General features: G+C 40.1%; 1 long non-coding RNA gene across 1 annotated transcript; it reads left to right on the top strand.

Moving 5' to 3' along the window:
• Nucleotides 1–33,214: 33,214 nt before the first annotated feature.
• Nucleotides 33,215–42,568, top strand: LOC148702468 (uncharacterized). Its single transcript, XR_016396436.1, has 2 exons — nt 33,215–35,807; nt 40,610–42,568. It is a non-coding gene; the product is annotated as an uncharacterized LOC148702468 (long non-coding RNA).
• Nucleotides 42,569–63,768: the final 21,200 nt, after the last annotated feature.

Below are 63,768 nucleotides of genomic sequence, written 5' to 3'. Positions count from 1 at the left end.
TCCACTGTACATACTACCCCGGCCGAGGATTTACGAACTCAGTCTCATAAATCACATAGGATCTCTCTTAACCTATCAAGATCGATAGATTCCATCTAGATGCACCCCTACTCCTACAATGAACCTACTGCAGCCAATCTGCACCACAAGAACCCAACTGGCTAGGGCTCATGTTTATGTGCTCGTCAAACTACAGCAACCTCACTGTGAATAGCCGAGGTATCGCAGGTCAAAGGACCAGTCATACAACTACAGCATCAAGTAAGTCACTGACGAGTGGATAGACATCCAAGTGACTACTTGCTATGGTCACGCTCAGTACCCTTGTTCTCTAACAAGCACTTGCACAATTGCTCCAGTGTCGCCACACTGTGGACTCAATACTCGTCCATTAAAGAAAGCGATCTGTGCACTAATCTCAGCGGATCGATCACCGTCCTCGTGATGATCCATCGATCAGGAGCAATTCAGAAATTAATCACCAATGACACATGCCTCAAATTCTCAACTCTTGAGAATATGCGTCATCATCTTATTAATTTTTTGGACGATTCATGGACACATAAGAACATGAATGAAAAGAATGCCCATTCTAATAAATTCATTATTAGGTCAAGTACAAATTTATGTCCCAGAATAAAATAATGCGTCAGCCAAATTGGCTTCTAGGGCATACTTCTAACAATCTCCCACTTGCACTAAAGCCAATTAGCTATAAACCTAAGCCCCATCTTCTCAAGATGTGCTTCAGTTTTCTGCTGACTTATCTGCTTAGTGAATGGGTCCACCACATTTTCTGTGGAGTCTACTCTCTGATCCTTTACTTATTTCTTTTCAAGGTAGTCGCTTATTAGGTTAAACCACCGCTCTATGTGCTTCGGCTTCTGGTGAGACCTTGGCTCTTTAGCTAGTGCTATGGTGCCTTTGTTATCGCAGTAGCGTGTTATGGCATCTGATGACATTACACCTAACTCCGCAATGAACTTCTTAAACCAGAAGGTTTCCACTGCACCCTTAGATACGGCTTAACATTCAGCTTCTAAGGTAGAATCTACAATAATCGGTTGTTTGGAACTCTTCCAATTTACTGAACCATCATTGCATATAATCTGATGTAGACTTTCTATCATCAATATGTGTGCATCCTTCTACCTTCAACTCTGATCTTCTTCCAAAGACCAAGAACATGTCCGTAGTTCTTCTCAAGTACTTAAGACTGTTTTTCACAGCTATCCAGTGCTTCTTGCCTGAATTTGACTGATATATGCTCGTGACACTCACAGCATGTACTATATCAAGTCATGTACATAGCATGGTATACATGAGGCTCCCTATAGCCGAAGTATAAGGGATCTTGCTCATCCACTGAATCTCTTCAGATGTGTTGGGGCACATCTTCTTGAAGAGATTTACCCCATGCCTAAGGGGTAATAATCCCCCTTTAGAGGTTTCCATGCCGAACCTCTTCAACACTCCCTCTATGTAATATTCTGTGACAGGACAAGCATCCTCTTAGATCTATCTCTATAGACCTTAATTCCCAAAATATAGGATGCTTTTCCAAAGTCTATCATGGAGAATTCCTTAGACAACCAAACCTTGACTTAGGATATCATCCACGTACAATACGAGGAATGCAAGAGTCCTCCCACTAACCTTCTTATAAACACATGGTTCCTCCTCGTTCTTGAAGAAATCAAACGATTTGATTATATCGTTGAAACGAGTGTTCCAACTCCGAGATACTTGTTTTTGTCCATAGATGGACCTTTGTAGCTTACAGACCTTGTGATCACCATCACAATATCATGATATGCTACAACAACAAGCAATATTCGAATGGACTTCAGCATGGCTACAGGTGAAAAAGTATCCTGATAATCAGTGCCTTCGCACTGACTATAACCTTTCGCCATTAGCCTTGCCTTATAGGTCTCTACCTAGCCATCCGAACTTAATTTTCTCTTGTAGATCCATTTACACCCAATAGGTACTATACCTTCCGGTGAATCTACTAAGGTCCAGACTTGGTTGGAATGCATGGAGTCTATCTCTAACTTCATGGCTTCCAGCCATCTCTCGGAATCGATGTCTAACATCGCCTCGTTGTAGGTATTGGGATCCTTACCTTGATCCCTATCTCCCATGAGGAACACTTCCTCTACATCCTCTGTAAGTATACCTAAGTACCTTTCAGGAGGATGGAAGATCCTACTAAATCTACGAGGTGGAGGAGGTACAACATGTACTGGCTCGATATGAATAGGTTCTATAGGCACAATGGCTCGTTGCTCTTTAGAGACTTTCTCTTCGAGCTCAATTTTTCTCCTACTGCCTCTATTAAGGATAAACTATTTTCCATGAAGATAGCATGTCGGCTCACAAACACTTTGTGATTCTCTGGGACGTAAAATTGTATCCAAATAACTCTTTAGGATATTCTATAAAACGAGCACTAATTGTCCTATCCTCTAACTTGTCCGCCTGTTGTCATTTGACTTGGGCCGGACATCCCCAAATCTTGAAATAACCAAGACTCAGCTTCTTACCATGTCATATCTCATATAGTGTGGTAGGAACAGACTTAGAGTAAACACTATTCAATATGTAAATAGCTGAAAATAGGACATCTCTCTAAAAAAACAAGGGTTGATCAGTGAAGCTCATCATGGACCTGACAATATCCAATAGGATCTGATTCCTCCTCTCCGACACTCCGTTAAGCTGAGGTGTACCAGGAGGGATCCATTATGAAACTATACCATTCTCCTTGAGATAATCACGGAACTCTCCACTAAGGTATTCACCTCCTCGATCTGATCGAAGAACCTTAATGAGTTTTTCAGTTTGTTTTTCTACTTCATATCTGAACTCTTTGAACCTTTCAAAAATTTCAGATTTGTGTCTCATACACATATCCATACCGTGAGTAATCATCGGTAAATGAAGTAAAAATTACAATCTCTAACCAGCACATCGAATGGGCCACACACATAAGTGTGTACTAGGGTAAGTATCATAGTGGACCTCTCCTATGTCCTACAAAGGGTAATTTGGCCATCTTTCCTTGAAGGCAGGATTCACAAATCGAATATAACTCGAAAGTCAATGAGCTCAAAAGCTCATATTTCTCCAATTTGTTTATTCTGTCTTCACCTATATGGCCAAGCCTGAGGTGCCACAAATATTTTAGATTTATCTCATCTCTGGATCTATTGGATCCTATGGTACTCACTGTTTGCTCAGATACATTCACAGGTACATCCAAATGTAAGTAATAGAGACGGTCAATCATAAAACCATATGCATCCAATTTATTTCTCAAACAAATTGAACCATAGTCTTATAAAAATCTTTCTGTGCTAAACAAGATACAGAAATCAAATTTCTGTTTGCAACAGGTAACAGTCCCTAAGTATCCTTTTAATAATGAGCATATCTGGCATACCTTCTGAAGGTCTGTCACCCTTCTTACTCTTTATGCTTTCCATGTATGTAGGACAGTTCCTCTTCCAATGGCCGTCTTATGATGCAATGGAAACACTTTTCCTTGCAATCGGCCTTTTTCTTGGAACTTCCTTACTTGGCCTTTTCTCGGTCTTCTGCCTTTTCACAGGTTTCTTCTTCTTCCAAGTAGACTCTCTCTTGGAAGTAGAAACCAACTCGACAGCGAGAACGATGCCCCTTGAACTCTTCAAGGTTCATAAGGTAGTTACCAATTTTATTTAACAATTCTATTTTGGTGCATACAATCTTGTTCATATGGTAATTTACTATAAACTGTTCATATGAAGCTAGAAGGGATTGCGGGATCAAATCCGTTTGCAATTCCTTGTGCATGGTCATGCCGAGCTTCTCAAGCTCCTCTAAGTTCTTTATCATGGTCAAACCATGATCATGGACAGACTGCCCATTACACATCTTGGCCTTGAAGAGCCTCTTGGACACTTCAAAACATGCTGCGTGACTCTGTTCACCATACAACTCTTGTAGGTGATATAATATGTCCCTGGCGGTCTTCATGTTCTCATGCTGGCATTGTAATTCATTGGACATGAATGCCATTATGCAACACCTAACTTTATTGTTATTGTTCGTCCACTTAGCATGCGTCTTATGCTGACCAGTAATCGGACGGATTGGTAACACAGGGATTCCATGGTCTAGCATATACCCTAATTTCTCACAATTCAAAACTATTTTGAAATTTGCTGAGCTAGTTTTTATAATTGGGTTTGGTCAAACGATTGTTCTATAGGATAAGAGTTAAGAGTCTAGAAGCTGACTTTATAATCCTCAGAGAGTAAAGATTCTAGTTAGAATTTTGTACTTGAACTCTATTTGTTTTAGGGCCTTTTTTTTATAAAAAAAAAAAATACACCTCCCACTATTTCCTCGAATCTCTCACACTCCTCTGGTAGAGAAACGGAAACCTTGCGACTCTAGGTTTCAAGTGGGGTGCTACGATCCCACCAATTTACATGCCACCTCACCTAACAGTTATTGGTGACATATAAATGATGAGTGTACAACTCTTGTACAATGCTTCTCAAGCAAGTTGTAGCGCTATCAGGTCTCTAAGTAATGAAGACCTCACCTAACAGTTATTGGCCCCATTCCTTAGTTAAGTCGGACCCACCGTATAACCGTAGAAGCAAAGCCGTCATTGGGTCCCTCACCTAACAGTTATTGGGCCCAACCCTATCTTTACCCGTACAACATCTCATGCTTAATAGAGAGGTCCAGTCCCCCGATGCAACTTGCCCACTGTATCCAGCCGAGACAAATCAACGCCGGAAAGACCTTAGCAGCTCTACTGTGGTGGAAGACCTATGAACTTAATATTTTTCGAGGAGATTTAATTTCGGTCTCTTTCATTTAATTATGTACATCTCATGCAAATAATTATCTACCCGCTATGCATAAACATAAACATAAACATCCAGGCATAATAACAAAAATTAAACTGGTGATGATCATGGATCCAGGATGGGGTCATAGTACAAGCACATGCACGTCAATTGGTTAGATCGTCTTCAACTCTTGACTCGATCTTGAGCACCCTTGGTCCAATTGCGATCAACTCCTTGATCCATCTCCAATCAACCCTTGATCTCGATCCGCGCAAATCGTGCTTGTAGAGGCATGCACCGATCAACCATTGACATGCAAACACATCACAGATTACATCCCAGATAACTTTAAAAATAAATAAAATTAAATAATAGTTACAACCCTTTTTCATGAGACACGCAGGTCTCTAATACATCAATATAAGATGCACGCAGGCATCTGAAAATCTGATTTACATGCATCACATAACATCACAGAACATCTCAGACATTGCAGAACATTTCAGCACAATTAAAGGGTCCATCCATGATCATCACCATACGCATCTCATGCATTAAATAAAATTTACAGATCTAAATATTTAACAGATTATGTCATCTTATGAGTTGCTGATCATGCAAGATATGATTCTAAATATTTTTAATCTCATTAACAAATCAATAGAATCATTAATCTAATCGCATAGAAAATCAGCATGCAGAAAAATCAGCAAGCTGAAAATTCTGCATGCAGAAAAATTTAGCAAGCATAATCTTTAAATTTTCAGATCTATTATGCCTTAATCATTTAATCCTAATCTTAATCTACGCAACCATGGCTCTGATACCACTGTTCGCATGCCGCAGAAAATTTCAGAAAAATTCTGCGCGCAGCGGAAGACATGCGCGAGATTCCGTTCATCGCATGAACATATTTTAAAACCGTCGTTCGTAGATAGATTAGGATTAAATACTTTTTATATGATTAAGAAGATCAGATCTTCACCTTGTGCGGGTAGATGATCACCGTAATCTGATGATCGTGGTATTTGTTGAAGGTTCGCTTAAAGCCGCACACGCGTCCGGCCTCTACGGATATCCACACGAGGCAGAGGACCAATCCAAACTCTCTAATCTCCCCGGGGTGCTAACTCCCTTGCAGAGATATGTTTTGATGGTTGAAATCCTCTCTTTTGAATCAACTCTTGATTGCCTTAGAGAGGAGGAAGAAGGATAGATCAAAAGGAAGAAGGCAAAACCCCTTTGCAGCCTTTTCCTTTTCCTTTTCTTTTGGAACCAAAAGAAGAGAGGGAGGAAGGGCTGCATGCCTCCTTCCTTTTCTTTGCTTGCTGGTGGCTGAAACCCAAGAGGGAGAGATGGGTTCACGGCACAAAAGGGAGGAGAAAAATCCCACGTACTTCCAAAGGAGGGGATTGTCAAGCGGGCCCAAGAGAGAAAAGATGGGTCACCTGCCACCTATCTTTCTTCTCCTTTTTTTTTCTTGCAGCTCCAAGGAGGCTGAAGGGGGGGGGGGGGGGGGTTCACGGCTGGATCATTGGAGAGAAGGAGAGAATACGGCACATAAGGAATATCATAAGAGGGGGGAGGGGGGGCCCACGCCCTTCTCCTTTTTTTTATTCTTAGCCCTAGCGCATGAGCTCCTAACTTTTAGGAGCTCATGTTTATCTTGAAGGCCAAAAGGGAGGGGCGTACGCCCCTCCTCCTTTTCTTCACGTAATTTTCAAGGGGAGGGGCGTACGCCCCTCCCTCTTCTCTCCTCTTCCCACACGCCCCACTTAATCAAATTAAGTGGGGTGGGGCCTCTTTATTGGGTGTCTAACTATAGTAGTCCAATCCTCTTCCAAAGAGGATTAGGTGAACCCAACCTAATCCCTATGAGTCCTAATCTAATTAGGAGTCATCTTAATCTATTAGACTAAAATTAATTATGACTTAATGAAATCCTAATCCAATTAGGACTCATTCAATTCTAGTCCTAATTCAATTAGGACTTTAGAAATCCTACTCCAAGTAGGACTCTAATTTAATTTGAAGTCCTAATCTAATTAAGACTCTAGGAGTCCTACTGCAAATCGGACTCTTATTAAATAAGATCAAGTCCAATTAATTAAGTCCAATTGATTTAATTAAATTGCAATCCAATTGCAATTATTCCTTCTTCTACTCACTAACTTTTAGTGAGTTAAAACAATTATCAATCAAATTGATAATTATAAATTATTTGTGATTGCAAATCACAATTCAACCATCAGATCGGTCAATACCTCTAATGTGTGTGACCCCATAGGTTCTATTCTGTCTCGTAATGAGATATACTGCGATCTCTATCACAATATCATTGAAAACTCCTTTCAATGGGTTGGAACAATTCCAACTCAACTCACCAGGGATCATCAATCATCAAGATAGTCCCTGTGAGTCTCACCATCCACCAGTGACACCTAGCAGCATGTAGTGGCTACCCAGCAGAATGGAATGATGAACCTCTAGGTGCAGTTAGTATATAATACAGTCCTTCTATCGTGGATCCCTACAGGACGGAGGTCATGGATAACTCGTCAAACCCCATCGTCTGTCATATATCAAGATTTATTCGACTTAAGTTCGAGAATGGAAAACTCCTTTTCCACTGTACATACTACCCCGGCCGAGGATTTACGAACTCAGTCTCATAAATCACATAGGATCTCTCTTAACCTATCAAGATCGATAGATTCCATCTAGATGCACCCCTACTCCTACAATGAACCTACTGCAGCCAATCTGCACCACAAGAACCCAATTGGCTAGGGCTCATGTTTATGTGCTCGTCAAACTACAGCAACCTCACTGTGAATAGCCGAGGCATCGTAGGTCAAAGGACCAGTCATACAACTACAGCATCAAGTAAGTCACTGACGAGTGGATAGACATCCAAGTGACTACTTGCTATGGTCACGCTCAGTACCCTTGTTCTCTAACAAGCACTTGCACAATTGCTCCAGTGTCGCCACACTGTGGACTCAAGACTCGTCCATCAAAGAAAGCGATCTGTGCACTAATCTCAGCGGATCGATCACCGTCCTCGTGATGATCCATCGATCAGGAGCAATTCAGAAATTAATCACCAATGACACATGCCTCAAATTCTCAACTCTTGAGAATATGCGTCATCATCTTATTAATTTCTTGGACGATTCATGGACACATAAGAACATGAATGAAAAGAATGCCCATTCTAATAAATTCATTATTAGGTCAAGTACAAATTTATGTCCCAGAATAAAATAATGCGTCAGCCAAATTGGCTTCTAGGGCATACTTCTAACATCGGGATGGAGGTGAGATAGATCAGTTTGATGTCGGCGTGTAGCTAGGGCTTCGACCGAGAGAGGATAAGGAGAGGGGGCCGGGCAAGCGTTAAAAACAAGAAGAAAACAAAGAGGAGGAGGAGGAGGACGAGGAGGAGAAGGAGGAGGAGACTTACCTCAGACGACGGCGAGGTCGACGGCAGCGGAGGAGCGGAATCTTCGATCGCCGATCGGGGCTCGGGATGGAGGTGAGATCAGTTTGATGTCGGCGCGCAGCTATGGCTTCGACCGAGAGAGGATGAGGAGAGGGGGCCGGGCGAGCGTTAAAAATAAGAAGAAAACAAAGAGGAGCAGGAGGAGGAGGAGGAGGCTTACCTCAGACGAGGGCGAGGTCGACAGCGGCAGGAAAGCAGAATCTTCGGTCGCCGATTGGGGCTCAGGATGGAGTCAGCGCGCAGCTAGGGCATCGACCGAGTTTGTATGAGGAGAGGAGGCCGGGAGAGCGGTCGGGAGGGTTTTATGTTTTCTAACGGCGCTGTTAGGCGTCATCGTTTCTGAATATTTTAACGACGCTTTAGAACGTCGTCGTTCGTGGAGATTTACCGACGCAAGGACGAAATGTCTGCAAAGGTTGGCGCTGTACCAACATTTACCGACGCTTTTCCCTAGCGTTGGAAAAACTTGGTCGGCAAAACTCACATTTGTTGTTGTGTCACACAAGGGCTGGTTAGTTTTATGTTGGAAATAACTTTCTAAAAAAAATTGTGGATAAAGAGAAATTATTCATGTAGGAGACTACTAGCAAAGGAGTTACCAGAACAAGAAACAACCATTCAAGGGAAATCAATGCTGGAGATAACTTTCTTTTCAATAATAGAAGGCAGCAAAAAGACTTCATTTGCTCTCTATCAACTTCAACAACACCTACAATAGTTTTTATACCCGTTTCTACACCAAACAGACTCTCTTAGCCCCCTATCCTAGGTTTAGTTTTCTAATCTATAGGGAATATCTCATCACGTCTAGAGATTATCTTGGTTTTCTTGATCATATGTATTAGACGTACCAATTTTTTTTGAACTCAGTTTGATAAGGTTGTTTGGTTCCCTTCTTAACCTTATTCTCTATTTGGTGCTTCTTTTACTTTTTTCCATTTGGATGGATCAGCTAATCAAAATCCTCATTTCAGAGGCAAAATAAAGAACCTAATCCTCTAATTGACCCCTCCATTGATCACGGTCAATCATGAGAGAAATATATGTACATTTTTGGTGGCTCCTAGGATGCTAAATGATTATTTAAAATTCTGATGATTGGAGACTGTTGCCCAAGGTGACAAGCCAAGAGGGGGGGTGAATTGGTTTCTCTTAATTTTTACTATCTTACTTATGTCAATTGATGAGTTAGTAAAATATAACAAAGCACAATACAAACACACAAGAAGTATAGTGGTTCGGTGCTCTCCTAAGCACCTACGTCCACTCCCCAAGCGACCCCTTGGAAATTCACTATAATCCCGCGGATTACAGTTGGATTGTTTTTGGGGCTCACAATCCAAAAACCTTTACACTTTGGTTTTTCGGGATCACCAAAAACCTATGTTGGTTTTACGGGCTCACCAACGAACCTATGTTGGTTTTTCGGGCTCACCAACGAACCTTTGCAATTGGTTTTACGGGTTCACCAATAAACCTACACCGTTGGTTTTGCGGGCTCACCAACAAACCTTTACAAGGTGATTAATAAAAGAAGTAAGAAAGTTTAAGCTCCTAGATGAGCAAATATAACAATTATAATCTACAAAGAAGAGTTTAGAGAATAGTTATCGCTTGATGAGACTTCTCTCTTCTTTGTCAAGAATGCTTCACTCTTTAAGGGTGGATGGAGCTCTTAATGTCTCTTGAAATCTGCTCAACCACTTTCTTTTGACTCTTGAATGAAGCACTTGGATGAAGAAGATTAGGGCACTTGTCTTTCTTGTGTAATCTTTGATATTTTGCAAAAGGATGTTTTCTCTGATAAATAGTGTCACTTTAAATAGTTTTCTTCATCCATTGGACAAGCCCCAATGGTTAGAATTCAAAAACTAGCCGTTACTCACTGTTGGAAGGTCAAAAAGTACTTTTGCAGAACTAGCCGTTATGCTTCTGCCCGTGCTTGGGTCGACTCAACTTTTACTGGGGTCGACCCAACTTTCACTTGGGTCGACTCAACCTTTGCTAGGGTCGACCCTCTCAGAACCACAGAACCTTGCATTTCAGCCTTCCTTCACTTGGGTCGACTCAACATCTTTTTGGGTCGACTCAAGGTTCAGTTGGGTCGACTCAACTTCCACTTGGGTCGACCCTCTCAGGGTTTCCAGAGAACCTATTTTTGAATGTCATTGCTTTTGGGTCGACTCATGTTAACTTAGGGTCGACTCAAGTTTCATTTGGGTCGACCCTCTCAGGGTTTCCAGAGAACTGTTTTCTTGAGGCTTGAGAGGCTTGAGGTTTGGGTCGACTCATTCTTTGCTTGGGTCGACCCAACTACTGTTCATCCGTGCCATTTTTGCAGAAGTGTGCCAGATGCTTTCTTGATGTGCCGGGGTTGACTCAATCAACCTTGGGGTCGACTCAATCCACACTTTGCTGCAACTTAAGGTTAGATTCATCCATATAAATAATGAAATGCATCTTTATCTTATTATACTAATGTACTGAGAATAACAGACTTATAAATGATGTATTGAATTAACTTGTAACATACTCTTGATTATTGTATTAATCATCAAAATACCACTATCATCCTCAATCTCCCCCTTTTTGATGATTACAAAATATAGAGTATGAGCCTATTGATACTTATCTTAAAATTAGTTTTAAAAGGGCTCAAGTTGCTGAATTTCAGCTTTTCAAATTTGAGAGTGAAGTCTCCCCCTATTTCATCCAAATGTTTTCAATTTGACCTTTTGAATTACTCCCCCTTTCTTTTATATTTCATTAAAGATGAAACTTCAAAAATTTGAGATAAAGCATGAGTTTCAGATTATGTATCGAGGTGTGAAAGGTATGTGCCAAATTCTGAAATTGTATGTGCCAAATTCTGAAATTCGATTTAAATTTTAGACTTTAACATTTTCATTGTTACAAATTGCTCCCCCTTAAATGTATATGCTTTTCTGTTGCCCAGATAGACAACCCAAGAGGGGGGGGGGGTGAATTGGGTTTTAAAATAATTTAGATAATTAAAACGATGTGGTTGATAAATTAAAAACTATTGCAAGTTATTTAATTAATGCTAAGTGCTGTGAGTGATGTGAGAGGAAGAAGAAGAGAGACAATCCAATGCAAACACAGAGTTTTATAGTGGTTCGGAGCTACCCCTTGCTCCTACGTCCACTCCCCAAGTCTCTCTTGGGAATTCACTATAACCCCCTTGGATTACAGCCGGTTGTTTTGCAAGCTCACAACCAAACTTGTTGTTTTACGAGCTCACAACGAACTCGGTCGGTTTTCCCAGGCTCACCGACTAGAACCAACCCCGATTGTTTTCCCGGGCTCACAATCAAACCCTTACACACGTTGGTTTTTAACTTGGCTCACCAACCAACCTTAGTCCCCTTGATTCAATCCCCCGATTGAACCAAGTAAATACAAGTTATAGAAAGAAAGGAAAATAAGCTTCTCAAAAGCAGATGTAAAACAATATAATCAAAAGAGAAGTTTAGAAGCCCTCAAACGCTTTTAAGCTGAAGTAGAGGAATGGCTTCTTGAACTCTGGTCTCCTCTCGAATGTGTAGTCGACTTGAATGCTGGAGGAGAAGGCTTTAATTGCTGGAAAGATGTAGGTGGAGCTGTAAATGCAGATCTTCCCTTTTTCGTTGAAGAGCACGTTGCAGAGCTTGAATCCTTGATTAGTTGGAGTGGAATGACTGTTCTCTGCCTTGCTACAGTCTTCTGTGGCTATTTAAGCCAACCCCCACGGAAACTAGCCGTTACACTGCTTTTTCTGCCCGTTCTGCACACTCTGCGCAGCCTGACAATATGACCGTTGGTGGGTTGGAGTCGACTCGCGCGATCAGGAGTCGACTCGGCAATTGTTCCAAATTTGAATTAAAGTTGCCGTCACGACTGGGAGTCGACTCGTCTTGACCCTGAGTCGACTCGCCAACTTCTGGAGCTGACCTGGCAATTTTGGAGTCGGCTCATCCACTGAAGTCCGTGGATCCAATTTTGTATTTTGTCCACTCGAGTCGACTCGACTGTCCTTGGAGTCGACTCGAATCTCAGAGCCCGAACTCCCGATTCTCTGTCTTTTGGCTCATCCAGTCTTGGAGTCGACTCGAACTTCCTTGGAGTCGACTCGGCTCTCAGTTTCTGAAAGTTGGTCTTCTGCCTTTTGACGTGAAGCTTGTCTTGGAGTCGACTCGAGCTGTCTGGGAGTCGACTCGAATCTCAGACTCGAAAACTGCTCTCTGACTTTTCTTTGTGTACCTCTTGGAGTCGACTCTTACTACCCTGGAGTCGACTCGTTAAACATTGGAGTCGACTCGCGCACTTCAGGAGTCGACTCGTTGACAGGTTCTGAGATGAGGCTTTCTGTTCTTCTTTCTGTTCTCAGTCGGAGTCGACTCGTACTAGTCTGGAGTCGACTCGAGCTCGTGCCAGTGAACTTGATACGCTTGGAGTCGACTCGTGATACTCGGAAGTCGACTCGAGTCTCAGACTTTGGTTCAGCAGACTTCTTAACTTATCCAAAATACTATGAACCAAATCTAGAGACACTTGGACAGGACTTTCACTGAAACACTCAATTGAATTCATTAGTAATCACAAGATATACTCAAATGCTTTGAGCTCATCAAAATCAAATGGGGTTTTAATCAATCACTCCACAATCTCCCCCTTTTTGATGATGACAAAACTTTGAGTATATGTAAAATGACTTGCCCAATAAATAATGAAATAAAATCCATAAATGAATTCAAATGTCTGATAATTTAATTTATCCAAGTTTGAAAGGAGTGAAACAGCAAATTTCGGAGTTAAAGCTCCCCCTTTCATTTGGAATTATATAAGCCTTCATGTTATGCAATCAATTGTTTGGCCTATATGTCATTAATGATTTAGCTTGATTAAAATTCAGATTCTCCCCCTCAACATATGCATTCAACTATGTTTTGATTCTCTGAATTTCCTTTTAATGCTATGAAGTTTTTGAACTGAATTTTTTGTTTTTAGAGGGAAAATCTATCAATTTGTTCTTGAGTAGGATTCAGCTAATCTCCGAATATCCCTTGAATAGATTCTGGAGATTACTCCATTAGGAGCCCCAAAAGAGAGATAATGAGCCTCGAGGTACCGAATCTACTTAGAACAAATTTGTGTATCTTTTTATTGATTTCCATTGATTTCTTTTACATATTTCATCCATATTTCTCCCCTTTTACATATTGTATACATATTTCTCCCCCTTTTTGTCATCATACGAAAAAGGAGGTAATCACACACAATCAATGGCACAACCAATCATCAAATGGCATAGAAATGAAGATAAGATGTCTACTCATTGTATTGATATGAATGTGAATACATTTGAGCATACAATACGTAAAGCAAAGCAATACAAAACAAAGCAAAAAGAACATCTATGGTCTCCTCGAGGATGAAGATCCCCCCTCGAGGATGTATCTCCCCCTCTCGATGATGCATCTCCTCCTCTGGAGGATGTGGCTCCTCCTCTCGAGGATGGTGCTCCTCCTCTCAATCGGCTCTGCTCCATGAGGAGGGTGACTGCATCTGTGACATGGCCAAGCTGTGTGATGATAGACGTGGTGGCTCTGCTATGTGTAGTGGAGAGCTCTGTCACCGACGCCTGAAGCCCAGTCACCGATGTCTGAAGTGCGTCCAGCTTGTCGATGAGTACATTCGCCAAGCGCTCGGCCCCCTCGGTGGTGGTGTGCATGTCACGACCTATCTCCTCTCGCATCTGTCGAGTGGAGCTCGTGACCTCACTCATGCTGTGGAACTGGGCCTGGACCAAACTCCGGACATTGTAGATCTCTTCCCGTACATGAGCCGTCATGTCAGTCACGGCTGTCAAGGAAGGGACCAACTGAGAAGAGACGGGTGCAGGAGTGGGAGCAGGCACCGCACCTCGGAGCTCCCGAAGCAGCTCATCCCTCACCTCTCTGACTATCTCCTGTCGCAGCTCCCGGAGCTGCTCAGGATCAATCCGGACCGCCATAGAGGGTGGTGCCGAGGAGGAAGGTCCGGCGGAGGTGGTAGGAGCAGGAGGAGTGGATGGAAGGTCTGGATGGTCTGGAAGGTCTGGGTAGTCTGAATCGGGCTCAGGACTGGGTGAAGATCTGGTGGTCTGAGCGGTGAGGGTAGACTTCCTAACCCATACCCCCTCTCTCTTCCGAAACCCCATCCTGTGCATGGTCCCCGTACACAAGCGATCTGTCCATCGCAATGCACGAGAGGGTTCCCTCTCAGGAATGGGAATCTCGTACTCCCTAAAGAGAAGAGTAAAAATCATGCCGTATGGGAGGGTGAGCCTAGGTCTATCTAGGGGCTCACACATATACCTATATATGAGTTTGGGGAAGTTGACCGGGGTGTCCTGAAGAATGTAAGACATAATAGCTAGGTCCCTCTCATTTACAAAATCAAATCTTCCTGTCTTAGGGAAGACAGACCCGGACAGAATACTCAAAAGGATTCTCACTTCAACAGAAAGTGAGCTAGCAGAAACCTCGTCTAGGGGGGACTGAGGTGGATACCCTAAGACGACCGTAAGGGCCTCAACTCTATCCTCAGGGTGTGCGGGAGCCACCCCTACTAGTGGAAGGTGGAGGATGTGGCCAATAAGATCCTCCGTGACAAACACAGGGACACCGGCTACTGTGCCCTCGATACCCCCATCTTCCCGATGGACGGTACCGTAAAACTCTCTAACGAGCCCTGGATATGTGGGGAGGTCCAATGTAAGGAAGAACTCTAAGCCCTGGGCTCTAAGCCTATCACCTATGGTGAACCCTTCCCGGGAGAGGAAGTCGAAATCGACATACCTCCCGGTGGAGACGACCTTCCCGGCCAATGGCCTCGCGGGAACCGCCCTAGGCGGGGAACGAGCCGGAGGTGGTTGCCTCGCGGGATCGTGCCGCGCCTTGGAGCGCCGCTCGGGACCGGCCTCGGGACGGGACCTCTTCCTAACCACGGTCTTACGAGGCATCTTGACCTAAACGGGAAGAAACACCTAAAGGACGGAGAAAGGTCGACGGAGGAGACTCGGGACGGACCGGAGACGACCTAGGAACGGACGAAAACCCTAAGAACCGGTGAAAAATCGACCGAACAGAGGTTGGAGATGATCGAGGAAGACCTAGGAGTCGGCTCTAGGGCTTTTTGAACAGTGGCGGCTTGAAAGAGAAGTGTTTGCGAAACGACAAACCTAGGGTTAAAAAGTCGGATCCCGACTGCGAGTCGACTCCCCTGAGTCGCGAGTCGACTCGACCTCGAGTCGACTCCAGAATATGCGCGAGTCGACTCTCCTTATGCGCCTGTAGACTTCGAGTCGACTCCCGACAATGTGCGAGTCGACTCCCCCTCAGCTGCCATCTTTGCGAGTTGACTCCCGCAAATGCGCGAGTCGACTCCCCCTTAGGAGCCGGCTCTGAAACTTACTCGAGTCGTCTCTAACCTTGGCACGCACCTAAAAGTCATGCTATAACCGTGCCAAATGAGGGAAAATCACCTAATTGGGATCTGATTTGATGATCATTGAATGTAAACTCTATTTTAACCGCATTCTAATCATCAAAATCAATTAATCTAGTGGAAACTCCCACTAGGATGGATCAATCACTCCTAATCCCCTCCTAAGCACGCTAAACCTCTCTTCACTTAGGGGTTTTGTAAAAATATCTGCTAATTGATTATCAGTACAAACAAATTGGAGTAACACATCACCATTCAATACATGATCTCTTATGAAGTGATGTCTTATCTCAATGTGTTTAGTTCTTGAATGTTGAATTGGATTTTTAGTTAGATTTATGGCACTTGTATTATCACAATTAATGGAGATTTTATCTTGTTTAATGCCATAATCTTCTAATTGTTGTTTAATCCACAAGATTTGAGCACAACAACTCCCGGCTGCCACATATTTAGCTTCTGCAGTGGATAATGCAACCGAGTTTTGTTTCTTGCTAAACCATGAGATTAGGTTTTCTCCTAGAAACTGACACGACCGGCTGGTACTTTTTCTATCAAGCTTACATCCAGCGAAGTCTGAATCTGTGTACCCTATTAAGTTTAGGCTAGATTCTTTAGAGTACCATAGCCCTATGTTCTTAGTTCCTATTAAGTATTTAAAAATTCTCTTAACTGCAGCTAGGTGTGATTCTTTAGGATTAGCCTGATATCTAGCACACATGCAAACACTAAACATAATATCAGGTCTACTTGCAGTAAGATATAGTAAAGATCCTATCATACCTCTATAAAGTTTTTGATCTACAGATTTACCTGATTCATCTTGATCTAATTTGCATGATGAGCTCATGGGGGTGCTGATTGATTTGTTTCCTTCCATATCAAACTTCTTGAGCATCTCCTTGACATATTTTGCTTGATTGATGAAGATGCCTCCTTCAGATTGTTTGATTTGAAGCCCGAGGAAGTAGTTCAGCTCTCCCATCATGCTCATCTCAAACTCACTCTGCATCAAATCAGCAAACTCTTCGCAGAGGCGATTGTTAGTAGCACCGAAAATGATATCATCAACATAAATCTGTACTAATAGCATCTCCTTATTTTGCTTTTTCAGAAATAATGTTATGTCTACATTTTTCCTAGAGAATTCATGTTCTAATAGGAATTTACTAAGTCTCTCATACCATGCTCTAGGTGCTTGTTTTAATCTATAAAGTGCTTTGTTCAGTTTATACACATGATTAGGGTATTGATGATTTTCAAAACCAGGAGGTTGTTCTACATACACTTCCTTATTAATATACCCATTTAAAAATGCACTTTTTACATCCATTTGAAATAGTTTGAAATCCTTAGAGCATGCATATGCTAATAATAGTCTAATAGCCTCAAGTCTAGCTACGGGAGCAAAGGTTTCATCAAAATCTATGCCTTCTTCTTGATTATAATCCTTTGCCACTAGTCTAGCCTTATTCCTTATAACAATTCCATTTTCATCTAGCTTATTTTTATATATCCATTTTGTACCTATAATTGGATATTTAGAAGGTCTCTCTACTAGATCCCACACTTTGTTTCTAGTAAATTGGTTTAGTTCTTCTTGCATTGCATTTATCCAATTTACATCATTTTCGGCTTCTTCTATATGTTTGGGCTCAAAGTGTGAAACAAAAGCTAGATGGTTATTTAGATTTCTAAGTGAAGCTCTAGTCCTAACCGGTTGAGATGGATCATCTAGAATGAGTTCCTTAGGATGCCCGTGAGCATACCTCCAAGCTTTTGTTAGCCCATGATCCACAATAGCCTCTTGGCTTGATGATTCTCCTTCAATCAACTTTTGATTATCATCTTGTAATCCCATCTCATCTATCTTTTTCTCAAGTATTTCAACATCATCATCAAAATTAACTTTCTTACTAGAGGAGATGTCACTAGAGTCATCAAATACTACATGTATAGATTCTTCTATGACTAAGGTTCTTTTATTAAATATTCTATAGGCTTTACTAGTTGTAGAATAACCTAAGAATATTCCTTCATCAGATTTAGGGTCAAATTTCCCTAGATTATCTTTTCCATTATTATGCACAAAACACCTACATCCAAAAACATGAAAATAATTAACCTTTGGTTTTCTGTTTTTCCACAGTTCATAAGGTGTTTTCTTTATAATGGGTCTCAATAGAACTCTATTTAATATGTGACAAGAGGTATTAATGGCTTCTCCCCAAAAGTACTTAGGGAGGTTACTTTCACATAACATAGTTCTAGCCATTTTCTCTAGTGTTCTATTCTTCCTTTCCACAACTCCATTTTGTTGTGGTGTCCTAGGTGCTGAGAAATTATGGGTTATCCCCTTTTTACTACAAAATTCATCAAATGATTGATTTTCGAATTCGGTACCATGGTCACTTCTAATGGCTATGACTGAAGACTCTCTAGCATTTGTTACTTCCTTATGGAACTTCTTAAAAACAGAAAATGCTTGATCCTTATGTGCTAGAAACATGACCCATGTGTACCTAGAATAATCATCTACTATAACTAGACCATATTTATTTCCACCTAGGCTTGTTGTTCTAGTTGGACCAAATAGGTCCATGTGTAGTAATTCTAGAGGCCTAGAAGTAGAGACACATTTTATGGATTTAAAAGAGTTCCTAGATTGTTTGCCAAATTGACATGCTTCACATATTTTGTTCTTTTCAAATTTTAATTTTGGCAAACCTATCACGGAGTCTCTTTTAACTAGTTTAGTTATTGTGTCCGTGCTTGCATGACCTAACTTACGGTGCCATAACCAACTAGCATCATTATCTTTAGTTTCATTTACAACTAGACATTGGTTATGTTTTGCAAGATCTTCTAGGTCTACAACATATACATTTCCACGTCTAATTCCTTTAAAAACTAAACTATTATCATTAGGATTTGTTATAATGCATAGTGATGGTTTAAACATAACATCATATCCTATATCACATAATTGACTAATGCTTAACAAGTTATGCTTAAGACCATCAACATATCTAACATTATCTATAAAAGTAGAAGGGGTGATTTGAACTTTACCAATACCAATGATATGACCTTGGTTGTTGTCTCCAAAAGTCACAGCACCTCCCTTCTTAGCTTCAAGGGTGAAAAATTGATCTTTATCACCCGTCATGTGCCTTGAGCAGCCACTATCCAAATACCAGCGGTTTTTGTTGACCTTGGCTGCAAGACACTCCTACACAAGCAAATCATGTCATCTTAGGTACCCAAGTTTTCTTGGGTCCTTCATGGTTAGTCAAGTTGGTTCCTTTTGGAACCCATACCCTTTTAATTTTCCTTTTTGTTTTACTTTTCCTATAGTCACATGCATTTGCCTTATGTCCTATAGTTCCACAACAAAAGCAGGTTATTTTCTTAGTTTTAGTTTCTCCAGCTTTAACAAAGAAGTTACTAAGAAGTTTTTGTTTATTTCTTGGTTTATATCCTAAACCCGCTTTATTAAATACTGCTCGTTGACTATTTAGTATCATGTTTAATTTTTCAGAACTATATGTAAATTTTTCAACTAAGGGTTTGTATTTGTTAAGTTCTTTAGTTAGTGTTTGATTTTCTGCTTTTAGATCATTAAGTTCTTTTGTAAGATCCTTATCTAAGGTTTGTTTATATTTTTTAAGTTCTGAAAATTCCTTAGTTAGTTTTTCATTATCTTTAGTTAAGGTGTTAGTCTTTTGAGTTAAAAGTTGGTTGTTTGTTTTAAGTTCAATATTTTCTTTGGCGATTAAGTCCTTATCCTTAACTAATTTATCGTATTTATGTAGGTATGATTGATTAGCTATTTTCAGTTCTTTATTCTTAAGATTTATAGCCTTATATTCTACCATTAACTCATTAAATGCATCATAAAGTTCATCAAAAGAAAAATCAAGATGCGTATCGGAAGTTACCTCGTTTTTGTTGGCCATGAAGCAGAAATTGGCCTTCTCTTCTTGTTCATCATCTGATGAGGAGGATGATGAGTCGGAGTCGGATAGTGTAGTGACAAGAGCCTTCTTCTTCTTGTACTTACTCCCCTTCTTCAGTAAGGGGCACTCTGCTCTTATGTGACCCGGCTTCTTGCACTCGTAACACCCAATCCCCTCGTTTTCCCTTTTCTTACCTTTGTCCTTGCGGTAGAAATTTGAGGGGCCTCTCCTTTGATGATAGGACTTCTTGTGGTTGATGAATCTCTTGAACTTGCGCACAAGAAGAGCCTCACCATCATCTTCCTCATGTTCTTCTTCTTCACTGCTGCTACTGCAGGACAAGTCCTTGTTAGATGAAGTAGATTTAAGTGCTATTACCTTTTTCTTATGGGAGGACTCTTCTTCGCTGTGTTGCTTCATGGTTAGCTCGTGAGTCATTAGGGATCCAAGGAGCTCTTCGAGTGGAAGCTTGTTCAAGTCTTTAGCTTCTTGGATTGCCGTCACCTTAGCTTCCCATGACCTTGGTAGACAGCGAAGTATTTTTCTGACAAGATCACTGTTAGTATAGCTCTTGCCAAGGCTTTTTAGGCCATTGACAATGTCAGTAAATCTAGTGAACATGCTAGTGATTGTCTCATTAGAATCCATTTTAAATAGTTCATACTTATGAACCAATATATTAATTTTGGATTCTTTAACTTGATTCGTGCCCTCATGGGTCACTTCAAGTCTATCCCAGATCTCTTTTGCAGAGTTGCAAGTAGAGACCCTATTGAATTCATTTCTATCTAAGGCACAATAAAACACATTCATAGCTTTAGAGTTTAATTGTGCCTTCCTCATGTCATGTTCATCCCAATCCTTTTCTAATTTGGGTACCTTAACACCCTCTACATAGTGGAATGACTGTTCTCTGCCTTGCTACAGTCTTCTGTGGCTATTTAAGCCAACCCCCACGGAAACTAGCCGTTACACTGCTTTTTCTGCCCGTTCTGCACACTCTGCGCAGCCTGACAATATGACCGTTGGTGGGTTGGAGTCGACTCGCGCGATCAGGAGTCGACTCGGCAACTGTTCCAAATTTGAATTAAAGTTGCCGTCACGACTGGGAGTCGACTCGTCTTGACCCTGAGTCGACTCGCCAACTTCTGGAGCTGACCTGGCAATTTTGGAGTCGGCTCATCCACTGAAGTCCGTGGATCCAATTTTGAATTTTGTCCACTCGAGTCGACTCGACTGTCCTTGGAGTCGACTCGAATCTCAGAGCCCGAACTCCCGATTCTCTGTCTTTTGGCTCATCCAGTCTTGGAGTCGACTCGAACTTCCTTGGAGTCGACTCGGCTCTCAGTTTCCGAAAGTTGGTCTTCTGCCTTTTGACGTGAAGCTTGTCTTGGAGTCGACTCGAGCTGTCTGGGAGTCGACTCGAATCTCAGACTCGAAAACTGCTCTCTGACTTTTCTTTGTGTGTACCTCTTGGAGTCGACTCTTACTACCCTGGAGTCGACTTGTTAAACATTGGAGTCGACTCGCGCACTTCAGGAGTCGACTCGTTGACAGGTTCTGAGATGAGGCTTTCTGTTCTTCTTTCTGTTCTCAGTCGGAGTCGACTCGTACTAGTCTGGAGTCGACTCGAGCTCGTGCCAGTGAACTTGATACGCTTGGAGTCGACTCGTGATACTCGGGAGTCGACTCGAGTCTCAGACTTTGGTTCAGCAGACTTCTTAACTTATCCAAAATACTATGAACCAAATCTAGAGACACTTGGACAGGATTTTCACTGAAACACTCAATTGAATTCATTAGTAATCACAAGATATACTCAAATGCTTTGAGCTCATCAAAATCAAATGGGGTTTTAATCAATCACTCCACATTTTCTATTATAATTTTCAACTTATTTGTCAACTTATTTCTCTTTCCTTGCTCAACTTATTTCTCTTTCCTTGCTTCTCCCCCTTTTTGTTATCATCAAATAGGTGCATGGGAATAAACACAATAATTAACAAATATTTCAGTTTCATTGGTCAAAATGGAACATTGTAGTTCAATAATGCCAAAACAAAACAAATATAATGTTCCTCAATCAAAGTTCAAAGTACATGATCAACACAAAATATATATGAGAACTAGATACATATCCTAGGCTCTAATCAGAATGCTAATATCAGCCTAGGGGGTATCTAATGGCTGTGATGTAGTCCTCATCCTTCTAGCATAAGTGGCGAGGGGAGGTCGAGCCTGATGGGACTGAGTCTGGCGTGGAGCTCGGTGAGCTAGATGACTCTGTGCCGAAATCTCTGACTCAGCTGCCTGTGGCACAGATGGTCCATGAACCTCTCTCTCTCTCCGTAGAGCTCCTATCTGCTCTCTAAGATCACTGATCTCAGCAGTCATAATATCCAGTCTGCTCGTCAGTCCATCAGTGATAGTCCTCGCCTGAGCTGACATAAGCTCAGTCATCCTACTCCAAAACTCATCTGTGTCTCCCGCAGGAACAGATGACGAAGGTCCAGCCTCTGAAGGTGCTGTAGGATGATCCGTAGGCTCCTCATCCTCAAGAATAGGGTCTCCAATCTCTGGTGCATCACCCTGAATCCCCGCTCCAGCATGTACCCATTGCCCGTTCACCTTCTCATAACCCATGCGAATAAGGGATCGTGCAGTGTATGTGTCAGTGAAAAGTAGATGCCTGGAGATCTCTCCCTCTACAGATATATCATGCTGTCGGAAGGTCAGGGTGAGTATCATACCATAAGGCAGGGAGACTCTGGAGTTGCATATAACCTTTCTCATCTGCCTCAGTATTATAGCCGGGAGATTCAGGGGAATGCCCTGAATAATGTGCTCCATAACAACCAGATCTCGCTCAGAAATGAGATCAAATCTTCTGCTCTTCGGAAATAAAATCCGACCTATGAGGTTGTGCAACAACCTCATTTCAGCTGAAAGAGAGCTTGCTATTACATTTTCAGAATAATCGAAGTCTTCATTCTCAAGAATCAACTGCAAGGCTCTCAGTTTGTTTTCGGGCTTTTCTGGAGTTGCTCCTTCGCAGGGGAGATGAAGCAACTCACTCAAACTCTCTTCAGAAACTCTAACCCTAACTCCTCAAACTTCAGATATAAGCCCTCCCATTCCAGTTTTGAGGAAGGCATAGAACTCACGGACTAATCCTGGGTAGATCACCACATCTAGGGAGCAAAGATACTCCCATCCTTGCCTTCGGATCCATTCCCCCAAACGGAACCCTTCTTGATCCAAAAACTCGGAGTGGATCCTTCTCCTCGTGGTAACCGGTCTCCTCGCAAATTTTGCAAGTTGGACCGAAGGGGAGGGAGGAGGAGGAGGCTCTACACGTGTCTCACCTTGTGGAGACACTGTAGACGGCTCTGTAGCAGCCCTATCCGCATGGGTGATCCGTGAAACTCTCCCGGATCGCTTGGCTACGGCTCTCTTGGGTTCCATTTCTTCAAGATCTTGATGTAATCTACTGTTTGGAGATGATTGGAGGAGATTTGAGAGTGGGGAATAGGGTTTTCGGAAGAGGACAAACTGAAAACAGTACCCTAGATGGCTCACGGGTCCCCCTTTTAACAGTGGGGTCCCGTCGTTGGGTTGACCCTAGATTTTTCTTGGGTCGACTCAACGTTGGGTCGACCCTATTCTGGGTTGGGTCGACCCAAGTTCCAAAATTTTTCTTTCTCTTCCTTTTTTTCCTTTTAAAAATTTTTCTTTCTTCCAATCCTTACAAACTCTTACTGGGACAATGATACATGAGTAAGGAATCTATAGATGACAAGTTCGACTAATGTTTCATGGGTTTTTAGAAATGGGAGGAGTGTATCATGAGACTGCTTGCTCCCTTTTATATCTCTTCAATAAAAAGGATCACATATGCCTAATTTCCTCCTAAGCGTGCAAAATCTATCTTCACTCAAAGGTTTCGTGAATATGTCAGCTAATTGTTTCTCAGTACATACATGCTCAATACATATGTTTCCATTTTGCACATGATCTCTAATAAAATGATATCTTATTTCAATGTGTTTGGGTTTAGAGTGCTGAACCGGATTTTTAGTAAGGTTGATGGCACTAGTATTATCACACTTTATAGGAATGTTATCTAGTTTAACTCCATAGTCCTCTAGTTGTTGCTTAAGCCATAGTACTTGAGCACAACAACTGCCGGCAGCTATATATTCAGCTTCAGCCGTCGACAGTGCTACTGAATTCTGCTTTTTGCTAAACCATGATACTAAGTTATTTTCTAAAAATTGACATGTTCCACTAGTGCTCTTCCTATCTAATTTGCATCCAGCAAAATCAGCATCTGAGTAGGCAAGCAAATCTAGACAGGAGTCTCTCGAGTACCATAATCCTATGTTTGTAGTTCCTCTTAAATATCTAAGGATTCTTTTAACAGCACTTAAATGTGACTCCTTAGGATCTGATTGGTATCTAGCACATATTCCTACACTAAACACGATGTTTGGTCTACTAGCAGTAAGGTAGAGCAAGGATCCAATTAATCCTCTATAAAGCTTAATATCAATACTCTTTCCTTTCTCATCTTTGTCTAGCTTACTAGTAGGATTCATTGGAGTGCCTACTCCCTTGTGATTTTCATTCCCAAACTTCTTTAGTATTTCCTTTGTATACTTAGTTTGATGAATGAAGATACCTTCTTTAGTTTGTTTGATTTGTAATCCGAGAAAGAAACTTAGTTCTCCCATCAAACTCATCTCGAATTCTCCGTGCATTACTTAGCAAACTCTTTGCAAAGATTATCATTTGTGGCACCAAAGATTATGTCATCTACATATATTTGTACCACTAGCAGATTTTCGTCTTTTCTTTTGAGAAAAAGTGTTTTATCTACATTTCCTCTACTGAAGTCATTATTTAGTAAAAATTTGCTTAATCGATCATACCAAGCCCTAGGTGCTTGCTTCAATCCATATAATACCTTATGTAGTCTAAACACATGATTTGGCAATTCATGATTCTCAAAACCAGGAGGTTGCTCTACATATACTTCTTTTTCTATAAAACCGTTTAAGAATGTACTTTTTACATCCATTTGATACAATTTGAAATCCATGAAACATGCAAAAGCTAGAAGTAATCTAATAGCCTCTAATCTAGCTACGGGAGCAAATGTTTCATCAAAATCTATCCCTTCTTCTTGATTGTATCCCTTAGCTACAAGTCTAGCTTTATTTCTTATAACTACCCCATTTTTATCTAATTTATTTCTAAAGATCCATTTTGTTCCAATTACAGAGTTATGCTTTGGTCTCTCAGTTAATGTCCATACATTACTTCTTTTGAATTGATTTAATTCTTCTTGCATAGCATTTATCCAATTGGTATCTTTTTCAGCTTCTTCATAAGTCTTAGGTTCTGACTGTGAAACAAAAGCAAGATAATCATTTAAATTTCTAAGAGAGGATCGAGTTCTTACCCCTTGAGATAGATCACCAATGATTAAGTCTTTAGGGTGTCCATATGCATACCTCCATTCCTTTGGCAAGTCTTGAGATTGTGGTGGCACGCTATCATTTTCTTTATCTTGAATTGGCACGTCATCAAGATTTAATTTTTCAAAGTTAATAATTCCTGCATCATCATCAAGAATATTTTCTTTCCTAGCAGACTCACTATCAGACTCATCAAATATGATATTAACTGACTCTTCGACTACAAGAGTTTTTTTATTGAACACTCTGTATGCCCTGCTAGATGTGGAGTATCCTAAGAAGATACCTTCATCTGACTTGGCATCAAATTTACTTAGATCCTTCTTGCCATTGTTTAAAATGAAACATCTACATCCAAATACTCTAAGATATTTAGCGGTTGGTTTCTTATTCTTCCAAAGTTTATAAGGAGTTTTCTTGGTTATAGGTCGTATTAAAACCCGATTTAGAATATGGCAAGCAGTGCTTATAGCTTCAGCCCAAAAGTACTTTAGAAGATTTGACTCGCACAACATCGTGCGTGCCATTTCTGCCAAGGTCCTATTTTTTTTTCAATAACCCCATTTTGTTGAGGCGTTCTAGGTGCTGAAAATTGATGTGAGATACCGTTTTCATTACAAAATTCTTCAAAGTATTGATTTTCAAATTCAGTTACATGATCATTTCGAATTGCTATTAAGGTGAGCTTCTTTTCATTTATGATATAATTATAATATTTCAAGAATGCTGAAAATGCTTCATTCTTATGTGCCAAAAATGAAACCCATGTATATCTTGAAAAATCATCTACTATAACTAGTCCATACTTCTTTCCTCCTAGACTCGCAGTTCTAGTGGGTCCAAATAGATCCATATGTATGAGTTCAAAAGGCCTAGTTGTTGATACTATATTCTTTGATTTGAAGGATGATTTTGTTTGTTTTCCTAATGAGCATGGTCCACAAATTTTGTCCTTTTCAAAGATCAATTTTGGCACATCTTTTATTAATTCCTTCTTGACTAGTTTTGATATTAATTCCATACTAACATGTCCTAGTCTACGATGCCAAAGCCAACTTGTTTTATTTTTCTTTTCTTCATTAGTAATTAAACATAATCCATTTTTCTTGCCTAATTCATGAAGATCTACCATGTAAATATTTCTTTGCCTTTGTCCTATAAGTACAATGCTATTATCTTTAGGATTTGTGATTATGCATACTGATGCTTCAAATGTGACTTTAAATCCTTTATCACAAAATTGACTTATGCTAAGTAGGTTATGTTTTAAACCATTAACTAATAAGACATTTTCTATGAAGGTAAATGGAGTAATAAAAATTTTATCCTTTCCAATGATATACCCTTTTCCATTGTCTCCATAGGTTACTACTCCACCCTTCTTAGATTCTAAGGTGACAAATTGGTCTACGTCACCGGTCATGTGTCGTGAACAGCCGCTATCTAGATACGATCGTTTATCCACTTTATTAGCTGCAAGACATCCCTACAATCAAGATCAAGAATGAGCTTTAGGTACCCAAACTATGTTGGGTCCTTTAGGGTTAGTACTTGATGTTCCTTTTGGAACCCAAACTTTCTTGAATTTAAGCTTATAATTATTACTCAATTTGTTTTGGCTAGACTTTCTATAGTTACATTCATAAGCTTTATGTCCTAACTTATTGCAACAATGACTAGTAATATTTTTATTTTTAGCTTTTACAAATATGTTCTTTAAATATTTTTGTTTCCTATTTATTTTATATCCTAATTCAGCCTTATCATATACAGCTTTTTGACTATCAAGAATCATATTTAATTTGGTTGAGCTAAGTGTAAACTTGTCTACTAAGGATTTATATTTTTCAGCATTTTCTTTTAACTTGACATTTTCAGCAATTAGATTCTTGGTTTCATTTGTGAGTCTCCTACTTAATGTTTCATAGTTATGAGATAGTTTCAGCTTATCTTTGATAAGAGATTGATTTTCTTCTTTTAGAACTTTATTTTTATTTTGATTAGTTTTTTGTGTTCTTCCATGAGTTCTAAAAATGCATCATGTAATTCATCAATAGTAAAATTACATTCAAGTTCAGAATCTACCTCATCGTCATTGGCCATATGACATATTTGGGCTGTCTCTTGATGATCTTCCTCTTCCGAACTTGACTCCTCACTTTCACTCCATTCAGCCATGAAGTTCTTCTTTTTAAGTTTTCTTGCCATCCACTTTAATTCCGGGCAATCTATCTTATAATGCCCGGGCTTGTTACACTCATAACAAATAGGTATTTTCTTTTTCTTTTCTTTGTCCTTACCCTTTTCTTTGCTTGAGCTACCTTTGAAGAAGGGTTTCTTTTTATGAAATCTCTTCTTACCTCTCATAAATTTTCTGAATTTTCTTCCAAGTATAGCCATTCCTTCTTCATCAAATTCATCATCATCATCAGATTCTTCCGACTCAGTTTCTTGTTTTGGAGTGGTAGACTTTAGGGCAATGGTCTTTCTTCTCTTGACCTCATCTTCTGAATTTTGCCTCATGGTCAACTCATGGGTCATGAGTGATCCTAGAAGTTTCTCCAATTGCAGTGTATTGAGGTCCTTTGCTTCCTAAATTGCTGTTACCTTGGCCTCCCAAACTCTTGGTAGAGACCTGAGAATTTTTTGCACCAATTCAGAGTTAGTATAAGATTTTCCTAAACTCTTTAGCCCATTTATGATTTCAATAAAACGAGTGAACATATCAGTTATGGACTCAATGGATTTCATTTTAAACAATTCATACTTATGTACTAATATGTTTATTTTTGACTCCTTAACTTGATTAGTTCCTTCATGTGTGACCTCAAGTTTATCCCAAATTTCTTTTGCAGAGATGCATGTAGATATTCTATTGAATTCACTTACATCTAGTGAACAGTAAAGTACATTAATCGCTTTAGCATTTAATTGTGCTAATCTTCTATCACTTTCATTCCAATCCATTTCTGGTTTGGGTATGATAGTGCCCTCTATACTAATTGTGGATGTGTGAGGTCCTCTAGTTATAATATACCACAATTCATAGTCTAGCGCTTAAATGAATATCCTCATCCTGCTTTCCAGTATATGTAATTTGTGCCATTAAATAGAGGAGGTCTATTTGTGGATTGCCCCTCACTCATAGAACATCCCACTTGGGTTGTCATGATCTTTGACTCTTGATTGTGAGATCAACAAATACTATAGGAGCACCTTGCTCTGATACCACTTGTTGCCCAAGGTGACAAGCCAAGAGGGGGGGGGGGGGGGTGAATTGGTTTCTCTTAATTTTTACTATCTTACTTATGTCAATTGATGAATTAGTGAAATATAACAAAGCACAATACAAACACACAAGAAGTATAGTGGTTCGGTGCTCTCCTAAGCACCTACGTCTACTCCCCAAGCGACTTCTTGGAAATTCACTATAATCCCGCAGATTACAGTTGGATTGTTTTTCGGGCTCACAATCCAAAAATCTTTACACTTTGGTTTTTCGGGATCACCAAAAACCTATGTTGGTTTTACGGGCTCACCAACGAACCTATGTTGGTTTTTCGGGCTCACCAACGAACCTTTGCAATTGGTTTTACGGGTTCACCAATAAACCTACATCATTGGTTTTGCGGGCTCACCAACAAACCTTTACAAGGTGATTAATAAAAGAAGTAAGAAAGTTTAAGCTCCTAGATGAGCAATTATAACAATTATAATCTACAAAGAAGAGTTTAGAGAATAGTTATTGCTTGATGAGACTTCTCTCTTCTTTGTCAAGAATGCTTCACTCTTCAAGGATGGATGGAGCTCTTAATGTCTCTTGGAATCTGCTCAACCACTTTCTTTTGACTCTTGAATGAAGCACTTGGATGAAGAAGATTAGGGCACTTGTCTTTCTTGTGTAATCTTTGATATTTTGCAAAAAGATATTTTCTCTGATGAATAGTGTCACTTTAAATAGTTTCCTTCATCCATTGGACAAGCCCCAATGGTTAGAATTCAAAAACTAGCCGTTACTCACTGTTGGAAGGTCAAAAAGTACTTCTGCAGAACTAGCCGTTATGCTTCTGCCCGTGCTTGGGTCGACTCAACTTTTACTGGGGTCGACCCAACTTTCACTTGGGTCGACTCAACCTTTGCTAGGGTCGACCCTCTCAGAACCACAGAACCTTACATTTCAGCCTTCCTTCACTTGGGTCGATTCAACATCTTTTTGGGTCGACTCAAGGTTCAATTGGGTCGACTCAACTTCCACTTGGGTCGACCCTCTCAGGGTTTCCAGAGAACCTATTTTTGAATGTCATTGCCTTTGGGTCGACTCATATTAACTTAGGGTCGACTCAAGTTTGGGTCGACTCAAGTTTCATTTGGGTCGACCCTCTCAGTGTTTCCAGAGAACTGTTTTCTTGAGGCTTGAGAGGCTTGAGGTTTGGGTCGACTCATTCTTTGCTTGGGTTGACCCAACTACTGTTCATCCGTGCCATTTTTGCAAAAGTATGCCAGATGCTTTCTTGATGTGCCGGGGTCGACTCAATCAACCTTGGGGTCGACTCAATCCACACTTTGCTGCAACTTAAGGTTAGATTCATCCATATAAACAATGAAATGCATCTTTATCTTATTATACTAATGTACTGAGAGTAACAGACTTATAAATGATGTATCGAATTAACTTGTAACATACTCTTGATTATTGTATTAATCATCAAAATACCACTATCATCCTCAGAGACATTTCAAATTGTGGTTTGGCATTGCATGAAAATGTGGCTGAGCATGTCATATTGTTAAGGAAATATGATCACTATCATTGTCTTAATATCAAGGAGTTGGCCACTATTGCTCTTCGAAGAGAATGTGAAGCACTGTAACTAAAGCTTCATAAATTATGTATTGTTGTGTCTAGCTGACATGGGGCAAATCATCTTATGATTGGTTCAAGTTAATTTGGAAGAGTAGTGATCTCATAAATGATCTATATGAGAATGGTTGAATCAATGCCCAAATTCAGCATATACCTTCTAATATGGAGTTTGAGATGTATCTTCATTTAGAGGTTGTGGTCAATTTGCCTTGAGGACAAGCAAATAAGAATGGCCAAAACCAAGATGCATATTCTAATCCCAAACTTAGGGGGCATTGTTATTCAAATAATATAATTACTTGGAGATCCACCTTATGACAGTATACTCTCTATTTCTAAACTTAGGGTGCATAATTATTCAAAGCATATGGTTGATTCATATAGATATCGGCCATATAAAAAATGTTCTCTATAATCCTAAACCTGAGCAGTATTGGTTGACTTAGATTGCATAAGTCAATTAAGCACTATCAAAAAGGAATAATCAATCACTAATGGTTAATCAACTAGTAAAAAGAAGGTTAGTCGATCAATAATAGTCAATGGACTGAGGACAAAGAATGCCAGTCAACTAACAATGGTCAATTGATAGGTCAAAGAAGGCCAATCAACCAAAAATGGTCCAAAGAAGATGAATCGACATTGTATAACAATTCATTTGATCACGAAATAATATATTTTTTCTAATCGACCAACACCATAATTGATAAACATGGTCGATAGATATAAATATTGATCAATCTTAAATAGTGACATACAACCATGCTTGACTTGTAGTTGATTGATTATATATTGACTTGCGTATATCAGGCTTAATAAAAATATCATTTATATTCATTTTAACCTCGAGGGTAATGTTTATTTCCAAAAATTAATCAACCATCAATTAACTATAATAAATAGATAAGAATATTAGGTTGGCCAATTTATGCATGATACTTGGAGGACTATGCTAGGCCACTTGCCACTCATACAAGAAACCTTATATGGTTAGTTTTCACCTAAAATAACTTCCTAAGAGAAGTTATAAGGACAAAGAGAGGTTATCTAAGTGATAAATCACGAGCAACCATCAAGAAAGGAGTCATGAGGATAAGAAACAATCATCCAAAGAAATTTATTGCTGGAAATTACTTCCTTTTTAATGGTAATAAGGTAGCAAGAAAACTGTGTTTGCTTTCTCTCAACTTTGACAACACTTATAATTTGTACATTGACTGGGTTGTCTTATACCCTTGTCCATGGATTAGCTTTCTTCTCTAGAGTGAAGATCTCATCCCCTCCAGAGGATAGATATCTTGGTTATCTGAATCATATATATTAGACGTACCAAATTTATATAAATTCATGTTGAATTATAGTTGATGGGTTCCCTTTTTTTAATCTTCTTCATCTGTTTGGTGCTTCTTTTCTTTTTTCTTTTCATTTTGGTCATTCATCGAATTAAAGTCTTTGCAAGATAAGATAAAGAATGTGATCCTCCCATTGACTTCTCTATCAATCATGATCGATCATGAGAGAAAAATATGCAAACAAAAGGAACAAAAATAAAAGAAGAAACAAACTAAGCCTAAATTAATTTTGGTCCATATTAAGTGTCAGCTCTTAATGGATTCCGAAACACCAATTCATTGAGTTTCCCTTGTAGGTTTAAGGTTTCCTGCTAGGATAGGAGATTTTATCCTTTTATCACAGTTCTGAAATAGTCATCCTCAAGGTTTAGTGGCAACAATAATCAAGAGTATAATGGGGTTCCCAATCTGAATCTTCTACTAGTAGATTTGTCCATTAAACAAGAACCTCTATCGTCACTTTGTTGTCAGCTTATTATTCTTCATTTTGAAGTGGCTTATGGTAGAAGCTTTATTTTTCCATCAAATTTGATCTTTGGCAACTAACTTGGGTGTGGCTGGTGCCATTGAAAAGATATGTTTGAAATTTTTAAAGTCAGAAAAAAATAAAAAAAAGTAGGTGTTTGGTAACATAGTTGAAAAGTGATCATACAAGAAGAAAAGACAAAAAAACAGATGAGCTGTGACATGTCATCCAACATTTTGAAACGTAGCTTTTCCTTTTGTAATTTTTTCTTTTCCTTTTAGAAACAGCTGAGAAACATAGCTTCTAACTTTTCCTTTTGTAAGAAGCATTTTTTTAGCCGTGTAACATAAGTAGTGACATGTCATCCAACTTTTTCTTAAGGAATGAAACATGAAAAACTGGATGTATTTTGTCCTCAAAAGAAGGAATCAGTTGATAGCCATCATCTATCATGCTCAACCACTTGATAAGCCCATTAGATGTCGTGAAAGATTCATCAATGGATAGAAAACTGACAGATATTTGCTGACGAGGCTACTCATGCAACAACCGTTAAATTGTGGGGAGCCTAGGGATCAAGTATATGTTGCCACTAAGAACTAACTAGCCCTAGGCACAATGGTGAGAAGCGCGACAACGCTAGAGAGCTCGATGGTCGGCTGCTCTAGTCAGAGTTGGAGAAGGTGAGCGGTGCTTAAGTCGCTGCAGCCAAAATCCTCATTGGATGGTCGCACTCCAACCTGAAACAGCACAAAGCAAAAAAGTCCTCTGGCCAGAACGTATCTAGCGGGGGACTCTCCAATGCCTAAGCTAGTGTAGTAATCAAGAAATAGGTGGAGGTCATCTTTCAGTATGTTAGGACATTCCTCTTGCGTGCTTACCTCCTTTGCTCTCCCCTTCGTATATATCAGGTGGAGGAGCCTATCTACCACCAGAAAATTAAGGCACGTGGGTTGACCGGAAGTGACTGGTTAGAGTACGGCTTGGACATTGATAAGTGCTAAATAATACATAAATTAATATCTTATTCATAGCACTTATCATTATTTTAATTCACATATTTTGTAAATTTAACTAAAAAATGTTACCTTCATCATTGCATTTTAATAAGTTATTAAAGGTAATTCAAGTTTTACTTATTTATTTACTGATTGAGTCTAATGTGTGCAGGTCCAGTCAAATTATACCATATTCCATTCACAAATTAGTCCCATCAGTTCCCATGTCACCCACATGTGGATTAGTCTCTCGCCCATGTTCCAATTTCCTTTCCTCACACGTCACATTCATATACACCAGCTGTCTCCTTCTTATCATATCCATGAATCAATCCTCAGCTCGTATACATGTCGTTCGGGTCCACGAACAGAATTGGGTCCTCAAAATAAAGCCAGTCCCACGCTTCCCAGGCAACCATTCACACATCATCCCACACGCCCATTGCTTTCCCACGAACCAAGCCATATTCAAGTTCATCTCAACCGCAAGCTATCCCAGCTCTCAGCTGAGTCCCCAAGCTTCATCTTTTGGATCATCTCCCAGATTAGATCACCTCCCAGATTCGTTCCAATCGTGTCATCCTTCCCAATCTTATCCGCCTTCATCCCTTTCAGCATCCATCAAGTCTCAACGTCCGCAAATCCCTCCTCAACTTCATCCTCCCTTCCGTCCGCATGAACCCAGCAACCGCATTCATCCCATGATGCGACTTCATCCTCCCGAACATCACGGACCAGCAAACACGGCGTCCAAAGATCTCCTCCCAGCCGAGATCCTCTCGGTTCATGGATTGTATTCCATCTCTCAGTCGATATCCCCACGAACAAACTCCTCTGTTCTCAGCCATCTCCATCGTTTTCAAGCCATCCTTTTCTTCCGGTTTATCTCCTAGCCGTCCCAGCTTCATCCCCTCCGCGTCCGAGTATCCCGTGGATCAACATCCCAAGCGCATCTGTTTCTTCCTCAACTTTCCTTCACGAATCCGTTTCTTCCTCCCAGCCACGTCACTGTCCTTCCGAGCCAAGCCAACATCCGGATTAACTTCATCACCCACGGATTCCTCCTCTTCCCTTGTTCTGAAACAAAGCTAACAACCGAACCAAATCCAACATCCCAAACCTCTCAGATCTACCAGCTCTCATCTTGTTCCGAGTTCATCCTTAACCCACGGATCAGCCAAGCCAACTTCTTCAAACGTCCCTCCGAATCACATCTCCCGGCTTACTCCAGACGCATCCTCTCAGATCACACGTCCGAACTTCTCAGTTTAAACAAAACAGAGCCAAATCCTCCGGTTTGATCCCATGTTCCAACGTCCAAGTTCATCCAAACTCCCAGCATCTACAACAATCCGGTCTTCATCTCCCCTATGAACAGCACCCCAACAAATCTTGGCATCCAAGCTGCCAGCCGAGCCCCAAGATTCCTCTCAAACGTCCGCAGCCTCCTTCCCCTGTTCCGCGTGTCCCTTCCCTTACCCCACTGCATCCACGTCAACAGCCAACGGCAGCATCTCCGAATCCCCTGCATCCTCATCCCACGACTGCAACAAGTCCGCAGTGTCCACCGTTCGCATGCATCCCGTGTTCTCGCCAGCAGGAAAATCAAGCTCCATCAGCCACGGATAGACTCAAATCATCATCCGCAAGATAACTCCCACATCCGAGGATCAAGGGATAGAAGTCATATGCCTTATCCCACTTTTGTTCATCTTAATCCTTCATTCGGAACAGAGGAGAGAGGAGGAGATTGCAGCTATAAAAGGAGGGAGCTTCACAGGCCAAGTTCCCACCTTAGACTAGAGGGAGAGAAAAGTTTGGGTATCATGGGAAGACTTTCCATGGAAAGAAAAAAAAGAAATGAAACAAAGGAAGGGAGGGGGGAAACAGAGCTTCTTCTACCATCGCCTCATCACGCTTCCTTCTCCGACTGAAGACACTAACCATGCCATCTTCATCCTTTTTCACTGCCATCGTCCACAACTTCATGGAAGGCTGATTTCCTTTTCAGGGCCGGATGCAGTCCTAACAAAGGGACACGGGTTTTATATTTTATTTTATATTCTTAAGGTTGTATGAATTTATTATTTTTAATGGATATCTTCTTTTGAATCATATTTAATTTCTGTGATTTTAAGTATGATGTTCGTACAACTGTTCTTCATGATCACTAAGTAAATATAAGATAGTTCATGCTTATGGAAGATGCAGTGTCCTGCCACATTAGTTTAGGATAGACATTTCATGCCAACTGAAGATGGATTATTTCCAAATTACTTTCGTGAATTTCTATTTAAATGCTTATTAGGCTTGTAGCCAATTTGCATGTTAATCTAAGAATAGATTAAAATACAAATAATCCTTGTTTCGATGTTAGTGGTGAATTCCTTGCCCTAGGTTCCCTCAAACTGATATCCTTTTAATTGCATTTTTTAATTAAATTTCTCAGTTCAATTTTTTTCACAAACTTTTTCTTTTAAATATTTTTTTTAAGAAAACAACTGTACCCCAATCCCTGTGGATCGATACCCGTAATCACTATTCTACCAGATACGTGCTATTGCGTGGTCTTTAAAGTTGACTATCAATTTTTGGCGCCGTTGCCGGGGATTGCTAGCATAGTTGTTTTTTTTCATAAATTTTTTTTAAAAAAATAATAATAAAAATAACAATATATATATCTAAAATAAAATAGAAATATTTTCTATTTTTGTTACTTTCCTTATCTTCTTTCTCTCTTTTACTAATTTTTGATTTTTCTTTTGGTATTATTTGATTAGGAATCGAAGAAAAAATTTGGGACGATCAAAAAGGAAACTGGTGGAAAAGGAATGCTGTAGAGGTTTGCTTTAAAATAAAAATTTTGCTGGAAAAGTTTTCTTTGGTAACCTCTAAACCTTTCTTATTTAAATCAATTCCTAACTAGCCTGAAATTTTGTGGTGATTGTTTGATTTTAATTTCAGCAAAAGTGTGAATGCATGCTTGATACACATATACCAATTAATCCGCACATAGTAAGGGCAATCACCCCAACAAGATAAGAACTTGATTTCATCACCAGATTCTTGCCCAAATTAGGTGAACCAATTCGCACATAGCTATCACTTTAATTAAAATCAATTAGACGTTGGCTCCTAGGGACATTCGAGCTCAATAGGACGAAGATCACCGAAAGTTGCACCAATTTCGCTCTGTGGCTCAGTTGATGTCTAGACAAGCTTTGTCTCAAGGGAGACAGTTCATCTGTTCGAGGCAAGTGGTTTTTAAGTGGGACCTTTCCAACGCATCGTGACCCCCCCACTTACCTGGGAGCTTACCTGGTCAACTCAGTCATTAGACCGGATTGGAGGCTTAGGTGCCCTCTTCAAATCAGTTAGGAGCTGTCTAGTGATTTTAGGGTAAATATAAGAAATTGATGTGTTTTTCTTTTATGCATGCTTGACTGCATTTGACTGATCAGAAAAGTATTAGTGTATGCTAGGGTGTCGTTCCAGATCTCTTGAATTAGTACCTTTTGATTCTGAAATAGAGCGTTCTATTAGGGCCCTTCGAGCCGAAATTTGTACCTATAGAACCATAAGATCTGCTCCACCTATCGAGATGGCTGAAGAACAACCCAAGCTGTTAAAGAGTACTTTACTCCTTCCATTTATACCTCTCCATCTTGTATTCGACTACCTGATACCACTGCTGCTGTGCAGTTTGAAATTAAGTCTAGTGTCAGCCAAATGCTTCCCTCTTTTTATGGACTCAATAATGAAGACCCATACAAACATTTAGATGAGTTCCTTGAGATCTGCACTACTGTTAAAATTCAGAACTTCACTGATGATACTCTGAAACTTAGGTTGTTCCCTTTCTCTCTTAAGAATAGAGCTAAGCAGTGGCTCCATTCTTTAGAAGCCAATTCCATTCTTTCATGGGCCCAAATGCAACATGAATTTCTAAAAAAATATTTTTTCATAGGAAGAACGAACCAATTTAGGCGTGCTATCACGAGCTTCTCCCAATCCGACGGAGAAGAATTTCATGAAACCTGAGAGAAATTTAGAGATTTACTCCGAAAATGCCCGCATCATCAAATACCCAAATGGCAATTAGTGCAATGTTTTTATGATGAGTTGTCTGAATGAAACCGTCAGATGGTTGATGCTTCTTGTGGGGGTACTTTCATGCTTAAAAATGAACATGAGGCATGGCAATTGTTTGAGAATCTTAATGAAAATTTCCTCCACCATGCCTCCTCCGCTCGTCAAGCACCCTCGAGTTCTCAAAGAAAAGGGACCATATATGAAGTTAACCAGTCCATAGGTCTATCCGACAAAGTAGATGCACTGTCCCGCAAATTAGACCAGCTAATGTATAGAGAACAACTTCCAAACTTTCCCCAAGCACAAGTTTGTGCTCTTTGTTCTAGCCCATCTTACCCTATTCATGAATGCCCTTCAGCAGCTCAATTCTCTGAATTTGTGCAAGAACAAGTTAATGCTGTCCAAGCACAGTCTCGACCGAGTAATGATCCGTTTTCTAACACTTTTAACTCGGGGTGGCGCAACCATCCAAACTTTTCTTGGAAGCAGCAGACTCCCAATACCTCCTAGCCTTATTCCCAAAATTTTCAACCGTTCCAGAATGTTCATCTGAACCGTTCTCCTACTCACTATTCACAATTTCAACATGTCCCTCCTCCAGCACCCCAAAGAAACACAGTCTTTGAGGAGAAAGTGTTGACCTCCCTTCAAGGTTTGGAAACCATTACACAATTGGTGCACTCTCACACGCAATCTATCGCCAAGCTAGAATCCCAAATGGAGCAACTAGTTAATGCATTGAACAAGCGAGAGGAAGGAAAGCTTCCAAGCCAACCAGTGAGTAATCCTAGGGGACAATACATGGCTCAAGAAAATCAAATAAATACAATTCATCATGAACAAGCCAATGCTTTGACTACCCTAAGGAGTGGACGTGTAGTAGACAATAAGATTGGGGAGGATAGCAATAAGGAAAGTAAAGAAGAGGAGAGAAATGTATCACATGAAAATCTAAAACCTTCTTCTTCTTCAGCTAGTCCACCATCTGCCACAACTCACATTCCAAAGGCCCCATTTTCTGAAGCTCTTAATTCACCCTTTCCCTTTGGCAAAAAGGGAACTTCATTAGAGGAGATGATAGAGGTTTTCAAACAAGTTAAAATCAACCTTCCACTTTTTGATGCTATTAGACAAGTTTCCTCTTATGCCAAATTTCTCAAAGACCTTTGTACCTAAAAGCGAAGATCTAGGATACATGTGCCTAAAAAAATCTTCCTAACTGAGCAAGTGAGTTCTATTCTCCAACACAACACCCCTCCAAAATTCAAAGATCCTGGTGCTCCCACTATCTCTTGTGTCTTAGAAAATAATTTCATTGATCAAGCATTCTTAGATCTAGGGACAAGTGTCAACTTTTTACCTTACTCAGTTTATGAGAAACTTGGGTTAGGTGAGTTAAAATCAACCTCGGTATCCCTTCAATTGGCTGATCGATCTGTAAAAACACCACGTGGGATAATTGAAGATGTTCTTGTCAAGGTAGACAAATTCTATTTTCCAGTAGATTTTATTGTCCTTGATATGGAACATGAGCCTAATCCTAAGAAACAAATTCCCGTGATCCTTGGGCGCCCCTTTTTAGCAACAGCCAATACGTGCATCAATTGTAGAACAGGGGTAATGAACATATCATTTGGGAACATGAAGGTAAAATTAAATGTGTTCAATACGGCCGACCAACCCGCGAGGAAAGTTGAGTGCTTCCTAATAGACAAAATGGATGATCTTGTAGAAGAAGCACTTTCCTATATTTTGGCAGATAACCCTCTGAAAACATGCTTGGCCCATTTTGACTTTGACAAAGCCATAGAAGCAGTCAACTTCTTGCCCGACAATTAGTTTTCCATAAATTTTCTTCCTTGGAGAACTCGGCATGAACCTGGTATGATTTGATAAGGATGCGTTGCGTCTAGCTGAAGACGTTAAACTTAGCGCTTGTTGGGAGGCAACCCAATTTTCGTAGTTCATTTTTGCATTTTTCTTATTGTATTTTTCAATGTTTAACAGGATCACTCATATTACTGATGCAACTACGGTAAAATGCTTTTATCCTTCATATGCATCATATTTTCGTCCAAAATAAAAATAATAAAAATAAAAATAATAATATAATATTATTAAAAAAATAAAAAATAAAAAAAATATTAAGGACAATGTCTGGTCTAGGTTGGGGGGTATAGGATTCGAATTTTTGAAATTTTTTTTCATATTTTCAAATATTTCATCTCAAAAAAACCAAAAAAAAACTAATTTCTATGCTTTAGTGCTGAAATGATAAACATACAAAGTATATAAAATCTAAAAAAGCCCAATAACTAGTCAGGAGTAAGTCAATTTCAGTTCTTTTCATTAAAAGTTCTTTTAGTGAGTTGTAAGATAATTTTTACTTTGGAATTTCACAACACACATGGCCTGCACTTCTAAAGGTTAGGTTCAACATTATGTTGTTAAGTCTGGCAGCAACCTTGAGTCCTGATGAATCATACCTATCTAATTCAATATTATCCCATATTTATTTTTTTTTAAAAAAAGAGAGTGAATTCAGTCAGGTACATCGAAAAGGGCTACCTATTGTCAAAGGTCAGCGGGCTTGTATAAGGAACCCGAGCATAGGTCCGTAGGGGAATCTTGATGCCTAACACCTTATGCCATCTAGTGTGGTAGTTGTTGACTGAATGCTCGCTACACGGAGGAATCATTACAAGAGTAAAAGTACATAATAACAAATAAAAAAATAATAATAAATAAAAAAAAGAAGAGAGAAAATAATATTGACCTTGAAAAAAATGATAGTGTGAAAGCCGTCGTTGTAAAAAATTCGAGTAAACTGGAATATTACAGATAAAGCCCATGAGGTATTAAAGTAAACATCCCCAACTCTCGAAATCCTGCAAGATAGGATGATTTTGAATCAGTGATTAGGTCTTATCTGACCAATTCTTGGAAACTACTAGCTTTAGCAGTATTTTGGAAAATCTAAAGCCTTAGCTTGTGTATGGTCCAGATTTCACCGAGCACCCAAGTATAAAAGTCTTACAACTCCCTAACGGAAATTTAATGATTTCAACTTGAATTGCATCCTGACCTAGGATTTGGGCTGATTTAGTAATTAAAACTTTGTGTGCTTTTGAAATTTTTGGCACTTATGCATTCGAAATTTGATTTTATAAAACAGTAAAATAAATTCTTTTGGGTAGAGACATCAGTTTGTGGGTATCTGAGCCGGAAACCCTCACGAGACAAAACTCGTCCACTAGAGCCACCTAGGGGTTTAAAGCCTTATTGCATATGGTAAATGCAAACGCGATTCCTGTGAAAGTGAGTTAGTTTTTTTATTTTGCTCGAGGACTAGCAAAATGTAGGTTGGGGGGTGTGATAAGTGCTAAATAATGCATAAATTAATATCTTATTTATAGCACTTATCATTATTTTAATTCACATATTTTGTAAATTTAACTAAAAAATGTTACCTTCATCATTGCATTTTAATAAGTTATTAAAGGTAATTCAAGTTTTACTTATTTATTTACTGAATGAGTCTAATGTGTGCAGGTTCAGTCAAATTCTACCATATTCCGTTCACAAATTAGTCCCATCAATTTCCATGTCACCCACGTGTGGATTAGTCTCTCGTCCATGTTCCAATTTTCTTTCCTCACACGTCACATTCATATACACCAGCTGTCTCCTTCTTATCATATCCATGAATCAATCCTCAGCTTGTATGCATGTCGTTCGGGTCCACGAACAAAATTGGGTCCTCAAAATAAAGCCAGTCCCATGCTTCGCAGGCGACCATTCACACATCATCCCACACGCCCATTGCTCTCCCACGAACCAAGCCATATTCAAGTTCATCTCAACCGCAAGCTATCCCAGCTCTCAGCCGAGTCCCCAAGCTTCATCTTTTGGATCATCTCCCAGATTAGATCACCTCCCAGATTCGTTCCAATCGTGTCATCCTTCCCAATCTTATCCGCCTTCATCCCTTTCAGCATCCATCAAGTCCCAACGTCCGCAAATCCCTCCTCAACTTCATCCTCCCTTCCGTCCGCATGAACCCAGCAACCGCATTCATCCCATGATGCAACTTCATCCTCCCGAACCTCACGGACCAGCAAACACGGCGTCCAAAGATCTCCTCCCAGCCGAGATCCTCTCGGTTCATGGATTGTATTCCATCTCTCAGTCGAGATCCCCACGAACAAACTCCTCTGTTCTCAGCCGTATCCATCGTTTTCAAGCCATCCTTTTCTTCCGGTTTATCTCCTAGCCGTCCCAGCTTCATCCCCTCCGCGTCCAAGTATCCCGTGGATCAACATCCCAAGCGCATCTGTTTCTTCCTCAACTTTCCTTCATGAATCCGTTTCTTCCTCCCATCCACGTCACTGTCCTTCCAAGCCAAGCCAACATCCGGATTAACTTCATCACCCACGGATTAGTCCTCTTCCCCTGTTCTGAAACAAAGCTAACAACCGAACCAAATCCAACATCCCAAACCTCTAAGATCTACCAGCTCTCATCTTGTTCCGAGTTCATCCTTAACCCACGGATCAGCCAAGCCAACTTCTTCAAACGTCCCTCCGAATCACATCTCCCGGCTTACTCCAGACGCATCCTCTCAGATCACACATCCGAACTTCTCAGTTTAAACAAAACAGAGCCAAATCCTCCGGTTTGATCCCATGTTCCAACGTCCAAGTTCATCCAAACTCCCAGCATCTACAACAATCCGGTCTTCATCTCCCCTATGAACAGCACCCCAACAAATCTTGGCATCCAAGCTGCCAGCCGAGCCCCAAGATTCCTCTCAAACGTCCGCAGCCTCCTTCCCCTGTTCCGCGTGTCCCTTCCCTTACCCCAATGCATCCACGTCAACAGCCAACGGCAGCATCTCCGAATCCCCTGCATCCTCATCCCACGACTGCAACAAGTCCGCAGTGTCCACCGTTCGCATGCATCCCGTGTTCTCGCCAGCAGGAAAATCAAGCTCCATCAGCCACGGATAGACTCAAATCATCATCCGCAAGATAACTCCCACATCCGAGGATCAAGGGATAGAAGTCATATGCCTTATCCCACTTTTGTTCATCTTAATCCTTCATTCGGAACAGAGGAGAGAGGAGGAGATTGCAGCTATAAAAGGAGGGAGCTTCACACGGAGAAAAAGCAAGCGGGGGGGGGTTCACAGGCCAAATTCCCACCGAAGACTAGAGGGAGAGAGAAGTTTGGGTATCATGGGAAGACTTTCCATGGAAAGAAAAAAATGAAATGAAACAAAGGAAGGGAGGGGGGAAACAGAGCTTCTTCTACCATCGCCTCATCATGCTTCCTTCTCCGACTGAAGACACCAACCATGCCATCTTCATCCTTTTTCACTGCCATCATCCACAACTTTATGGAAGGCTAATTTCCTCTCCAGGGCCGGAGGGACACGGGTTTTATATTTTATTTTATATTCTTGGGGTTGTATGAACTTATTGTTTTTAATGAATATCTTCTTTTGAATCATATTTAATTTCTGTGATTTTAAGTATGATGTTCGTACAACTGTTCTTCATGATCACTAAGTAAATATAAGATAATCCATGCTTAGGAAAGATGCAGTATCCTGCCACATTAGTTTAGGGTAGACATTTCATCCTAACTGAAGATGGATTATTCCCAAATTACTTTCGTGAATTTCTATTTAAATGCTTATTAGGCTTGTAGCCAATTTGCATGTTAATCCAAGAATAGATTAAAATACAAATAATCCTTGTTCCGATGTTAGTGGTGAATTTCTTGCCCTAGGTTCCCTCAAACTGATATTCTTTTAATTGCATTTTTTTTATTAAATTTCTCAGTTTAATTTTCTTCACAAACTTTTTCTTTTAAATATTTTTTTTAAGAAAACAACTGTACCCCAATCCCTATGGATCGATACCCGTAATTACTATTCTACCAGATACGTGCTATTGCGTGGTCTTTAAAGTTGACTATCAGACATCGGGCATGAATACTTTGCATGTGGATGATGTCATGCCTGTCATATCGATGGAATCTCAATGATCACTAGGTCCTTAGTTAGGATGCGGCCAACTGTAAGGGAGCTTCTGTAAGCTCGATGGTATGGCGTTGGGCCTGCCCAGCGGCCGCTCCTATTCTACCATGTGTTGGTGTCGTGGTATGTTTTAATTGGTTGGACCTTCTGGTAAGCTGTAGCCAGTTTGGAGGTGTATCATTTGTCCTCCACTTCCGTAACCGAGCCGAGCTATCTTGCTCGAGCTACAGAAGTAGCTTTTACAGAAGAGCCGCTTTGATGAAGATTGCCGAGTAGGATGCATGGTTCCTTTTCAATAGGAAAACAAAGATTTTTCAAATCCCGTATTTATAAAAGGCATGGCCTTGCTGTCCTTCCCAAAGTGCCATAATCATGGGTGAGGCATCCGAGAGTATAATAGGCATTTGGGTCTCGGCAGTAATCCAAATGGGTCATCTTAGGGCAAACGCCCAAGAGACACGCATCTAAGGCTAGATGAAGCATCGCTTCAGAAGAGGTTGCTTAAACTCTCAACAAATAGGGAAGGCTGCAGTCATACCCCATTCACATCATTCTTTTACTCTTTCGAACCTAGAGAGAGGTGGTATGAAGTCGCAGGGCATGACTTGTGCACTTCCGTTGCAAAATTCTCCTTCCTCCACTGAAGTCGTAGGTGCTGGGAATTGTATCCTAAATATCAATCGTCAGCATGTTGATGATTGAGTTTTGTAAATGAATTGATAAATTAAATAAAGTGTTATTTGGCATTATTCATCATTTTACATCTTCAAATAAACTCTTATATGATGAAGTCCTTAAGACTTATTAATGATAAAGGAGGATTTATCTTCGAGTCCTTAAACCAGTTCGCAACCAAATGATATGTTGTTATTAGGATGACAGCATTATCGAGATTAGGTCATTGTGTGACATATACATTGGTTGTCCTCTTAACCAAGGAATGTGGAGATACTGGTATGCCACACAGGTGAAGTGTATGAGTACATTTCACTGAACATGATCAATTCTGGAATGCTCTACTATCAAGAGATGTTCCGAGTGGATATGGGTATAAACTTGACCCTCTGATATGAGACCACAACCTATGACTAGCAAGCTACTCACTGTACTTTAGTACCGGACTACCTGAATTTTTAATTCAGTGACAGAAGGTCACTGGGTGCAGTCAAGTACTTGCATAGTCAATTGTGAGTCGAGATGGAATTGACCTCTCCTGAAAATAGGAGATAATATATTGTGATTAATTTAGCAAAACCTTGGTTAGGATAATCCCAGTGAGAAGTCATGGGATATCTAAAGTTAATCACATAATGGATGTACTAATTATAGGGTTGACAGTGAGCTCTAAGTCATCCAGGCATTAGGAGTCAAAGGAATTGAATTATACGGTAACCATAGTCCAAAATTCCAAAATATTTATTTCGCATATATTCGGCCTATCCAGACATCGGGTACTATTGCTAGATGGTCACATCGATTAGTATAGGAAGACGTTCCTATACTACCGGCTTCGGTTCGAACCTATGAGGTCACACGCATAGAAGTTTCCTGATTGATCAAGATGGCTGATAGATGATTGAGAATCATTCAGGGATAATTTGGTCAATTTGATTAGTAAATTATCCTATAAAATAATTAAAGTAATTATTGAAGGATTAATTAGTAATTAGATTACTAATAAACTCAATTTGATTCAGTAATTGGACTAAGGATGAGCCAAATTGAATTAGATTCAATTCTGGGCTCAATCAGGATTTTTGATCTGATTGGATTAGGTCTGAATCAAGAGGACTTAGGTTGACCAAATTAAATTAGATTAAATTTGTGCTTAATTAGGGATTGAACTAATTGGATTAGGTTCAACCCAAGGTAATTGGACCATCGTAATTGTTAGGATTTAATTTAATTAAATAGGTTTGATCTGAAACTATTCGGATCTTGAAATCCACATGTCACAAATCCATGCATGGCGCCATAAATTGATTTTTCATATGAATAAAAATTAATTTAATTTATTTAATGGCACCATGGGACATGTGGCACACATCAGGGACCTCCTTCATCATCAGATGGGGCGAAATGGAGAGATAAATTCATGAAAAGAATTGGATAAGATCAAATTCTCTCTCTTCATGGCATATGTCTGTTGGGAACCCGCCCATGCCGCAGAAAATTCAAAAAAAAAAAATTCAGATGGCAGCGGAATCGACATAAGCGGGATCGACGTTCATCTCATGAACGTTGTTTCATGAACCGTTCGTAGATGGGTAAGGATTAAATACTTTTTAAAACATTAGAAGATCAGATCTTCATCTTGTGCGGGTAGATGATCACCGCAAACTGGAGTTCGTGGTTTTGGATGGAGGTTCGCTTGAAGCCGTTCAAGTGCCCGACCTCTACGGGTATCCACACGAAGCAGGAACCGATCCAAGCTTTCTATCTCCCCGGGGTGCTAGCTCCCTTGCAGAGATAACTTTGATGGCTGATCACCTCCCTTTCAATCAATCTTTGAATGCTGGAGGGAGGAGGAAGAAGATGAAGGGATCAAGGGAGAAGATCCAAAAGGCTAGATGCAGCCTTTGCTTTCCCTTGCGTTGGATCCCAAACGAAGGAGGAAGAAGAGGACCGCCAAGAGATCTTTCTTGCTTCCTTGCTTGCGGCAGAAGACCAAGGAGGAAGAGGAGGAGGCCACGGCTTGGAGGAAGAGGGATTCACCTATTAGGGCGCCGGCCCCCATGCGTCCTTTATAAAGCCATCTAGGGCTCCTACAATTTAGGAGCCCTAGACTAGTTTCCTAAGAGGGGGCGCCGGCCCCCTCTCTTCATGCCGCACCAACCAAGAGGAGAAGGGCTCATGCCCCTCTTACTTGGTTAACCTAATCCTCCTCCAAGGAGGATTAGGTGTCCTTCTCATGGTTTAGTCCTAATCTAATTAGGATTAACCAAATGATGAATCAATTGGGTTCAATCTATACTAGTCCTAATCCAATTAGAACTTGAATGAACCATGACTCAATTGAACTCTTCATTCCTAACCCAATTAGGAGTCATGTTGATTCATTAGATTAATAATTAATTAGGACTTAAGAAATCCTAATATAATTAGGACTTATTTAATTTTAGTCCTAATCCAACTAGGACTCTAATTTGAATCCGAAGTCCTAATCCGATTAGGACTCTAGGAATCCTATTCCAAGTAGGAATCCAATTTTAATTCAAAACTCCTAATCTAATTAGGATTGTAGGAATCCTATTTCAAGTAGGAATTCCACTCCTACTCCAATTAGGATTTTCAGTCCTAATCCAATTAGGACTCTAGGAATCCTACTCGAAGTAGGATTTGTGTTTAAGTCCAATTAATTAATTTCCTTTGTTTCTTCTTCAACTGAATATCAATCGAATTGATTACTTGTGATTCCTAATCACGATTCAACCATCGAATCGGTTAGTACTTCTAGTGTGTGTGACCCCATAGGTTCTATTCTGACTGGTAGTGAGATATATTGTGATCTTTATCTCAATATCATTGAAAAACTCATTTCAATGGGTTGGAACGATTCCAACTCAACTCATTAGGATTTATCGATCATCGAGACAATCCCTATGAGTCCCACCATCCACCAGTGACACCTAGCAGCATGTAGTGGCTACCCAGCAGAATAGAATGATGAACTTCTAGGTGCAGTCGTCGTGTGATACAGTCCTTCTATCGTGGATCCCTACAAGACGGAGGTCATGGATAACTCGTCAAACTCCTTCGTCTGTCATATGTCAAGATTTATTCGACTTAGAGCGGAGAACTCTTTCTCCACTGTGCAATCTGCCCCGGCCGAGGTCTTACGAACTCAATCTTATAAATCACATAGGATCTCTCCTTATCTATCAAGGTCGATAGATTCCTTATAGGTGCATACCCTACTCCTACAGTGAACCTACTGCAGCCAATCTACACTGCATGAACCCATATGGCTAGAGACCATGTATGTGTGCAGTCAAACTACAATAACCTCACTGTGAGTAGCCGAAGCATCGCAGGTCAAAGGATCAGTCACACTACTGCAACATCAAGCAAGTCACTGACGAGTGGATAGACATCCAAGTGACTTCTTGTATTGGTCACGCTCAGTACCCTTATTCTCTAACAAGCACCTGCACTATTACTTTAGTGTCCCTACACCGTGGACTCGAGTCTCATCCATCCACAGGAAAAGTAATGTGTGCACTGATCTCATCGGATCGATCACCGTTCTCGTGATGATCCATCGATCAGGAGCGTTTAGAAATTAATCACTAATGATGCATGGCTCAAATTCTCAACTCTTGAGAATATGCATCATCATCTTATTAATTCCTTGGACGATTCATAGACACAATAATAATATGAATGAAAAAGATGCCTTTCATTTATTCAATAATAATAAAGTCAAGTACAAATTATGTCCTAGAATTAATAATGTGTCAGCCAAAATTGGCTTCTAGGGCATACATCTAACAATCTCCCACTTGCACTAAAGCCAATCAGTCATATATCTTAGTCCCATCTTCTCAAGGTGGGCTTCAGTCTTTTGTTGACTTAGCTGCTTAGTGAATGGGTCTGCCGCATTGTCCGCGGAGTCTACTCTCTGCACTTCGACATACTTCTTCTCAACATAGTCGCGTATGAGGTGGAAGTGCCGCTCTATGTGCTTGGACTTCTGATGAGACCTTGGTTCCTTAGCTAGAGTTATGGCACCATTATTATCGCAGTAGAGTATTATGGCATCTGATGTCATCACGTCTAATTCTGCAATGAATTTCTTGAACCAGAAGTCTTCCTTAGCAGCTTCAGATGCGGCGATGTATTCAGCTTCCATAGTAGAGTCAGCAATGATCGGTTGTTTAGAACTCTTCCAATTCACCGTACCACCATTGCACAAGAACACATATCCAGATGTTGACTTTCTATCATCGACGTCAGTCATGAAGTCTGAATCTGTGTACCCTTCTACCTTTAACTCTGATGATCCTCCAAAGACCAAGAATAAATCTTTAGTTCTTCTCAAGTACTTAAGAATATTCTTCACAGCTGTCCAGTATTCTTCACCTGGATTCGACTGATATCTGCTTGTGACACTCACAGTTAGGGCTATATCAGGTCGTGTACATAGCATGGCATACATGAGGCTTCCTATTGCCGATGCATAAGGGATCTTGCTCATGCGTTGAATCTCTTCAGATGTGTTGGGGCACATCTTCTTGGAGAGATGAATTCCATGTCTTAGGAGTAAGAGACCCCTTTTAGAGTTTTCCATGCTGAACCTTTTCAGCACTTTCTCTATGTACATTTTCTGTGATAGGCCAAGCATCCTTTTAGATCTATCTCTATAGACTTTTATTCCCAAAATATAGGATGCTTCCCCAAGGTCTTTCATGGAAAATTCTTTTGACAACCAGACCTTGACCGAGGTTAGCATGGGAATATCATTCCCTATCAGGAGGATATCGTCCACGTATAGTACGAGAAATACGATAGCGCTCCCACTAACCTTTTTGTAAACACACGGTTCCTCTTCGTTTTTGATGAAATCAAACGTTTTGATTGCATCATCGAAACGAGTGTTCCAAATCCGAGATGCTTGCTTTAGTCCATAAATGGACCTTTGCAGCTTGCAGACCTTGTGATCTCCATCACTGGAAGTGAAACCCAGAGGCTGTTCCATATAGATATCTTCTTCAAGATATCCATTTAGGAAAGCAGTTTTCACATCCATTTGCTAGATTTCATAATCATGAAATGCTGCAATGGCAAGCAATGTTCGGATGGATTTCAGCATGGCTACAGGTGAAAAGGTCTCCTGATAGTCAATGCCTTCGCGTTGACTATACCCTTTCGCCACCAGTCTTGCCTTAAAGGTCTTTACCTTTCCATCCGAACCTATTTTTCTTTTGTAGATCCATTTGCATCCAATAGGTTCAATACCTTCTGGTGGATCTACTAAGGTCCAGACTTGGTTGGAACACATGGAGTCTAACTCTGATTTCATGGCTTCCAACCATTTCTCGGAATCGATATCAGATATCGCCTCGTTGTAGGTTTTGGGATCCTGTATGTGATCCCTATCTCCCACTAGGAACATTTTCTTGGTATCCTCTTCTAGTACACCTAAGTATCTATCGGGAGGATGGGAGACCCTACTAGATCTGCGAGGTGGTTGAGGGACATTGTGTACTGGCTCTGTATTAATGGGTTCTATAGGATCCATGACTCGTTGCTTTTCAGAGACTTTCTCTTCAAGCTCAATTTTCCTCCCACTGCCTCTATCAAGGATAAATTGGTTTTCCAAGAAGATGGCATGACGGCTCACAAACACATTGTGCTCCTCTGAGATGTAAAAATTGTATCCTAATGACTCTTTAGGATATCCTATGAAACGAACACTTATGGTCCTAGCCTCTAGTTTGTCCGCCTGTAGTCTTTTGACGTGGGCCGGACATCCCCAAATCTTGAGATGACCAAGACTTGGTTTCTTACAATGCCATATCCATACGGTGTGGTAGGAACAGATTTAGAGGGAACTCTATTAAGTAGATATACTGCGGTAAGTAGGGCATCTCCCCAAAGAAACATCGGTAGATCAGTGAAGCTCATCATGGACCGGACCATATCTAATAAAGTCTGATTTTTTCTCTCTGACACTCCGTTGAGTTGAGGTGTACCCGGAGGAGTCCATTGTGAGACTATGCCATTTTTCTTGAGATAGTTCCGGAATTCTCCACTAAGTTATTCTCCTCCTCGATCTGATCGAAGAGCCTTAAGAGATTTGCCAGTTTGTTTTTCTACTTCATTTCTGAACTCTTTGAACTTATCGAAAGATTCAGATTTGTGTCTCATAAGATATACATACCCATACCGTGAATAATCATCGGTAAAGGTAATGAAGTAGGAATAACGTCCCCTGGCTTGCACATCGAATGGGCCACACACATCTGTGTGTATCAGGGTAAGTATTTCAGTGGTCCTCTCCCCATGTCCTACAAAGGGCAATCTGGCCATTTTTCCTTGAAGATAGGACTCGCAAACTAGATATGACTCGGAAGTCAATGAGCCGAAAGGCCCATCTTTATCCATTTTATTCATTCTGTCCTCTCCAATATGGCCAAGCCTGAGGTGCCACAAATATTTTTGGTTTATCTCATCCCTGGATCTCTTGGATCCTTTGGCACTCACTTCTTGCTCAGACACATTTACAGATACATCCATATGCAAATGATAGAGACTGTCAATCATAAAACCACGTGCAACTATTTTATTTCTGAAATAAATAGAACAGCAGTCTTTGTCAAATGTAAAAACATGACCTTCCTGTGCTAGACATGAAACAGAAATCAAATTTCTACTAGCAGCAGGTACATAATAGCAGTCTCTAAGTAATAAACTAAAACCAGATGGTAGTCGCAGATGGTAGGTGCCCACAGCCACAGCAGCAACTTTTGCCCCGTTGCCAACCCGAAAGGTTACCGCACCTTCCGCCAGCCTTCTACTTTTCTTTAGACCCTGCATGGTAGTGCATAGATGAGCACTAGAACCAGAATCTATAACCCAACTAGAAGTAGAAGAAACCGTTAGATTAGTTTCAATTATGAGCAAGTCTATACTTTCTGAAGGTGTGTCACCTTTCTTGTTCTTCAGGCTCTCGAGGTATGAAGGACAGTTCCTCTTTCAGTGGCCGTCGACATTGCAGTGGAAACATTTTCCTTTGTCATTGGCCCTTTTATTTTGAACTTCCTTCTTTGGCTTCTTGTCTTTCTTCTGCTTCTTAGCAGGCTTCTTTTTCTTCCAAGTAGACTTTCTCTTGGAACCAGAAGTCAACTCAGCAGCAAGGACATTGCCCCTTGAACCTTTCAAGGCTCCCTCAGCAGTTACCAACATATTTATCAGTTCAGTCTTAGTGCATTCAATCTTATTCATGTGGTAGTTTACTATAAACTGACCAAATGAATCAGGAAGGGATTGAAGGATCAGATCAACTTGCAATTTCTTGTGCATGTTCATTCCGAGCTTCTCAAGCTCCTCAAGGTCCTTGATCATAGTCAGACCGTGATCATGGACGGACTGCCCTTCGCGCATCTTTGTTTTGAGGAGCCTCTTGGATACTTCAAAACGAGCTGTGCGACTCTGCTCACCATACAACTCTTGTAGGTATGCCAGTATGTCCCTAGCAGTCTTCATATTTTCATGCTGGCATTGTAGTTCATTGGACATGGATGCCATGATATAGCACTTGACTCTGATATCATCATCCGTCCACTTTTGATGCGTCACACGCTGATCATCAGTAGGACGTGCTGGTAGTCTAGGGATATCATTTTCGAGTATGTAGCCTAGTTTCTCACAGTTCAAAATAATTTTGAGGTTTCTTAGCCAGTCCTTGTAATTAGTTTCAGTCAATCGGTTGGTCTCAAGAATACGGGTCAAAGGGTTTGAGGCTGACATTATGATCTGCAGAGAGTAAAGATTCTAGTTAGACTTTTGTACTTGATCCTTAATCTGTTCTAAGGTCTTTTAGAACAAATATAACTCTCACTATTTTTTCGAATTTCTCACACTCCCCTGGTAGGAAAACGGAAATCCTACGCGACTAGGGTTTCTAGTAGGTACTGCGGTCTCACCAATCTACATGGCACCTCACCTAACAGTTATTGGTGACATATAGATGGATGAGTGTATAACTCTTGTACAATGCTTCTCAAGTATGTTGCAGTGCAACTTGGTCTCTAAGCCATGAAGACCTCACCTAACAGTTATTGGTCCCATTTCTTAGTTAAGTCAGACTCACCATATAACCATAGGAATAAAGTCATCATTGGGCCCTCACCTAACAGTTATTGGTGCCCAACCCCACCTTTACCCTACAACATCTCATGTCTATAGAGAGGTCCAGCCCCCCGATGCAACTTGCCCACTGTATCCAGCCGAGACAAATCAACATCAGAAAGACCTTAGCAGCTCTACTACAGTGGAAGACCTATTGACTTAATATTGGTTAATCAGGTCTTAGTGTTTGCAACTTGAGCTCTTCATAAGAGGTAATCGAACAATTGGCTAGGTAAGCAGGTGGGAGGCTCCCCTTACTCAGAGAGTAAGGTCCTAATTAAGTAACCACCTTTCATGCTTTCTTAGACACCAATTAGATCAATTAATCTAATATGACTTGCTCATGTCGGTTCACTCTCGACTTGATTGAGGAGGTTTTAGTTTAGGTCTCATTGGGTTTGCTACATCACATGTAAACCTATCTACCTGACTCTCATTCACATCACATGCAAACGGCACATTGCAGGCAGTTATAATCACAGCATTAAGTAAAACTAAACTTTAAATAGGTGATGATCATGGATTCTAATTAGGTCATATTACAAGCACATGCACGTCAATCGATCAACTGGTCTTCAACTCTTGAATTGGTTCCAAGCCTCCTTGATTCGATCCTTGACCAACTCTTGATCCAATTGCCATCAACCGCTTAGACCCCTGTTCATCTCATGCCTTGTCTTCAACTTGATCGTTGACGTACATCACATCACAGAAATACAACCAGATGTAAACTAAAAATAATAATAAATTACATCTTCTTTTAGGAGGCATGCAGGCCTCTCAAAACATCAAATAAGATGCATACAAGCATCTGAAAAATTACATGACATTGCAGATCACATCGCAGGTCTTTACATTTAATACCAAAAGGGTTTGAATCCTATGATCATCACCAAATGCAGCAATTATAATTTTCAGATCTGAGAATTAATTGATTATGTTATGACATAGGTTGCTGATCATGCTAATCATGATTCTAAACTTTGTAATCTCATTAACAATGCAATTAGAATCATTATCTTATCACATAAAAATCAGCATGCAAAAATTCAGCAATCCTGAAAAATCTGCATGCAGAAATTTTCAGCACACATAATCCTTCAATTTTTAGATCTAAGATGCCTTTAGATAATTAATTCTTACCTTAATCTATGAAGCCTAGGCTCTGATGCCACTGTTGGGAACCCGCCCATGCCGTAGAAAATTCAAAAAAAATAAATCAGATGGCAGCGGAATCGACATAAGCGGGATTGAAGTTCATCTCATGAACGTTGTTTCATGAACCGTTCATAGATGGGTAAGGATTAAATACTTTTTAAAACATTAGAAGATCAGATCTTCACCTTGTGCGGGTAGATGATCACCGCAAACTGGAGTTCGTGGTTTTGGATGGAGGTTCGTTTAAAGCCGTTCAAGTGCCCGGCCTCTACGGGTATCCACATGAAGCAGGAACCGATCCAAGCTTTCTATCTCCCCGGGGTGCTAGCTCCCTTGCAGAGATAACTTTGATGGCTGATCACCTCCCTTTCAATCAACCTTTGAATGCTGGAGGGAGGAGGAAGAAGATGAAGGGATCAAGGGAGAAGATCCAAAAGGCTAGATGCAGCCTTTGCTTTCCCTTGCGTTGGATCCCAAACGAAGGAGGAAGAAGAGGACCGCCAAGAGATCTTTCTTGCTTCCTTGCTTGCGGCTGAAGACCAAGGAGGAAGAGGAGGAGGCCACGGCTTGGAGGAAGAGGGATTCACCTATTAGGGCGCCGGCCCCCATGCCTCCTTTATAAAGCCATCTAGGGCTCCTACAATTTAGGAGCCCTAGACTAGTTTCCTAAGAGGGGGCGCCGGCCCTCTCTCTTCATGCCGCACCAACCAAGAGGAGAGGGGCTCATGCCCCTCTTACTTGGTTAACCTAATCCTCCTCCAAGGAGGATTAGGTGTCCTTCTCATGGTTTAGTCCTAATCTAATTAGGATTAACCAAATGATGAATCAATTGGGTTCAATCTATACTAGTCCTAATCCAATTAGAACTTGAATGAACCATGACTCAATTGAACTCTTCATTCCTAACCCAATTAGGAGTCATGTTGATTCATTAGATTAATAATTAATTAGGACTTAAGAAATCCTAATCCAATTAGGACTTATTTAATTTTAGTCCTAATCCAACTAAGACTCTAATTTGAATCCGAAGTCCTAATCCAATTAGGACTCTAGGAATCCTATTCCAAGTAGGAATCTAATTTTAATTCAAAACTCCTAATCTAATTAGGATTGTAGGAATCCTATTCCAAGTAGGAATCCCACTCCTACTCCAATTAGGATTCCCGGTCCTAATCCAATTAGGACTCTAGGAATCCTACTCGAAGTAGGATTTGTGTTTAAGTCCAATTAATTAATTCCCTTTGTTCCTTCTTCAACTGAATATCAATCGAATTGATTACTTGTGATTCCTAATCACGATTCAACCATCGGATCGGTTAATACTTCTAGTGTGTGTGACCCCATAGGTTCTATTTTGACTGGTAGTGAGATATATTGTGATCTTTATCTCAATATCATTGAAAAACTTTTTCAATGGGTTGGAACGATTCCAACTCAACTCATTAGGGTTTATCGATCATCGAGACGATCCCTATGAGTCCCACCATCCACCAGTGACACCTAGCAGCATGTAGTGGCTATCCAGCAGAATAGAATGATGAACCTCTAGGTGTAGTCGTCGTGTGATACAGTCCTTCTATCGTGGATCCCTACAAGACGGAGGTCATGGATAACTCGTCAAACCCCTTCGTCTGTCATATGTCAAGATTTATTCGACTTAAGTTCGAGAGCGGAGAACTCTTTCTCCACTGTGCAATCTGCCCCGGCCGAGGTCTTACGAACTCAATCTTATAAATCACATAGGATCTCTCCTTATCTATCAAGGTCGATAGATTCCTTATAGGTGCATACCCTACTCCTACAGTGAACCTACTGCAGCCAATCTACACTGCATGGATCCATATGGCTAGAGACCATGTATGTGTGCAGTCAAACTACAATAACCTCACTGTGAGTAGCCGAAGCATCGCAGGTCAAAGGACCAGTCACACTACTGCAACATCAAACAAGTCACTGACGAGTGGATAGACATCCCAGTGACTTCTTGTATTGGTCACGCTCAGTACCCTTGTTCTCTAACAAGCACCTGCACTATTACTTCAGTGTCCCTACGCCGTGGACTCGAGTCTCGTCCATCCACAGAGAAAGTAATGTGTGCACTGATCTCATCGGATCGATCACCGTCATCGTGATGATCCATCGATCAGGAGCGTTTAGAAATTAATCACTAATGATGCATGGCTCAAATTCTCAACTCTTGAGAATATGCATCATCATCTTATTAATTCCTTGGACGATTCATAGACACAATAATAATATGAATGAAAAAGATGCCTTTCATTTATTCAATAATAATAAAGTCAAGTACAAATTATGTCCTAGAATTAATAATGTGTCAGCCAAAATTGGCTTCTAGGGCATACATCTAACAATGTCATCCTTATCTTTATCTCACTTCAATTAAGTTTGAATTTCGAATTTAAACACCACAAAATCACCACATGACTCTCTAATCTGGTTGTGGGCATGGAAATTAGAAATTGAAAGAGGAAAGTGAAGACATGATGAATGGTTTAGATTAGATCAAGCTTCATCATGTGATGGCGCATGAACTTGAATTTTGAATTCAAAATTCAAAGCCCCACAAAATCCTCCCCAAATATGGGATGGTTGCCATGAAGTTAGAGGGGATAGCAACCTTAAAAGGACCTTCATTAGCTGGTGGTCGAATTAAAGGTAAAAAGAAAGAAAAATAGAAGAAAAAAAAGGGAAGAAGCCTAATGCATGAAAAGAAAAATCAGCCTTCCACTCACCATTAGTTCATCTACTAAGTTCATGTTGCCATAGCTGTTAGGGATCCCTGATAAGAGTCTTTAGATCATATCTAAGTCCTCTTCAATCCCTCAAAACCTTTCCTCCAAGTTCTTCCAAGAAGGCAGATCAAAAGTTGATAGCGTTGCAAAGATCAAATTTCAGCCTCAAGAAATTCTGCGCAAGCTAGCACTTCCACAGGATTGGATCTCCCCAGGAACTTCGCGTGTACTTCTCGTAGAGGCCATTCTTGTGCATGGCTGCGAGTCAAGAATCAGATCCACAAGTTTCGTCCATCATAAAAGGTATTAATCCCACATCAATCTTTTATTTTGGTGTCAGGGTCTAGGTCTGATTTTCCGAGGTTTTATCCTTCTTTGGGGCTCCTCACGGAATTATCAACAGAATCCATTCGATGGATATTCATAAATTAATCAGAATAGAGTATTTAACTTTCAGATCTGATAGTGAATCATGCATAAAGTTTTAGCATAATTGTTTAAACGATTCCGACATAATCCTATGTGTTCTTACAATGCTGATTTCTAGATTTGATCTTATAAGCTTGCACGAATTAAATTATTTGATTCGATTTTTCCGCTACATTTTTAAAATTTAAAAAAAACTATGTATGGCTTGATCCCCCTTATGAAGGGGTACATAGGCAACCCGATCAGGTTCAGCCTTGGTTTTTTTTTTAAAAAAAAATTCAGCATGCTTAACACCGAAGAACCTAAGATTCACTTTTAGTGGTATCAGAGCTAGGTTCGTGTTTAAATTTTTATATTTTAATTCTTGCAATTAAATATGAAATTATGAACATGCTTAGATTAGATCTAAAATATTTTTTATGATTGATTTAATTACTGATTATGCATGATTAACTAGATCTGAAATTTTGAATGCATATGATGCTTGTTTGTGTTAAGATTTGTAACATAAACAAATCTGAAATCGTAATATTATTTAGATTAGATCTAAATAAAATTAAAGATTCAATTGATCTCTGATTTTAAAGAACAAATCAAATTTAAAAATAAAAAAGAAAAATAAATACATAAGATATATGTTGTTTGAGTTAATTCATATTAGTTTGTATATGTAATATATGAACATAAATCATTTAAGATTTAAACATGAATTAAATCTGAATTTTAACATGATTAATTACAAATCTCAGATCTAAAAAATAAGTTTTAAGAACTGAAACTTTGTAATTAATATGTAATTAAGAATTATGCAGTGATCTGAATTTTCATAAGTTTATACTTAATTGAGAATTAAGTGATATAAAAACCTAGATCTAGAATTGTAACTCAATTAAATGACAATTGCATAATTCATGGGGCATTTGGGTTAGCTCAAATCAAGTTTTTAGGATTGGGTTAACCTAGGGTTAGAATCAAACATGGTCTAATTAGAGTTAATTGATCAAATCTAATTAAGTAGTAACTAGATTAGGTCAAGAAAACTCTAGGTCCAATACAATAGTTGTAGATTGATCAATTCTATGTCTTTGATTAGACCAAGATGGAACTTGATTTAGGCTCAGAGGTAGAGCCCGAGTCATTTGAGTGATCAAAACGAAATTGATTAACCAGTTAGTGTCTAAGGTAAGTTTGGGAAACTTAACCAGTGGTTTTTAATTGGGAGCTACTCGCACTGATTCATCTTTGTCGAGTTAATGGCATATCCCTTCCACCGATCTCACTTACCTGACTGACATGGTTAATCATATTTTGATTGGATCACTTAATGATTCGAGTTGACCCATACCTTAAGAAAAATCAGTTTGACTGATTTAGGTGCCTTCTTAACCGGTTTGAGTCTAATCTGATTTGGTGAAGTCAGTGGAAGAAAATAGACTGACCGGATCTTCTCATCTATCCTAATTATGAAATTCTCTAAAATTATTAGGTCCTTAAAATGAAAAGGTTATAGGGATAACTAGGTCATAGCCTCCCATTAAGTTGGATGATAATGGGTCCAATGTTTTGATAATTATTGGAGGTGCGACACGCCTGGTACTTATCAAGCATTGGAATTGTCATTCAATATATGATGAGTTAAGTATACCTTCAATAGGTGGTCAGGTGAGCCGAGCCACACTCGGGCTTGGTCGTCTATTAGTTGATTACACTGAATCCTATCATTTAATGGTTGGACCTAACTAGGATATTTGGTGGAGGCACCACACGCCTACTGAAGAACCTAGGGCAAAATCATCACTAAAAGTTGCTTGATGAAATAATTGGTTCAGAACCTACCAATAGGTGCATATGGGTTGGCCAAGCCACACTCGGGCCCATATGCGATCTATTGGGTTCTGTGCCCACTAAAGAGTTAAGTGTAATTTTTCGAATTTGAGGTAGAGGCTACAAATTTGTATAAAATAGTGGAAGAACCTTTAGACTAAAGTCCAAGTCTTTAGAGTATTGTCAATTCATATACTGATAGCCGATTTTCTTTTTATGCACAAATGGCCACAAACTAGTCACTCCAATCGCTATTGGATAGTGATAAGCTGACAGGATCCAAGTTTCATAGCTGGCTTAGAAAGCTGAAAACTCAGCATAGTCAGACCAAAAAGATAAAGGATAACCAGAGTCAAGCAGAATGCTTCTATTGTAAGAAGCAGGGGCATTGGAAGAGGAATTGTTCTCAGTACCTTGCCTCACTTGACCCGAACAGGCCAAGCAAGAGAAGAGGGCAATCAGTTGCTGATCAAGATATTTATATGATAACACTTTATAATTTCTCTATATGTGATAATTCGACCTAGGTATTAGATACTGGAAGTCCGTTTAATATATGCAATTCGTTGCAAGGACTTCAGGTCAATTAGAGATTTGAAAATCGCGAGAGATTTCTGAATGTTGGAGATGGAAGATCTATTCCAATACTAGCTTTAGAAAACCTCAAACTTATTTTCAATTCTCATGTAGTTGTCTTGAGTGATTGTCACTATTGTCCTACGTTCTTATTGAGTGTAATTTCCGTAGGCCTTTTGGCCATGAACGGTTATAAAATTTCAATAAAAAAATGTTCTTGTGATATCATTATGAATGGTGTTACTGTAATAAATAGACAATTGAGTAATGAGATTTACATATTATCACAGCCTGTTAATGTAATGTATAAGTCAAATAAGCGCCCTAGAATAGATAATGTCACGGATGTCTACCTTTGGCATCATAAGCTAGGTCATATTAACAAGAACAGGATGAACAGGTTAAGTAAAGAGGGAATCCCTAATGTTCTTGTGAGTCATGTCTTCTTGGTAAGATGACCAAATCACCTTTTATCGAAAAAGGTGAACGAGCCAGTGACTTATTGACCCTTGTACATTTTGATGTATGTGGGCCAATAAGCACAAATGCTAGAGGTGGGTATTCATATTTTATTACATTTACAGACGACCTTTCTAGGTATGGTTATGTCTATTTAATGAGACATAAATTTGAAGCATTTGAAATGTTCAAATTGTATCGTAATGAAGTAGAAAAACAAACTGAATGAGTATTAAAACTCTTCGATCAGATCGAGGAGATGAATACTTTTTCAATGAGTTTTTGATATATCTAGAAGAGAATGGGATTCTCTCCCAATGGACTCCTCCTGGTCCATGACATTATAACAGTGTATCAGAAAGAAAAAATTGAATCCTATTAGATATGGTTCGATCCATGATGGGGTTTGCAAGTCTGCCCATATCCTTTTGGGGATATGCACTTGAGTCAGCTTGTTACATTCTTAATAAGGTTCCAAGTAAGTCTGTAAATAAAACACCACTTGAGGTGTGGACTGGACGTAAGCCGATGCTCTCTCACCTTAGGGTTTGGGGGTGTCCGGCGTATGTCAAACGTTTGAAGATAGACAAACTTGAATCCAAGTCTGACAAATATTTCTTGTTGGTTATCCTAAAGAAACTAAAGGATATTACTTCTACCTTGCTAAAGAACAAAAGTTGTTCGTAAGCAATAGAGCTGTATTCTTAGAGAAGGAATTCCTTGGAGAAGGAAGTAGAAGCTCTAATCTTGAGCTTAGGAAAGTTCAACATGTAAAAGATCCGACACCATCTACTGAACCAGTTGAGTCGGATTTGATTAGATCAGATCCAGAACCCATCTTAAATGCACCATTAAGGTGATCAGGTAGAATACCACGTCAGCCGGACAGATACTACGGTTTCTTAGTCCGGGACGGGGATCCCGTCGAACTTGATGAAAATGATGAAGATCCGATCACCCATATGGATGCAATGCAGAGGTATGACTTTGATAAATGGCTTGAAACCATGCAATCCGAAATAGAATCCATGAAGGTCAATGATGTATGGATATTAGTTGACCCACCCGAAGGGATTAAGCCCATAGGGTGTAAGTGGATTTTCAAAATAAAATGAGAAGCAGACGGTCAGGTTGAGACCTATAAAGCCCGTCTGGTTGCCAAGGGATATCATCAATATTATGGTATTGACTATGACGAGACGTTTTCTCCCGTGGCAATGCTCAAGTCCATTCGGATTGTGCTTGCAATAACAGTACATTTAGATTATAAAATCTAGCGAATGAATGTAAAGACCGCTTTTCTAAATGGAGATTTAGAAGAGTAGGTGTATATGATGCAACCTGAAGGTTTTATATCTGCAGATGAGTCTAAGATATGAAAGCTTCAAAAATTCATTTATGGATTAAAGCAAGCTTCACGGAGTTGGAACATATGATTTAATAAGGTGATCAAATCGTATGGCTTCATTAAAAATGAAGAGGAACCTTGCATTTATAAATGGGCAAATGGTTCAGTTATTATATTTTTTGTTTTGTATTTGGATGACATTCTTCTAATTGGGAATGACATTCCTGCATTACAAACAATAAAGATTTGGCTATCATTGCAATTTGCCATGAAGGATTTAGGAAAAGCATCTTACATCCTAGGGATGAAGATCTATAGAGATAGATCTAAAAGATTGCTTGGATTATCCCAATCCACATACATTGATACTATACTGAAGAGGTTCAGTATGATTAATTCCAAGAAAGGCTATCTTCCGATGGGCCATGGAATTAACCTCTCTAAGAGAGATTGTCCGACAACCCCTCAAGAAAGAGAGAGTAGGATCTATAATGTATGCCATGACATGTACTAGACCAGACGTGGCATACTCACTAGGAGTAGTGAGTAGATACCAGTCTAATCCAGGTAGCAACCACTTGAAAGTTGTCAAAACCATCCTTAAGTATTTGAGAAATACTAAAGACCAGTGGCTTGTCTACGGTGATTCTGACTTAAAACTTGAGGGATATACTGATTCAAGTTTTCAGTCAGATCAAGATGATAGCAAGAGCGTGTCGGGATATATCTTTACTCTTAAGGGTGGGGCCATCTGCTGGAAGAGTTCCAAGCAGCATACAGTGGCAGATTCTACATGTGAAGCAGAATACATCGTAGCATCTGATGCCGCCAAGGAAGCTGTATGATTGCGGAAGTTCATCACTGAGCTTGGAGTGACACCCTCCATTGATGGTCCAGTGATTGTATTTTATGACAACACTGGAGCCATAGCTCAAGTAAGAGAACCCAAAGCACAAAAGCGGACCAAGCATATTCTATATCGCTACCACCTGGTTCGAGAGATCGTCGAACGAGGTGATATTGATCTTCAAAAGATGGACACACAAAAAAAATCTGCTGACCCATTTACCAAAGTCCTCAGCATCAAAGAGTTCAACGAACACAAGTCAAAGATGGGTATTAGATACTATGCCGATTGGCTTTAGACTAAGTGGGAGTTGTTAGAAAATGTATCCTAAATGTCAATCGTCAGCATGTTGATGATTGAGTTTTGTAAATGAATTGACAAATTAAATAAAGTGTTATTTGGCATTATTCATCATTTTACATCTTCAAATGAACTCTTATATGATGAAGTCCTTAGGACTTATTAATGATAATGTTGCCTAAGGTGACAAGCCAAGAGGGGGGGGAGGGAATTGGTTTTTCTAAATTTTTAGTTCCTTAATAAAATTGATAGATGAATGAATAATTTAGTTAATACTAATTAAGTGCGTGTAGTGAAAGTAGAAAGACACACAAGGCAAACACACAAGAAGTATAGTGGTTTGATGCTCTCCTAAGCACCTACGTCCACTCCCCAAGCGTCCTTTTGGGAATTCACTGTAATCCCGCGGATTGCAGTTGAATTATTTTCCGGGCTCACAATCCAAAAACCTTTACACTTTAGTTTTTCAGGATCACCAAAAACCTATGTTGGTTTTGCAGGCTCACCAACAACCTATACCGTTGGTTTTACGGGCTCACCAACCAACCTTACAAGAGATTTAAAAAGAAAGAAGTTTGAAGCTCCTAAATGAGCAAATATAATAAATATGAACTCAAAGAAGAGATGAGACATAGTTATCGCTTCGGGATGCTCTTCTCTTCTTTGCTCAGGTTACTTCACTTCACAATGGGTTGGTGGAGCTGTTGAATGCACTTTCAGATTGCTCAACCACCTTCTTTTTGGGATTTGAATAAAGCAACTTGATGATGATCACTAGGGCTTGCTTTAACTTGAATGCTCTTTGATTTCTTACTAAAGAATATCTTCCTCTGTTGAATAGTATCTCTTAGATACTTTCCAACCTTTATTGGTCACTTTCCATTGGTTAGATTTGAAAAAGTAGCCGTTACTAGCCGCTAGGAGCTCAAAAAGCACTTCTGCAGAACTAGCCGTTATGCCCTTGCTCGTGCTGGGGTCGACTCAAGCTTTTCTGGGATCGACTCAAGTTACTGTTCATCAGCCTTGGGATCGACTCAACATTCACTGGGGTCAACTCGAGCTTCTCTGGGGTCGACCCCTGCTACAGTGGGGTCGGCCTTCTTAGAAACCACAGAAACCTTATTTTTCGGCATTTTCACTAGGGTCGACTCATACTTTCTTGGGGTCGACCCGTGCTATAGTGGCGTCGACTCAAGTTCCATTGGGGTCGGCTCAAGTCTTCCTGGGGTCAACTCCATCTCAGGTCAGCTCAAGGAAACTTGGGGTTGACCTTCTCAGTAAAATCCAGAGAGTTGTTTTCTTGGACGCTTCGAGTTGGGGTCGGCTCATGAAAACTTGGGGTCGGCTCCTCTCTTGGGGTCAACTCAAGAAAACTTGGAGTCGACTCCACTTACTGTTCATCTGAGCCATTTTTCTAAGGATGTGCCAGATGGATTCAAAATGTGCCAGAGTCGACTCTACTTCTTCTAGGGTCGACTCAACTCATAGTTTCCTGCATCTTAAGGTTAAACTGATTCATAGAATCAATAGAACATACTTCAAATAATTTTGAACGTATCCTATGGTAGAACTTCATACCCTTAATAATGAAAATCACTATTTTACCCTTAAGAGTATATTTCACTTGAAACTTTGCTGAATTAGATTTAAAGACTCTCTATTATTTTCTTATTACATTTTTATCTCATTGTTAATCATTGGGAGTCGTCTTGATCTCATTCTTTCAATGTATCAAGAATGTGGTGTTCATTAGTGGTATATCAAGATAAGTTATATTATTAATTTAATATTCTCTCAATTGTTGTTGTTACGGGGGAACTTAGCCACCATGCCCCACGTGACCGGCACGCGCGCCCAGGAAGACTACGGCTGCCCCTTGATCCAGCAATCCGACCTCGGGTCGGATATCTTCGGCTCCGCAGCCCGACCCCGAGTCGGCTGCCCCTTGATCCAGCAATCCGACCTCGGATCGGATATCTTCAGCTCCGCAGTCCTACCCCGAGTCGGCTGCCCCTTGATCCAGCAATCCGACCTCGGGTCGGATATCTTCGGCTCCGCAGCCCGACCCCGAGTCGGCTGCCCCTTGATCCAGCAGTCCGACCCCGAGTCGGTTGCCCCTTG

Source organism: Phoenix dactylifera, chromosome 9 (genome assembly GCF_051530095.1).
Source record: "Phoenix dactylifera cultivar Ajwa chromosome 9, Ajwa_hap1_PhDact_Kaust_v1.1, whole genome shotgun sequence".
NCBI lineage: Eukaryota > Viridiplantae > Streptophyta > Magnoliopsida > Arecales > Arecaceae > Phoenix > Phoenix dactylifera.
This window is presented reverse-complemented; position numbering and strand designations above follow the sequence as displayed.